Consider the following 72,089-nt stretch of genomic DNA (forward strand, 5'->3'; position numbering starts at 1 on the left):
AACATACTTTTCGGCTCGCATTGCTACCAAGACTTGTTGGATTCTATCAGCGATGTTTGATCACAATTGTCTTCTCTTGGTTCAGAACATCGCAATTATCTTCTCTTGGTCCACCGACTATGATGTGACGTATAAGCACTAATCTCACAGTTGTCCCCTGTTTCATAAGCGCACAGAATACTGACACTAACCCAAATTTCGTATCAGATATGGTGCTAGCACAAGGTCCCAAGAGTCTGCTATTTGGCTACCATTGTTCACATCGAAGACAATTTCACCTAGTGGTTATAATCCATTCGTTTTTGTACTTCATATAAATTTTCATGTTGCTGTAAATGTTTCGTTTATGAGAGCATATTAGAGTAGTTATGTCATTTATAGTTTACATTTGCGTTCCTTTAATTTCTTTGACCTTACAATTAGTTGCAGTTGATTAATTGTAAATTATCCCTATATTAATTAGAAGATTTGGGTCAAAATACACATCCACTCTGTTCAATTTTAGTTGTTTTGATTGGCCATTCCATCCAAACTATCAAATGAGTCAATAACATATGTGCCATCCACGTTGACATCACACGTGGTGGTGTTGGAGAAACCGTTTCTAACTCATATGCTTTCTCCCTCGCCTATACAGTTTTCACCCCCACCGTCTCCGATACCATCGTCTTCAACCCCGGCTACTGTGTAGTGCGTCATGGTTGTCGATTGTGTAGTGGCGGAATTTTGCATGATCTGTGGTGTTGTGGCGGGATAGGGTAAGGTGGTTGACCAACACTGTTGCCGGGTTCTTTTTCGAAACCTTAGGTGGCGGCGGTGGTCCGGTGGCCTCTTACTGTTTCTTTTAATATTGATTTTGTTTATAGTTTGGCCGTGGTGGTGGTTGGTTGTTTACCAGTGGCTTGCTACTAATATGTTTTGAACCATTTCTAATTTTCTATAGTCAGCGACTTCTTACCTAGGATTGGTTATTTTGCCTCAAAAGTTGTTATGATTGTTGAATTTTTATGGGGTGTTTTGAAACATGGGAAATCCAGAACTGGCAATCTTAAAGTTTGCCCAAAATCATGACTCTATGGCGACTAATGATTTATGTTATTCTTCGATTCTCGCTTGAATCCTTTGTCGAGGCGATGATGGCGCTTCGTTATTTGGAATGGTAACGTATGTTGCTACCATAACGAAGATCTGATCTACAATTCGAGTTTTATTATACTTTGGTTAGGCCGAAAGTATTTTTGATTTACTAATTAATATAGAACATAACTACTTGCTGCTTTGGCTTTGTTCGACTTTAAATAGTCAAAATTGGATGTTTATGGCACATAACACGGGATTTGCTATGTTTGTTAGCGGGTCAAAAACAAATATTGGTGCAAAAAAATGTACTGCTGAATTTGAGATTTTGGTTTGGGTCGAAAGTACTCATTTGGTCCGGGTCAAACTTTCGTTGCAGATGTTATCATTTTACCATTTCGTATGTCAAGAACTCAATTCACGGAGTATGTACAGAAAATTGCAGCTTTATATCAATACCGAAATGGGATTCCATTGACTGCTGCAAATTTCATGCGTAGTGAGCCCGCCACAGATCTAAGAAAGGTAGTCTCTTTACATTATGGAAATATTTTTGTAACTCTTTATATTTATTTGGTTACTGTTTTAACTGAACTGAAGTGGCCCGTTTAACATGTTATTTGAAATTCCTCAAATCCAGTTGTGTTTCTCTCAAAAGTGGGAAATGAATAGATAAAAATATAAATAGATTTGATCCATTTATTTGGACAAATTTGTTGACCTATTTATTATTCAATTTTAACATATTACCAAATGAGCATACATTCCAGGTTCTAGAGACACTACCAAAAGACCTTGACATGGAAGCTTCTGAATTTGATCTACAAATGAAATCCGAGACCAAACAAATGATCAGACCAAAGCATAAGCAGAAGCATATGAAAGTACTATGACAAACCGAAACTAGCCTTGCAACCACGAATATGATTTGAGCCTAAAGTTATCAAATTTGACTTATGTATACAAACGTTACCTTTGTTTTCACACTCATTATCGGTTTCACAACCCCCCGCAACGCGGGGGGTCGAAATACTAGTTTTATTTCTCTGTTGCGGGGGGTCGAAATACTAGTTTTATTATTTTTAATCTCTACGTACAAGTATTTAAATCATATGTACAAGCCTTCATTGTGTGCTTATGTACTTAAGGTTTCTTCCCTCGAATAATATTTCTCCTCTTTTTTTTTTCTCCGTTTCGACGTAGTTATTTTTCTACCGTAATATTTCATGCTTTGGCATAGATTTTGAAAGTTACATGCCTTAATACGTGCACCTGGTTTAACGTTTTTCATGTAACCTTTTCTTTTGGTATAACAGTCCCGTCAGAACGTGTGGGTCCTAAAACTGACATTCCTATAATTTGAGATTGCCAAGCAAATCTTTGAGTGAGTACAAGAAATTCACATGTTCATACAAAAGTAGTCTTTTTTGACCACGACTTCCCTCTATAGCGCTTCAACTCCCGACATGCCCGGGATTCTCATGGCCTAAGTATAACATCTAACCTCCTGTCATGGGAGATGGGGAGTGAGGATATGCGAGCTTGAATATGCTTCATTCGCTCTTCAACGTGCCGTTGTTCCATCTGGGGCTCTAAGCCTCTATTCATTCATCTAGAACTCTGGGTTAAGGTCCAACTATGCTTTTCCTTGCGGAGTGTGGTTGTTTTTACCTAGAAAACCTTGGTAAGAGGGATGGGTTACACCATGGATTACTTCAAATTGTTGTTTCCGTTCATTGTCATAATTTTAACCAAGGAGAAAGTATACCAAACAAGATCTAGTACTTGGTGATCCCGGGGGTGGCGTCAATGTTGTTAAAAATAATATCTAAGTGGGTTCAAAGGCAAATTTAACAATGATGAGCTAGTATCATGATGAGCGGTTTCTTTGTTTTGTGTTGCAAATGAAACCAATGATAGCCTCGCAGTTTCCAAAAATAGTGAAAGTGAGAAATTTGAGAGTTGCGAGTAACTCTAAGATATGGTTTACCGATCAAGTTTACCATCTCCTCGAATATATGTAACTATTGCTTAATGATCGTAATTTTAATACACGTTTTGTATTCATCATTATGCTTTGACATGCAACTTCAACACTTATATCCTTTAGGAGGAACTACAATAGAGGGGAGAACTACAATGGTGATTGGCGAGTAATAGCCGAGTATGAAATTGTCTAAGTGATGAACACACAAAATAAAATACAGTCTATGCATTGCTCATAAACATACAGGTTGAAAACAAAACTGTGAAACATGAAAGAAGAAATTAGGCACTGCTAAAGTGGGGGTAAGAGTAGACATTGATGATCATTTCACACGGATTGAGCATTGGAAACAATCATTAGCAACAAAGGATGTTCCGAATGTCTTGTAAGTGGAAGTCGATTGTTTCTACTGAAAGTATGGATCTTCTACTAAGGATGTTCCGACAGTCGTCATTGAAGAGAATATCAACACTTAAAGAAGTCAAAAGGAAATAAGAACTTGATTTACGGGGTGTTTGAATGAGCTTTTAGATTTGTTTTTTTGCTTATTTGCTTTTTGAAAAGCAAAGGCATGTTTTGAAAAGCTTCATAATTTTGAAGCTTTTGGAATTGCTTTACCAAACACCTTTTGCTTTTCAACAAACAAATAGCAAATAAGCAAGTTTTAAAGGCTCACCCAAACACCCCCTTATACTAAACTGGTTAATACTAAATCATGGTAACAATAAACAATTTTTTGGGTTTGCAATTAACCTTTGAAACTTTCGAAGAAACAAAGCATTCGTTGCACCAAAAGGAAGTAGAAATGGCAAAACATTTTGCACCAAAAGGAAATATTAGGTACCTAAAGCATGTTTCGTTTCGGATTTTTGCTACTAAAAGCATGTTGCATTTTAGCACCGAAGACTTAATTTATGTTTATTAGTAATATATCTACTAAATCATTAAAAGGTTATGCTAAATTGCTAAAGACTGCTAAATTTATTCCTTTTGGAAGCTTATTAGTTCGTTAGTTGATTCGACTTATTAGTTCATCAATCCAAGTTTAGGTAAAGGAAGAGTGTTTATAACAATGATTTTTGTAATAGGGCCCGTATCTGCTTTGGGTCACCAAAATAATTGAGCAACTCCTGATCCTAAGACCAAGCGTAGTCGTGCGTTTTGGAGTATAACGCTGGGGCGCCCTCCCCCCCCCCCCCCAGCGTTTTGATGTTTTTTTTAAACGGGTTTTATATAAAACGCTAGAAAAGGCACAAACATAAAAAAAGTGACCGTTACATTGTTACCGTTGGGGTTGTGTACCGTTGGGTTTAAAAAAAACTATTAATTAAATTTATACTATAAAAACAAACCAAACTCATTTTTTTTAACACATTACTTCCACTTCTATACCAATTATATCTTTTACACAAATATTTCTACCAAAATGTTTCCGAACAACAACCAAAATATTCTCAGTTTCGGTCAATATGCCCGTCAAGGCAACCAAAATCCACAACGAACCAATCTACCGCCCCGACGCCAACCGTATCCGTCCCGCATATGATTGACCCGCAAATGGCTGCGTACATTGCATTTTTGCAAAACTCTATGCCAAATGCGATGCCCGGTTTCCAAAACCCAACGACAAACATTTTTGCCGGTTCGGGTTCCCAACCCGTCCCGGAGACCCAACCCGAGGTCGAGTTCGTGCCGGAGAAACAACCCGTCCCGGACACCGTAGGCGGTTCGAGCCAACGCGGACGTCCGAGAAAACACGCAAAGAAGCCCGCCGGCGAACCTCGGGTTAAAAAGATGATGATAGCGTGGAGTATCGACGAGTGCGTACTATGTGCTCGTGTTTGGTGCGCGATATCGGAAGATGCCAAATGCGGTAGGTTTTTAAAATACATATATATTTTTTTAAATTTCTTATAACAAACATTAAACTTGTAATGTTTTTATTTTTTTAGGGAACTATCAAAAAATGGGGGTATTTTGGCACAAAATTAAAGAGTTGTTCCACGAGCTTGGCAGGGACTCACGTCGAGAAAAAGATTCGTTACTGTCGAAATGGGGCGACATAAACACCAAATGCTTGGCTTTCCATACGGTTTTCTCTCGGATGAATCGAAATAGGAGTAGCGGTGTCTCGGACGCGGAAGTCATGGAAAACGCGTTGACAGAGTATCAACATAAGGTCGGGGGGCCTTCAACTACTTTGGCATTTGGAAAGACCTATTGAGGTTTCACCCAAAATGGGGCATGGTGTTGGATGCCGAAGCCGAAGCCGAAGGTGGTCCGCGTAAAAAAAGTCTAAAACATCGTCTTCGGTTGATCCAGACACGCCCCGTTCCGACGCTCGAAACTTCAACTTAAGCGATAACGATGCTGTGAATACTACCGAGATGCCTCGGTCGGGGGGTAGAAGAACCAAGGGCAAAGGAAAGGGGAAAGGGGTCGCTTCGTCGTCGGCAACGGGTTCGAATCCCGAATTGGAAAGTCAATTCAAAGAAATGAACTCTCGACTCCAAGCTTTACACGACCTTGGAACCCAACGACTTCAAGTAAATTTGGACGCCGTCGACCTACTTAGAAGGAATGAAATGGACAAAGACATCGAGGTTTTATCAAATGAGCTAACCGAAGACGACCCGATAGTCCAATCTCTAAAAGCCACTCGACGAGCGAAAATTTTAGAAAAATATAATAAGTTTTAGTTTTATTAGTATTATTTATGTATTTTTTTTAATTTGATGTATTTTTTTATTTAGTTTTTATTTGGAAGTTTAATGTATTTTTTAATTTTATGTTAATTTATTTAAATGATTTAGTATTTAAAAAAACAAATAAATTAATATGACTGGGCGCCACGTGGCGCATAATGCCTGGGGGTGGAGAGTTATGACTACAGCCTGTTTTTGTAAAAAACCATAACTCTGACTGGGCGCCACATGACACATAATGCCTGGAGGTGGAGAGTTATGACTACACATGGTCTAAGACCGCCTGCAACACGGCTTGCAAGTTCCCAGGTGACACCCCATTTGTAGGACAAACACAAATGTCTTGTGTTGGGGCCTCACACACATGTTTGAGATACACATCTATACAGTGGCGGATCTAGACTCGAAATCGAGCCAGAGCGTTCAAAATTTTTTTCCCCATATTTAATACAATGTTAACGAAACAAATATAAAGAACACGACAAAAAATAAATTTAAACTAACCGGGTTAACGAACCAACAGTGGCGGATCTAGGTTGGACTGTAAATATCTGCTCTTCGGTTTTTTATAGCTTGAAACCGAGCCATTACATCTTCTTCATCTACTTTATCAAACGTTTCTCTTTCGACCGCACAAACTAAAGCATTGTTCAAATACTCATTACCCATTCGATTGCGCAAATCCGTCTTGATAAGCTTCATTTTAGAGAAACATCTTTCAACGGTTGCAGTTGCAATCGGTAAAACCAATGCTAGCTTCAATATCCGATAAACCAAAGGAAAAGTTGTGTGTTTTCCGGTTTCCACCATTACACGAACAAGATCACCCATTCCACCAAGTTTTGCAAATTTATCATCTTCCTTTAAAGTGTAATAAAAGGTCATAAGATCACCCAGAATACACCCTCTTTCTTTGTTAGTAAAATCATTCGGATACATCTCGGGGCCGCGGTGGTGACGTGGTGTGGAGCCGGCGGTGCTACATTGTGCGATTGGTGGCTGGCTCTGCGCTGCTACAAGGGAGGGTGGAAGACTGAAGGTGCGTATGATTTTTTTGTTTTGTTGTGAAAGGTGGGTTAATGGGTGGGTTGGGTTAATGGGTGTTTTTGTTTGGGCTTTATCTTTTGATTGGGTTTAAAACATATATTAGTTGGGCTTAAAATCTTAGCCGGAACGTTATTTTTTTCTAGCCGTAACGAAACACAAAAATCGACCAAAATATTTTTTTACACCACCCGTAAAAATTTGAGTCGTAGCGGAGACTACGGCTCGGCATAAGGTATGTTTGCCCCTGCATCTATAAGGGCACATGCGGGTATGGTGGGCCCATGTAAGGAAAGAACATTTTTGTGTGCTTATATAATGGGTGTTTTGCGGGTATGTAAGCGATAATATGTTTTTTAATTAGAAAAAAACTAATGATGGCTCAAGATACCATGTGAAGAATTGATTATGTGAAAGATCGAAATTTTTTTCTATTAACAAAACCACATATAAATACACAAGAGAGGAATAATCTAAGGGATGCAAATTAATAATCACATTAAATACATGATATCAACTTTACTTATGATTGGGAGGGAAAGAATAAATCAAAATGTTTTGACTAGAATCCATGATTTGTGTCTTTTCCTTAATACTGTAATACATTAGCGAGGTCTGGTTTTTCGTTCTTTTTAAGAAAGATCCGGATGGTTTTAAATATGTTCTAATTCTAACAAATGCATTTTAGCAGAAGTTAAAAAAGTTACAGAAATATCGTATTAGGTTTATAGACAATGAGATTATAGTTTCAACATCATTGTGATAATTAGTACATAATAAATATATTTGCATTTTTACAAAGTATAGTATTGCAAAACAATAGCCAGTAATTATCTGATTTCAAGTTGAAGAAACACTAGATGACCGGACAGATTACGGATAATCTTAGGGTTAAGTAGATGTTTCCCACGAGGGTTAGGTCCGACAAAGATGGTTATTCTTCTTGACCTGCAAAACAGACACCGTGAGCTCGTCACTGAGAAGGGGGGGGGGTTCCTCCTTGTGACCACCCTCCGGCGTGAGAATCAGACTAGATTGTTCTGAATATAAGTGTATATTGAGAGAAATAGCTAGAGAGAATATAAGATAATATCAGATGATATAAGATAATGATACCGTTCCAAGGTGTTAGAGTATTTATAGCCGAAGGTAGGTTTCCAAGCAGGTACGGCCAGCTGTATAGTATTCCTTTTCCACCAACTACAGGCTACGCACGTGCCACGATGGGAGTTGGTGAGTAGGCAGCGGTTGATAGTGACATGGCCAGCTGTATAATATTCCTTTTTCACCAACCATGGGCTGTGTACGTGCCACGATGGGAGTTGGTGGGTAGGCAACGGCTGATAGTGACATATTGTACTAGAGCGTGCTCCTCCTCGTACTGTTGTCGGTGAGCTGTCACCCTGTGATTGGTTCATGGGCTGCTTTGGTCAGATCTTGTCTATTTTGTCCATACCTTGGCAGGTATAGTACAAAAGATCTTCCAGAAGCATACGGACTGGCTCATTTGGGCGGGAGTATTCCCGCCTTGCTCATTCCTTCCTCAGGTGACATTGCTGAAGTGTAAGAGTTAGTGCCTTATGCGTGTAGCCTTACCGTTAGTGCGGGTAGCCTTCCTTCTTGGTATGTAACCACAGCTGCGGGAACAGCTGGCTTACTGCGTGTAAGGTCTTCATCTCTCTGAGCATGGTGGGTCCTGCGGAACCAGTTGGTCTTTGCGCAGACGTACCTTTTCAAGGTGTGTCTTGCGGGTCCAACTGGACTTTGCTGGGACCTATCTCTTCATGTCCCCCCAGTCCATTGTTCTTCTCATGAGTTGTTAATAAGTGAGGTAAACTTTTGGACTTTAAGCAAGGGGTTTTAAAGAGGGTTTTTGTTTTTTAAGGTTTTCCGTGGGGATTCTTCCCGCAGTTTTCCTAATGTCACTTGCAGAAATTCCCGACTTTTCTGCCTGATCATTGGTTATGATGCGGGTAGGTGTTTAACCCCTTCGCACGTCGGGAGCGTTGACTTTCACTTGCATAGATTCTTCATGAGGTTTTGTTAGTTTTGGACATAGTGATCAGTTATGTTAAACTACCAATTCCATCTTGAAGCTTCAAACAATCTAATTCTCAACGTTCCCGTCATGCGGAGGTGTTATTTCTCTTTCCGCAAGCATGGTCCATAAGATCCTTCTTGGCTTCAATTCCCTGCAAGTGCTAAGTATGTGAAGGGTTTCGCCTTGACACTGTACCCGCACTTGTCTTACGGTTTCTTGTTTCCCAAGGTATCTTGTTAGCTTCGATTCCCTGCAAGTGCTAAGTATGTGAAGGGTTTCGCCTTGACACTGTACCCGCACTCGTCTTATGGTTTCTCGCTTTCCAAGGTAAGGGGGTATATTCCCTCTTATTTTTGAATCTTTGAATCTTTTTGAATCTTTTTGAAATTCGAAGAGTTGGTGAAAGGATAAGAACAGTCCAAACGGGTGAAGTGACGTTGGCGTCTCCTGACGGTTTCTTCTGACGGTTTCAGGACGTGCAGGAAGTTATGGCGACGTGACAGTATATGGTCATTCCAGACGCTTTTCCAGGCGCGTGGGCGCGAGTTTTACGGCACGCGTCCTTTCAACAGCTGTTTTCCACGTGTCATAGTTTCATTGCACCTGCGCTTTCTCTCTCCTCCGCATTAAATTCATCGCATTCATTGCGATGAGTATATAAAGGGGGAGATGGTGCATCTTAATTCACACATTCACTTCACTCTTCTTCTTCTAAACGATTTCCAGCGAATACTCTAACTTTTCCGTCGAGCATTCTCCTGAAATCGTTCTCTTTCTTACCTCAAAAATGTCTTCTACTCATGATCCCGAGGTTACTGCCGAGGAGTCCGATGTATACCTTGAGAATCCGTCGTCCACGTCTGATAAGGACGATAAGAGTACTGCTGGTTAGTGCCAGTGTACTCTTTCTGTTGACTTGTATCACTACATCGTCAAGAAGTTCATGCTCGAGCCCTACGAGCCTGAGTTTCCAGAGCCTCACCAGACGGTGTATGATGCCCCTAAGGGCAAGATAGGGGTTTATGCCTCATTCTTCATATATGGGAATCTTAGATTCCCATTAACGAAGTTCGTATACCGTGTTCTGGAGAAACACGGTGTACATTTGACGGAGGTGCACCCGATGGCGATCGCTAAGGTTCGCCACTTTGAATGGGTGTGCCACATTCTGGGCGTCGAGCCCCGTGTCGACCGCCTGATGACCTTCTACTCCTGGAGGTGCATCCAGGGCTGGTATACCTTGGTCACTCGGATCAAGGGTTTGAAGATCTGCGCTACCGAGCGCAGTCTTCGGTCTTGGAAGCGGGAGTTTTTCTACATCTCCACTCGCGTCGTCCCTATTGAGATGACGTTCAAGAACGGGAGGGCGCTCCCTAGCCTTCACGCCTCCAATTACCAAGAGGCGGAATGGTTCGCCAAGATCTCCCAGATCCAGACTCCGGTTTACCGCTTTGCGGAGTCTGGGATGGTGATGCTTGGGATGAGCCGGGTATGGAAGGATGCCAGTTCTGAGACTCCGCAAGTACCCATCATCCTCGAATACGGTTTGAACTCTACTCCTTACGGTATGCTCCGTCTTATGTGCTGATTTAGGGTTTTTCTTCTAACTGTTTTTCTTTTTGTTTCAGAGGGGAATGACTTACAATCGCTTCTGCATCCGCGGGAGGCTGGTGGTCCCACCCGGCTGGGTACTCGTGATCTTGACGAGAACGAGTTGCCCATCTTGGAGCAGACGGCGGACAGATTCGTGGAGGTCTACCCGTCGGGCCACGAGATTTTGAGCGTCACGCGGCCAGGTAAGGGATTCTTTAATCCTCGCCCTCTGCATGCTCAGACTTATGCTCGAGTTCCTCTAATTTTGTCATCTTCTGATGAGGAATCTGCAGATGGGCCTTTCTTCGTGAGGAAGAAGAAAGCTGCCGCCGTGAAGGGCAAGGCGAAGGTTACCTCCGCCGTCGACCTAGGAAATCAGTCTGACTCCGAGACTGAAAGCGAGGAGGCGGCGGGGAACCCTGGTGGTGGTGAGACAATTGTCTCGGAGGTTGAGACAGCTGTCACCTCCGAGCAACCAAGTTCTACGACGGTGACTGGCGTGAAGAGGCCAGTTCCATCGGGTTCATCCCCACCCGTCAGAACTTTCAAGATTAAGAAAACCCGTAAGTGTAATTTTATTTACCTTTCCCGCATTTCTTTCCGCCGTTGTTTATAATATTTTGTTTCATGCAGGAGTGGATGCAACTGCATTCCAAAGTGGTGCGGGAAGAAGCAGTTCTGGACCCACGACGGTAGGTTTGGTCAACCTATCCGAGGCGATGACCCAGGCCGCTGCGCCTGTTTCCAGTGTTGGTTCAGTTGCTCATCCCGTTGAGTCAACTGTTCCAATTGTGACGTCATCTCCGCCGGCTGTCAGTGCCATCTTCACTGCATCCTTCACTGAGCAGGCGGTGATTTTTTCTGCGGGCTCCTCCGCAGCGGCAGCCACGGTTGTGAGTTCACCTCCAGTGAGTTCACCTCCGATGGTCTCTACCGCGGCGGCTTCTACCATGCCTCCTCCGGCACCGGCGACTACCTCGTCCATGGCCGGTTCATCAGGTATGTTCAGGGTTGGGGCTTCTAGCCAATCTTTGCCTCCTTCCCATCTCCCTGACCTCTTGGATGGATATCCCTTAGGTTCGGGCGATGGGTTTGGCGGCTACCGGCCTATTGTCGACCCTACAGGTGCGTGGGGTTATTTTGGCCTATTATCTATTTTTATCATTTTTTCCTAACTGTTTTTTGTTTTTGCAGTTTCGGATTCCAATGAGGTGTATGTTCCACGGTGGAACATCCGCCGGGGAACAACCCTTCGAACGGCTGTGGATTGCGTCGAATGGGCACGCCATGCCGCCCCAAGCGGTGCGTTGGGGGGAGGCAATGGCTAGCTACCAGGAGGGTAGGCTAACCAATAAGCTCCGAATTCTCCTTGCTCGGATGTAGCCGCGCGTCGAGTTGCTTTGTCGTGAAAACGACAAGTTAAAGACGGCGCGTAGCCTGGAAGTGGCTCAGGCGCGAGCATTGCGGGAGGAGAATAGGAGGCTTGCTGCTACTGCTACAGAGAAGGAGAAGGCCTACAAGGGCCTTGAGGTCGAGGTTTAGGCCAGGCATGAGGCCCGTTCCAAGGCTACCCAAGCTGTTAACGAACAGCTTAGATTGGCCAAGGAAACTGCGCGGAACGCGACCGAGAGGGCCACCAAAGCTGAAGCCGTTGCTGAGCCTCTGCGCACTGAAAACGAAGAGCTTAAAGCCAAATTAGAAAAGCTCTAGCAGGCTCATGATGCTTTGGCGTTAGAAGATGCCAAGAAGCTCCAAGAGCTCCTGGATCAGAAGGGTATGCTTGACCGCACTGAGCGTAAACTGAAGGGTGTTGAAGAGGCTGCTGCTAAGGATGTGTTGCTTGCCAACCTTAACAAAAATGAAGCCGAACGCACCCGTGATCAAGCTCAAGCTGCCCTCCAAGAAGCTCTGATCACCAAGGAATGGCTTCTACGAGAAGTGTTGTCGCAGGTATGCGTAGTTCGTAATTTATTTACGCTTTTCTTTATACTTAGAAAAGTTTTTGATACATATATTTTTATTTTGTAGGTTGTGCATCGGATTGTTACGAACACATCATATGACGATGCTATGAGTGCAGCCCTCAACGCTTCTCATGAGGATGGGGAGAAAGCTGGTTTTCTGCTTGGTCTAGGATTTGCTGAGAAGGGCATTCCGCCTTCCAACTTTCCTTTGCATGATGTAGACACTGAAGCTGCCTACGATCAAGCCGTGAACCAATACACTGCCTTCCCACATCCGGTGGTGGAGAAGGTGAACGAGATTGCTGCTGCTGATGATGGGCTAGCTATTCTCAAAGCTTTCCTTGAACCGCCACAGCCAACTGATGGTGCGGGTTCAAGTGGGTTTGGAGGGAGTGGTCCTGAAGTTTAAACCTTGAGATCCCTTCCCACCGTTAGGATAGATTTACATTTCTGTAGGCGGGTAGATACCTGGCCATTCTTGTAATGTTTGAATTTTTATGAAATATAAATGTTTGTGCGGGTGGGACCGTCACTTTCAGTTAATGACTTGCTTTATAAACGTTATATGACTTGCTCATGCATATTATAGTTTAATTTAGCAATTTTCCAAGTGTTTTGAATAAGTTAACCTTTCGACGCGTGGTTGTCAATAGGTTAGTGTTCAGTTTCCTCTATCATGATTGTGCGGGTAGGACCGTCACTTTCCTTTAGGATGACCAAACTTCACCTATAACTGACCTGCGTGAAGGTTTTCCTCATCTTTTTAGAAATTTTCAAAGTGTTTTGAATAAATTAACCTTTCGATGCGTGGTTGTCAATAGGTTAATGTTCAGTTTCCTCTATCATGATTGTGCGGGTAGGACCGTCACTTTCACTTAGGATGACCAAACTTCACCTATAACTGACCTGCGTGAAGGTTTTCCTCATCTTTTTAGAAATTTCTAAGTGTTTTGAATAAGTTAACCTTTCGATGCGTGGTTGTCGATAGGTTAATTTTCAGTTTCCTCTATCATGATTGTGCGGGTAGGACTGTCACTTTCATTTAGTGGGATGACCAAACTTCACCTATAACTGACCTGCGTGAAGGTTTTCCTCATCTTTTCCTTAGAAATTTTTACCATTTTTTGTGTTTATGCGGGTTTTGCCGCCTTCCACACGCAACGACTTACTTTCCCGCTTATTTATGCGGTGAATACCGGCATATCAGTTTGGTCAGATCGTAAGTAAATGTAAGACTATCAGCGTCAATGTGATAAGGAGAATCATTTCCATTAGAAGTGGCTCTAGGCTTTTTCTTTACAAGTTTGGAATTGATCTACATGCAGCCTGTGTAATTTAGCTCCCTTCCATGTTCTTGGGATGGGGGTGTTATCGAGCCTTTTGAGCCGATATGCGCCTGGTTCGGAATCTCGTTGTTTACGCAGTATGTAGTCTCCAACATTGAAGCTGCAGTTTCATCCGTGTTTTCCCCAACTGGGGTTCTACACGCATTAGCCTGCTTAGCGTCCATTACGCCACGAGGTGTGTGAGTTTCCCATCTCTGACGAATGCTTCGACGAAGTCCTTCAAGGATACGCATTCCTCCGTGGTGTGGCCTTTTGTCCTGTGGAAGTCACAGGATTTGCTTTGATCAGCGTTTAGACGCTGTCGGATTATTGGAGCCTCTGGCCATGGGAGCCTCTCAGTGGCAAATATCTCGGTGACGCTTTTGGTGAGTGGCGTCCATCTGGAGTTCCGGTTCGATGACTGCATGTTATCCCTTCCGCCTAACCGAGGGTGCGAGTCAGATGAGGTGTCAAAGTTTACCCTTGACTGCCAAATACCAAGCTTCCTCTTTTTGTTTTGTCGGGCGGTAAGGACGTTGTTTTCTCTTGTTTTCTGAGTGTAGAGGTTTGTGCTCTGGGGAAGATCTCTACCCAGTTGCTTTTCCGTTTCCGCGAAGCGTTTAGCTGCTGTCATGATGGCATCCCACGTGGATGGCATGCCATCTTTACCAGTCAAGGTGCGGATGAGCTCTGGGTCTTCCGCGCCCTGGATGAAAGCAGCGCGAACAAGATCTTCGCTAATAGTGCCCAGACTTAGCTTCTTTGAATTGAAGCGCGTGATGAAGTCTAGTAAAGACTCATCTTCCTCTCGGATGCAGTTGAGGATCGTCCATTGCTCTTCGGTATACTTTCTTTGTTGACTGAAGTGTTGGCTGAACTTCTGCTGGAAGTCTGCCCAATCGTAGATGTGGTGGACCGGTAGACGGTCAAACCATGCTCTGGCTGCCCCAACAAGCGTCATTTGGAACATGTAACACCACGTGGGTTCCGTCCAATTGCTGACGGTTGCCCCCGCTATGAATCTGTTCAAATGATCGTCTGGGTCAGATATACCATCATATGTGCCTATGTTGGAGATCTGTTTGGCACTTTTCGGGGCAATTACTTCCGCAATGTCCCTTGCAAATTTGGACGTTCCCGCATTTGCAACAGTTGGTCTGAAGGTTTTAGAGAAGTCACGTGGGTTTCCACCCGCGTTTTTTGGTTTAAAGGTTTCTCTAAAATTTCTTCTCTGGTGGAAATCTGCTTGTTTATGCTTCCCTTTCGCCATATGGCGCGGGTTTGCGTCACTGTCAGATTCATCCCAATCTTCATCATACTCGCACTCATTACTCAAGTTGAGCTGTTGTCGAGTGTTTCCGAACTCGTCATTGGCCTGTTGGAGTGAACGTAAACGTTCATCCAACTCGGCTTGGAATTCTCTTTGACGTGCCCCCGCCCAAGCTTTAACTTGGTCTAATGTTTGGCGGGGGAGCCTCGTCTGTTTTTCCACCTGGGTATCGATGAATCTCAGGGGAAGATTGTTTACTGCACTTTCCCCGGCTTGGGTAACCGGGGTAGTGTTCGTAACATTCGTATACTCGCTGGTGTTCCTCCCAGTGGCTGGGGTTGTGGTTACCGGAGTTTCTTGGTTACCCGGTGGCTTTGGCATCGGAGTAACGTTAACCATCTTTCCAGAAGTTTGAAAAAACTGAAAAAAGGAAGATTAAGTTCTAGCTTAATGCACGGATGGCGCCAATGAAGAAAAACTAGATGACCCCGGCAGATTACGGATAATTTTAGGGTTAAGTAGATGTTTCCCACGAGGGTTAGGTCCGACAAAGATGGTTATTCTTCTTGACCTGCAAAACAGACACCGTGAGCTCGTCACTGAGAAGGGGGGGGGGGGTTCCTCCTTGTGACCATCCTCCGGCGTGAGAATCAGACTAGATTGCTCTGAATATAAGTGTATATTGAGAGAAATAGCTAGAGAGAAGATAAGTTAATATCAGATGATATAAGATAATGATACCGTTCCAAGGTGTTGGAGTATTTATAGCCGAAGGTAGGTTTCCAAGCAGGTACGGCCAGCTGTATAATATTCCTTTTCCACCAACTACAGGCTACGCACGTGCCACGATGGGAGTTGGTGAGTAGGCAGCGGCTGATAGTGACATGGCCAGCTGTATAATATTTCTTTTTCACCAACCGTGGGCTGTGTACGTGCCACGATGGGAGTTGGTGGGTAGGCAGCGGCTGATAGTGACATTTTGTACTAGAGCGTGCTCCTCCTCGTACTGTTGTCGGTGAGCTGTCACCCTGTGATTGGTTCATGGGCTGCTTTGGTCAGATCTTGTCTATTTTGTCCATACCTTGGCAGGTATAGTACAAAAGATCTTCCAGAAGCGTACGGACTGGCTCATTTGGGCGGGAGTATTCCCGCCTTGCTCATTCCTTCCTCAGGTGACATTGCTGAAGTGTAAGAGTTAGTGCCTTATGCGTGTAGCCTTACCGTTAGTGCGGGTAGCCTTCCTTTTTGGTATGTACCCACAGCTGCGGGAACAGGTAGGGTACTGTACCAAGGGAGGCTTTCCTGCGGGAACAGCTGGCTTACTGCGTGTAAGGTCTTCATCTCTCTGAGCATGGTGGGTCCTGCGGAACCAGTTGGTTTTTGCGCAGACGTACCTTTTCATGGTGTGTCTTGCGGGTCCAACTGGACTTTGCTGGGACCTACCTCTTCACAAGTAATGTAACTTTTATTACATACTCAAAAGTAAAACATAATAAGACAACTAGTAATATAATTTTAGCTTTCTTGGAATAATAAGTTACTAAACTACATTGCCAGTTTGATCTTAACTAAGAACTCAATGTTCATATTAGTTCACTACAAAGTTGTCAGGGCCGTTGGTGACACTTGAGCGTATATAATTTACAGACGATTAAGCTGTCGGGTAAGATGCTCGCATGGCAATTCCACACATTCCTTCCGGAAAATCCACATCCCGCTGAATCATTCCAAAACCATTATGACCCCAACCAGGGCCCCACGAGTTCTTCACTAACCTATACTTTATGCCCTCATGTGTTCCATACCCGACTATTGTAACATCATGTGTTAAATTTGTTCCACAATGTGTTGTTAAAACACCGCTTGAGTAGTACCCGAATTCCTCACAATTTGCATCTATTGACACAGATACCGGTTGTTTGGAGACAGCTATCAGCAGTGCTGTTTCATTGTTGGTTGGTACCATTTCATAACCACTGATGGTGGTTGCCCGAACTGCCTCGTTAACCGTGTTGCATGATTCATTAGCTGCATTGTAGGGGTAGCCGGATTCGGTATTTATCCTAGTTTTAGCAATATAATCAAAGGCATTTTCTTTAAATCCTCCTAGACATCCTCCACTTCCATTCCGGTTACAACCTACAAGCTGCTGCTCGGATAGTGACAATAGTTTGCCTGTTGTAATGTAAGTAATTCCTTCGACAGCAGAGATTGTCGAAAACGCCCAACAACTTCCTGTTAAACACATTACACGAATTAAATAAAAACAAGATTTTTTCTAAATTTTTTGTTGATCAGACTTACCACATCCAAATTGTTGCTTGACTTGTGTGACCGCACCTTCCTCCTTCTAGTCCAAACTATCTGGCACTTCACTCACACTTTCATATTTAAAAGATGTTGATAGAGGAAACTTCAAATCATGGGGATCTTTGTGCCCATGATAGGCCTTGACTTCGTCCTTCGTCAGGTCCGCAAATTGGTTAATAGCCAGCTTGAATGAACGATCTCCGAACGAGTTGAATGACTCTATGAATTCGACATTTTTCCTGAATATTTCGAGGCGCATTTCCTTCTCTGCATATGTATCGTATACACGACCATGTTCAGCCATCCAGAGATCATGCTTCTCTGATATGACTGCATCGTTTAGAGTTCGTGATGTTACTTGACACACAAACAACCCAACGATTAGAAGGACATAAGGAATTGGTACGGACAAACCCATGGATTACTGTTGTTACTACTAATTTTGTTATAATTGAGAGGTGTACATTAATCTGTGTAAGGTACCCTTTATATACTAGTACAAATGAGTTTTCCCTTCGTAATCATTCTGGTCATTTTAAGGAAAGATCATGTACGTTAACTGATAATATTTTCGGAATCATTGTTAACATTTGATAGTCATTATCACATGGAATGTTTTTAATTTAACTTACGTTACTTATAGGTTACCTAAGGTGATGGTATTTTTCCACAAATAAACCATGAAACGTACAATATTATTCCAAGTATAGATCATTCCTTTAGTTAGAAACTTAGAGCTAAAGTAAAAAGCCTGCAGTTATTGATCTGATTTGATGCCTGATCAATGAATAATAAATACGGCATGGAGATCCTACGTCTTTATAAACATTTTTATCAATAAAATCATATCGTGTAGGATCTATATTTGGCAGATTAATTTATATAAGAACAAGTTATATGGTTTCTAAAGTTGCTTATATTACACACATTATGAATTTATGATCACATCATTACTACCGGGACCAATGAGACGTTATCATTTGTAGATATAGCTGGCTATGTGGAACTCGTTCAAGAGAGAGATAGTAAATATATCACTAGTGTCGGTAACGTAGACTGTAGACATTACGGAAAACCCTACGCATTTGCTTAAGTTATATAAATATTTCTGTAACAGAATTATTTCACGCATAAGAAGGTAAAAATGAGATTAAAATGGACAAATAGTACCTATGTTGAAGTCATAATTCAATATTTTGGGAATAAGTGGTACTGTTAGAATAAAGCTGTTTGAAAGTGTTGACGTATAGGAGCGATTTGTCTTCGCTGATGTTCAATTTAGTATAATAGTGAAGACTGTAGAGCAAACAAACAATAAGATTATTCTATGTTCCTGATTGTTTCTTGTGATCGACTGTAGTTCATGGTGTGGAATATGGATTTGTTTAATGGAGCAGCAATGATGCGGAGCTCTACAAGAAAAAATCATTGGATTTGAGGATAATATTGTAAGTAGTAATCATAGTATGGATTTAAGGATAATTATTCATTCTATATTGACTTAACCAAAGTAATACCACTTTTTGTGACATGATGCAGATCTTAACAAGTGAGTGATGTGAAAGAAAGTGCCAATATACATAAGAAATGTATGCACATAATTGGTCTAATGAAGTCAACAAAGCATGGCGGAGTGGAAAATTTAGAAGTCAACGGTGACAATTATAGAAAGAAAGAAGTTTATATATATATATATATATATATATATATATATATATATATGAGATGGTTCAAGAGAGAAATGAAATTACAACGAGAAGTGCGAGAAATCTATCAGAACCATTGATTGTGTATAATCAATGACTTGTAATAGAAATGACAGTTTTGCAATTACTTGGACATATTTTTAAGATCATTTTAAGTAAAAAGGGTTAATTTGTCATTTGTGTGGGACTTAATTAACCTCGTTAAATGGAGTTTTCTTTTCTAGCCAAAGTATCTTGATCAATTATATCAACCCTAATTAATTATTAATTTCCTTTTTTCAATATTTTTCTTTATTTTATTTAATGAAATTGGTTTGTATTTAACCTGGAATTTTATTTCGTTGACTTCTACACTATTGTGAATGATAAAAAATATATTTATATGGCTAACATTGTTTAAATGTATATATTGTGAAACATAGATTTTGTGAATAACCCTACATTGAAATCCAAGGCCTACACTACAGAACCTACACTACAGTAGGTACCCATTCATTAATTGTAAAGACTAAATGAAACTTCTAGTGTAGCTTAAAACAATTGATATCTTATTTATGTGTGACTATTATGTTGTGTAGCTAGGACATATGTTACTGGTGTAGGTTAATATATTTACGTTGTGTATGGAACTTATGGGTTGTGTATGGAACTTATTTGTTCATGGTGTATGGTATAATTTATTCATTTTATTTTCACATATGCAACTTAGTCAATGTCTACACTAAATAAAACTTTTAATGTAGGTTAAAAACAATTGATATATTGTTTGTGTAGTATGTGCAATGGTGTGTAGTAATGAAAGACAATATTTTTGTTTGTGATATATAGAGTCTGTGCAGGATACATATATACATGTCCGTGGTTTGGGATATAACAATTTGTGTATGATCCATAAGTTGTTGTGTAGGAAAAAAAGTGATACGAATATTTACGAATTAATAAGAGAACAATAATATTTTTTAAATTTAATTAACAAATAAAGAATTAAAAAAATAAATGTATGTAGGATGTGTATGGCACTGTGTTTGGGTTTGATGATATGCGGTATTTTTGAATGGTGTAGGTTTATGTCGCTTAATATGAATAATTTGTGTATGTTATTATTTTAAGTGTAGGCAATAGTATTACGATATATGTTTGTGGCATTTCTAAATGTAGGTTCGTAATATGGTTTGTGTAAGTTAATATAATTATATGTCTAAATTATTAGTATGGTCTATGTAAGTTGCTAGATAAAAATTAACATGAAGCTATAATAAGGACTATATTCTAAGATTTATTAATATACGCATAATCAACAAAATTCGAATGAAATGTTCATGGATAAGCCCATCGTATTTGTTGTATATTAATATGGATATTCAATCAATTGAACAGGGGATACATATAAATATTTGAAAACGAAATAATTTTGCAACATATTGATTATCTTTCAGGGTATGGATAATCAACAAAATTGCATTTCAAACGACCGATATGGGCCAGTGTGATTATTTGGATAATCATTGTATTTAATTTGATAAAACATAAAAAAATGATTCAGATTTAGTGTGAATTTCATATGGAAATCGACTAAGTATTAAAAAGAGAAGATAACTCTTATAAAAACAATTTAAAAATAAATTGTATAGCTTTCCTAAATAATTATTAGTTACTAAGTATAAACAAATAATTATTTTACTACTTTACCTCTATGATTAAAATAAATAAAAAAAGAAGAGATAAATTGTGATTGTTTGGCTCCATTTCTCACACTTCTCCCATTAATTTCATTTCTCTCTTGAACTTAAACCTCTCTCTATCTCTCTCTCTCTATATATATACACACACATATATATATATATTGAATCTTGCTAACTGTTCGATTTATACTTTATATGCTTGCATATACAGCTCTTTCTTACTAATATCATCTTCGGTTTAACACCACCTAAATGAGATGGCTGATATTGTGGAGCTAAGTTAAGAGCTGGCCGAGCTATATTTATTTTGGCTTTATTTATAGAGAGATTTACAGTTTTCGTCTTTGGAATTGGTACGGACAAACCCGTGGAATATTGTTGTTGTGACTAATGTTTTGTTATAATTGAGAGGTGTTAATTAATATGTCTGAAAATTTAATCTTTGTAATCATTCTAGTCATTTTAAGGAAAGACATGTAAGTTTAACATTTGATAGTCATTATAATATGGAATGTTTTTAATACAACTTACGTTACTTAAGGTTACTTTTGGTGATGGTAGTTTTTCCAAAATAAACCATGAAACAATATTGTTTCAATTATAGATCATTCCTTTAGTTAGGGGTGTGCACAGTTCGGTTCAGTTATTAACATTAACCTAACTTAACTGACCGGTTATCGGTTCGGTTCGATTAATTTCGGTTAATAACCAATATTAAACTTGAGCTGAAATTTTGCTTAAAAATATATGAAGTGAATGTTTAAATACATGAAATGAATAATAACTACATGAAATAAAGATATAAATATATGAAATTGAGATATTAGTACATGAAATGGAGATTTAAATACATGAAAATGATAGTATTTAACTATTAATACATATGATATATGAAATCGAGGGAAAAAGACTTGAAAATATTAAAAAAATAAAGAGTTCGGTTCGGTTAATTTCGGTTAATTCGGTTTTCAGTTATATCGTTTCGGTTTCGTCGGTTTCGGTTAGGTTTCGGTTAAGGATTCGGTTATTGCTCACCCCTACCTTTAGTTGGAGAGAAAAAAAAACCCGACGGTTATTAATCCGATCTACCTAAGTCTTTATAAACATTTTTATCAATAAAATCATATCGTGTTAGATCTTTATTTGGCACTAGCTTGAGGCATGTGTATTACACGGGTAATTGATGAAAATTTTAAACTTTAATCATTAAGTGAAATACAGTTAACAAAATGATCATATATTTTATATAGTTACAATTTACATTAAAATTACATAAATTACTAAGATTACAAAAATATGTTCCGAATAGGTAAAACCTTAATTTCTTGTACACTACATTTGTGATTTGTGATTGTATTGGTTGGTAAACATTGTTTATCACAAATTAAAATTTTTAGTTCATGCATGCTTGTAACTCTTGATAAAGTAACATATAGGTATGCTTATAACTCTTGATATAGTCACGTATAGTTTTCAGTTTGACAAATAAGATTCTTTAAGTACATACCAACCCTAGATAAAGGATAACATATCCATGAAACTAACAAAAAAATATTCATACACGTTAAATATCATAAATTTTAATCAATTATTATAATGTTATTTGAGATCATATGCTCATGTCTTTTCCAAAAATATGATTAACAAAAAACCAGATTACATTTGTTTTGATGGTATAGTCATCCTTATAAACTTAGAATAGATAGATTTGTATAAGAACAACTGAACATGTTATATGGTTTCTAAAGTTGCTTGCATGCATTTAAACATATTATGGTCACATCATTACTACACGATGAAGCATACTCATTTATAGACCTAGCTATCTCAAACTCTTTTAAGAGATACAGTAATTATGTAACAATTGTATTCATAATTACTAAATAAGGAGTGTTATTGTCATTACTCATTAGTATAAAGCATGTTCAGAGTCTTGTTAAGTATTTGCAAAGGTAGAAGGGTCTAGTATATATGTATGAAAAGTTAGAAACTGATTTACAGTAAGGGTTAGATGTATGCTGACATTTCAATGAAACATTGTATCGGTTGATTGATTTTATATACCCATCGAAATCCATGTAAATAAATAGATTGATATCAAGAAAGTTATTTGTTTCTCAAATTCATTTGATTGCTCTTTAATATACCAACAATTAAATTCACAGCACATGTTACAAACCTTTAGAAGTAAGAAAGCAATCGATCAAGAAGTGGCAACGGGTTTGGACTCAAATCAGTAGCAATAATCAAACCATAAATTCTATGAAGCCGTTCGGGACCCCAACCTCAGACTTCGGTTTTATTCGAATTTACTATGATGTAACCTCCTCATAATCATACATGTTTTGTTAGGGACGTATATGAGAATATGCGAGATCTTATGGACCTTGTTTGAGTAGAAAAATGGACCCCTATATATAAAATTGTTTTTAAAAAAGAAACCAAAATATAATCCATTCATCAGCCTATTTAGGCTAAAAACAAAAAAAAACGTTTTATTCTTTAAATTATCCGAATTTAAATAGGTTTTTATTTTATATTTTTATAGTTGAGTTTTAAGTTTAGTTGTGGGCTTTTGTTAAATAAACATAATAAATTAACATGAAAAGTGTTAATTTTGGTGTGAAACAAAGAAAAGTGTTAATATATATATATATATATATATATATATATATATATATAGGTATATGTATCACGGGGATGGATCTTGCGAGAAGTGATATTACAGCGAGAAGTGCGAGAAGTGAAGGTGTAACTCCATTAATCCTTAATTTCACTCTCTTTCTTAGGATGTTACATACATATATGTAGGTTGGTTGTATTTATGTTTTAGCTACGCACATTTAAACCTACCTACACACATTTACATGCGTACCTACACACATTCAAACCTACCTACACACAAACAAACGTACCGAACCACATTAAAACCTACAAACCTACACACATACAAACATACATACACATATATAAAAATACGTACCTACACACGTACATACGCATCTACACAATAAGAAAGGGAGTGAAAATAGAGATTAATGGAGTTACACATTCACTTCTCACACTTCTTGCTGTAAAAAAACTTCTGAAATGATTCAATACCTATGTACCACTAGCTAAATAAAAAAAGAAGAAGTTTTGATGAATTGGTGTGAAAGAAAAAAATGTGTGAGTGCAAAGGTTCGAATACCAATTGCAGTCAGTGCGGAGAACCAGCTAAACCACATAATATTTTTGGTTTACTTGCGTTTGTATAAACTTTATGTATAATTAGGCTCCTAAAATTTTTGTTGGTTTTTGCGATGGCACAGCCCGAAAATGCCATGGGCCATCCCTGTGTTTCATGCCATTCCACTGCCGCTCTAGGATCTCTCTTCCAATCCCACTTTCATTGTATGCATGATCCAACTTTTGAATAACAATCCACAAATTTTAAAATTTTTCTTTGCAAGTTTGAAAATGTTTTTTTTTTCACCCGAACTTAGCCCTCCATTTTGCCAACAAGGCCATATTAGTATCCTTAATCGCCCCCATACCTAGCCCTCCATACTCTTTAGAAGCCAACATTTCTGCCATGCGACCCATCTAGTTTTTTCCCATTAGTTATTCGTCGAGCCCCAAAAATAATTCTGTCTAATACCTTCGAGGGAGCCTTTTATAGTGAAAGGAAACACGACCTGCAAAAGAAGGAAACTTTTGTTTCCAATTAGATAGTTTGGAACTATAATGGTCATTGAGCACTAATAGGTAGACCTAACTAAGTGAATGTGAATTCACACACCCGGCACCTCAAAACCTCGGCCGATTGGATAATATCTTCATCCGGTACACAAACTCCAAAATATAGTTTTTATTCAAATTAACTTTTAGTCCTAAAGCAATGAAAAACATCTCATAATACAGTTGATGTTTATTAGGTTATGATCTGGCCATTTTGATACAAACATCACAATATCACATCATTCGCATAACAGAGATGCAAAGTTTAGACATGAAAACCTCCAAAGTTTCCATGGCTATGATAAATAAAAAGATGCATGAGGGTCGCCTTGACGAATACCTGTTGGTATGAAGAGCAGATTGAAATGCAAGGAATATAATTGAAACAAAGAATTCAAAGATGAAGTTTTTGGAATTAATTGGATGATCTCACAAATAGCACGTAGACTACAATATAAAAAAAAGAACCCTAGAACTAGTCTTAGGAAACTAGCGTAAACTTCCTAAAGACTAGGACTATGAAACAGACTGGCCCATTGGCCTCTTATTCAAAACAAATAACATATGCAAAAATAAAATAAACGTGCATGATCAATTAATTCATCTTTTCTAGACTGGTTTGGGTCATTCTTCAGTATCCTTACTTGAGCCAAACTCCCTGACTGCAAGTTGATGCCGAAAATACACAAACTTTTCTCTTGATAAAGCTTTAGTCAGCACATCAGCAAGTTATTGGTTTGTGTTGCAATACTTTAACTTCACAACATCTTGTGCTACCATATCTCGAACAAAGTGATGCTTTAATTCAATATGTTTTGATCTACCATTGAGAACCAGATTCTTACTCAGATTGATTGCTGAAACATTGTCACAATAGATTGTTGTAGCTCCTCCCTGATGTAGATCGAGATCAACTAACATCCTTCTTATCCCTATGGCTTGACACGTTGCTGCAGTGGCCGATATGTATTCGGCCTCGGTACTCGATAAAGCCACAATTGCTTACTTCATTGAACTCCAACTAACAGCCTCGCTTCCAATAGAAAACATATGCGGATATACTCTTCCTATCATCCAAACAACTTGCCCAATCGCTGTCCGAAAAAACCGCATAATTCAACCTTGGTTCCTTTTTTGTACCAAATACCATAGCCCAGGGTTCCGTTAACATACTTTAAAATCTTTTTGCTGCTCCAAGATGTACTATAGAGGGTGTTTTCATGAACCGTGACACTATACTCACCGCGTGACTGATGTCAAGCCTTGTGTGAGTTAAGTATATCAATCCCCCTACCAAGCTTCGATAAACCGTTTCATTCGTCTTGTCTGCCTCATAATTTACTTGAAATTTATCATTGGCATTCATTGGTGTATTCTCCACATTACATTCTTCCACTTGAAACTTCTTTAAGAGATTCTTAGCATACTTTTCCTTTGACAAAAATACACCATGCCTGGTCTGTCTTACTTCTAAGCCCAAGAAATACTTGAGGAGACCAAGATCGGTCATCTCAAATTCCTTTTTCATACCACTCTTAAATTCAACAATCAATTTGGGAGATTGACTCGTGCAAATGATGTCATCAACATATAAGCACATATACATCAGCCGATTACCTTCTTCATTCTTTAAGTACAAGGTTGGTTCATTTTGGCTTCTAATATACCCGTTTTTTATAAAATATCCATCAATCTTTGAGTACCAAGCTCTAGGAGCTTGTTTCAAGCCATACAAAGCCTTCTTCAACATGTAGACTTTATTTTTTTGGCCCGATACTTCAAACCCTTGTGGTTGTTCAACATAATTTCTTCATTTAACTCACCGTTAAGGAACGCCGACTTAACATCTAGTTGATGAATGAACCAACCCAGTTGAGCTGCCACCGATAGAACAACTCGAATAGTTTCAAAAATAGCAATTGGTGCAAACGTTTCTTGATAATAAATTCCATGTTGTTGTGAGTACCCTTTAGCCATCAAACGAGCCTTATATTTTAACACTTCACATTTAGGCCCAATTTTCGTTTTGTGCAACCATTTCAAGCCCACCAGATTTTTTCCATCAGGTAGGTGAACAAGATTCCACGTATCATTCCGTTCAATGGCATTGATTTCTTCTTTCATAGCATTTTTTCCAAACTTCTTTATCAGCGGCTTCTTTGAAACATGTCGGGTCTGCAGCTGAGCGAACTGACATGTATCAAAATCATCATAGACGGGATCTTCAACCTCAGTTGCACGAGCATAGACTCGGTTTAAAGAGTGTATTCTAGCCTGAATGGGTTCGAACGGAGTTTTAGGTGTATTTGAGCAAGATGCTTGTGTAGAAGGTGTGGTGATGTTAGAAGGCTCGGTTTATTGAGAGGTTCTTGATTGGGCAGATGGAATGGCTGAGTTTGAGGCAGCAGTATGAGGAGTTTTTGGTGATTGTGGAGGGTCGGATAAGGGAGGATCTGATGACTCGGAAGAGGGCATATTTGTTGGTTCAGTATCAATAGGAAATGGGTCAATGTAGTTTGTATCATAGAGTTATGTAGATGGATCCTTAGAGAAGTCCCATTTAGAGTCTTTGCTAAACACCACATCACGGCTTGTTAAGAATTTATTTTAAGAGGATTGTAGAGTCTATAACCATTAGATTGGCCAGAGTACCCAATGAATATGCACTTCTCCGATCTGTCATCAAGCTTCCTTCGGTTCTGGGCCGGAACCAACCTGTGTGCAACACATCCAAAGATCCGTAGGTGACAGACTGAGGGTCTTGATTTGTTCCACGCACCCCACGGTGTACAATCGGTTACAACTTTTGTTGGAGCAATTTTAATAAGATACACCACAGTGGCTACACCTTCAGCCCAAAAATAATTAGGTAACCCTTTGTGCTTGAGCGTGCTTCTGGTAAGGCCCATGATAGTTCGATTCTTTCTTTCAACTACTTTGTTGTGTTGAGGAGTGTAAGGAGGAGTGAGCTCTCGTTTAATGCCGTGTGAGTCACAGAAAGTATTAAACTCATTAGAGAGAAACTCACCTCCTCTATCACTTCTTAGGACCTTGATTGAGTTACCACTCTCGTTTTCAATAAGGGCCTTGAATATTTTAAACTTACTGAAAGCTTCAAACTTGTTAGTAACGAAGTAGACCCAACACATACGTGTTAAGTCATCAATGAATAATAGGTAGTAAAGACTACCTCCCAAGCTTGGAACTTGCATAGGGCCACATAAATCCGTATGAATAAGTTCACACTTCTTAGTGGCCCTCCATGATTTAGATGTAAATGAGTCCCTCGATTGTTTCCCGGCAACTCAATCGTCACACGATTCAAGGAGTTTGATACTTGGAAGACCAAGTACCATAGCCTTGTCGTGCAAATGTTTTAGCCCTGAGGTGTTATAGTGACCATACCTTGAGTGCCATAGGATGGTGGTAGGATTAGTTATGGATTTGGCAGATTTGGAATTATCCGACTTTGAAGCATTAACAAGAAACATATTATTGTTAGCAAGTTTCACCGTCATAAGCACAAGCCTGGTAGCCTTGCATGTGACAACACATTGGTCATCATAAAATAAGAGAGAGTACCCCTTCCTCATTAGTTGACCCACACTAAGGAGATTGTACTCTAGATCGGGAGCTAAGTAGACATCGTCTAGTAGCTTGTAGCTGCCATCCGGCATGTCAATCTTGACCGTGCCTTTGCCTTAAACTTGAATTTCTTTCTTGTCACCAAGATGAACAACTAGCTTAAATGAGTCGTCAAGCTTGGCAAAAGTATGTTTGAGACCTGTCATATGATTAGAGCAACCGGAATCAAGAAACCAAAGACACATTTTGTTACCGGTAGTAGTTGTGTTTGTCATCAATGACAGTTGTGGTTATGGAACAATGGCCATGAATAATCGGGTTTCTTCCTTGGTACTCTCAGCTGTGGGATTATCTTCATCGTTTGCCACATTAACATGTTGCTCTTCATTATACCAACAGTCACGTTTTTGGTGCCCGAATTTATTGCATACGGTGCATTGAGGAACTTTATTTCTGTCAAAGTTTCTTCCTCGTCCTCGACCTCGAGAGGAATTTCTGCCTCTTCCTCTTGATCCAGAACCGGATTGAGTCCGATCAAACATCACTTGCAGGGCTTGTTCGTCTGTTTTGTTTTGTTTCTCAGGAGTCCTTCGGTTCAACCTTTCTTCATGTGATTGAAGCGACCCTATAAGTTTAACTGGGGTTAACTTTGACAGGTCGTGTGAAACTTCTATAGATGGCACAACATAATCAAACCGTGGGGTTAGATTGTGTAAAACTTTCTCAACTATGGACTGATCTTCAATGACTTCACCATACGCCCGCCTTTGACTAACAATACACATAATTTTGGAAAAATAATCACCTATTGGTTCGTCATCTTTCATTGAGAGGTTCTCAAAGTCACGTCTTAGACCTTGAAGTTTGATTGATTGAACTTGTGTATCTCCTTGGTACTCCATTCTGAGAGTCTCCCATGCTTCTATTGATGTATTCGAAACTGCAATACGGGAGAACAATTGCTCGTGTACGGCCTGCTGAATTATGGCCAAGGCGAATGCATCTCTTATTTGAGTATTTTTTTTTATTTTGAGCATCCCCCTTTCCATCGATGCCAGTTTCTACCAGCTCCAATAAGTCTCTGGATCTCAGAATAGTTTTCACTCTTATGCTCCAGTACTCGTAGCCTTCGCCTTTGAATACCGGAATCAGAATAGAAAAATTCGAACTAGATTGATCAGCCATAGGGAATTAGGGTTTCGATAAGTATGAGTGATAAGGGAACTTCAACCAGGCTCTGATACAGATGTTGGTATGAAGAGCAGATTGAAAGGAAAGGAATATAATTGAAACAAAGAATTCAAAAATGAAGTTTTTGGAATTATTTGGATGATCTCACAAATAGCACGTAGACTACAATATAAAGAAAAGAACCCTAGAACTAGTCTTAGGAAACTAACGTAAACTTCCTAAAGACTAGGACTATGAAACAAACTGGCCCATTGGCCTCTTATTCAAAACAAATAACATGTGCAAAAATAAAATAAACGTGCATGACCAATTAATTCATCTTTACTAGACGGGTTTGGGTCATTCTTCAATAATACCCTGCTTTAGTTGTAATTCTTTTGTGGGTGATCCATTGATAAGAACATACCTCCACCCTAACTCAAACAGGCAGAAGTCCACAACTTTGGGATCCCATATTTTCCATGATATCATGAACATGATTTCCAATTTAAAGTGTCATACGCCTTTTCAAAATCTACCTTGAATAGCATAAGGTTTTTCTTTATTTTTTCGCCCAAGACACCAATTCGTTTACTAATATCAATGTGAAGAAACGTGGATCTACTCACTGGTAGCAGATCTACTTTCCTCGGGTGTGATTATACTATTTCACCGACGGTTCTTCTGGATCAGTGTTCTTCCACCTACAAAATGAACAGCGCCGTTACTTACCCCTCAGAAAGGGACAGAGGGGTCCTCTTTGGGGTAACCCTCCGGCGTGAGAATCAGTATATTTGTGGAGAAGATAATAATGTGTCAGAGAATCTCCAGAGTATTTGCTTAATTGCTCAATACCCTTTGGTTGTGAGACTGTGTGATTGTATGTAACTGACTGTGAATGAATGTGATTCAATATGATTGAATGTGTGATCACTGCTTGTAACTGTCAATGATTGAGTATGAATGTCCCATCAAAGTGGAGTTGATGCTGTATTTATAGTGCTAGGGTTACCACCGGTTGGGCTCAACCTCGTTGGCTTCCTCCAATCACACTGCGCCACGTGTCCTCTGGGACACCTGGCGCTTTCTCGTTGGTTGTAATCACGTGGTAACACATGTGTCATGCTGAGTTGTCGACCTTTCATTTGGCAGCTATCAACATCAGCATATTCTTTCTCCTTAAAAAGATGCCTTCTGGAAGGTTGTCTGACGTGCACAATCAAGGTTGCCCTAATCCTGATTGGGATAAGGACGAGGTTGATTATGCGTACGTGTGATATGCGCCCATCCTGAGGATGCGCGAGGTCTTCTCTTTATTCTCACGCGCAGATATTTCATGCGCAGATGTGATATGCATGAGCATGTGATATGCGCCGCGCGCTGATGCGCTGCGCGCATATGTGATGCGGGAGCATGTGTGTCTGGGCAGATGTGATATGCACGAGCATGTGATATGCGCCGCGCGCTGATGCGCCGCGCGCATATGTGATGCGCGAGCATATGTGTGCCTGGGCATATGATTCCTGAGGATGTTTTGTATGCGCCATGCGCATAGGTTTTGGCTTTGTGTCTTCATAATGTCTTTATCTTGTGGGTTGACCCGCCTTGCTCGGTGTTGAGGCGGGTACATACCTCTTCAAGCCCCCCCAGTCTAATGTGTGTCTTATCTCGCGCGAGCGCGGTAAGATGGATATTAGACTTACTGATTTTTGTCTTTAAACGGGGTTTTGTCGTTTTCCTGGTTGCTTCCATCGTTGCGCGAAGTTCTATCCATTTGGTTGAAAAACGAAGGGTTGAAAACGACGGGTCGAACAAGTGGTTAGTTGGTGGTGACGTGCGCCGTAAACATGTCAGACGTTTCGTGTGCTCGAGGTGCTACAGTTGCCTTTCACGTCCCCTCACACAGCTGTCTTGAACACGTGTCGCGCTCGCATTGGTTAGCACCTGCGAGTGGGGGCGCGTCTCTGCTCCGTGGCAGGTCGGTTACAATTTTATGTCCCCTCAACAGTGTTAGGGACACGTGTCGCGCCCTCGTTGACTTGCACCCGCGAGTGGGGGCGCGTGAAATCCGATCAGCTGCCACATTTCTCTCTCCTGGGCCTATAAAAGGAGGCCCTTAGGAAATTTTTTATCTTCATCTTCATTGTTGATAATTTTCGAGTTTCTGCCTTTCATATTCTGAATTGAGTGTTTTCATCTTTTCGATTTCTCGATTATCTGCTGCTGCAGTTGTATGTCTGATAGTTCAGACTCGTCTAGCCCCTCAATCACCTCTGTTGCCTCTCGAAGACGCCGTGTGAAATCTGTGGTGATGTCGACATTGAAGCAAAAGGGGAAAGGGAAGAGGGTTGTTGAGACCACATCAGAGGAAGTAGGGAGGACCAAGGCCACCAAAAGGTGGAATGAAATCCTCTGCAAATTGAAGCAGGCCGATCTCGACAACCTCATCGCCTCTCAGGGCTTTCCCACCCTGTTTGGCTGCATGTTGCCTAGGTCCGGGCAAACGGCGGCGGACCCGCCTGCCGGCTATATTTCCCTATATAGCCACTTTTTCACCCACTGCAACCTTCGTCTCCCGATGACAAGGTTTGTGGGTGCACTGCTGAAGTTCTATGGGATTCATATATCCCAAGTCCATCCGTTTGGACTCGTGCGCGTGACTCACTTTGAGTTCATGTGCAAATCCCAGCGCGAGGAACCCACTCCTCGGCGCTTTCAATATTTTTACAAGCCCAAGATCCAGGACAATTGGATCTCTTTCATTCCTCGCAGTCAGAAGGTGAAGTGCTCCACTGTTTCATTCAAGAGCCTTCATGACTGGTCTGAGAGGTTCTTTTACATAAGGGCTGGTGTGATCCCCATCCGTATGACCATGCGCTCTATATTTTCTGCGCCTGCGGATGAGGGTGTCCTCAAGAACCCAACTGGCGCCTGGGTTAAGAAACTGACCGCCGAACCATCCCCCGCGAAGAAAATTTGCGAGGAGGCGCTGGTTGGGGTCGGCATGAGTAAGCTTTGGGCCGATAGCGCGCTTGAGCCCGTTATCCAAGTCGACGGGTTGTGTAAGTTTATTTCATTGGTTTATTTATTTTTTCTGCGCGAACATAATTCTTTTGCTGATATCACTTGATTTGTTTTTGCGCAGTCACCAAGGATTATGTCCTTGCCGCTTATGATGAACAAGTGGAGGGTGGCTCCGTCGCGCTTGGCGCTGGGGAAGTTGGTTTCCCAGATCGCTTCGATGACATGTTCATCCCAGTGGATCTGGAATTTGACTTTGACAGTGACGCGCCTGGTAAGCTTTCGCACTTATGCTCATTCCTTTAGAATACCCAAGTTTATTAACAGTTCTGTTGGTTGTTTTTGTAGATGCGCTTGAAAACTACGAGCTTGAGCTCGCGGAAGAGGAGGAGGAGGAAGAGGAGGCGCCCCTACTAAAGCGCAAAGCTAAGGGGAAATCTGGCGCAGGGGCCAGTAAGAAACAGAAGAAAGATGACACCCCTGTCGCTCATCCCCATACTCAAACGAAGGGACCTAAGGAAACCCAAGTGTTTACCACAAAGGTTTCTTTAGCTTCCCTGCCTGTGAGAGTGGGCAGACCTCCTGTCCACTTGAGGTATGGTGGCGTCGCCTCCTCCTTTCGCGCGGCTGAAGAGAGAAGCAGTGCCGCGCCTGCAACAGGTATACTTTATTTATCTTCATCTGGCTGAATTGTTATTAAACCTTTCCTCCTTGAATGTTTGCAGAACCGGCGACGGTTGCAGATGAGCCACAGGCGCCACAAGGTGCTGAGGCTGCGCCGGGGGCTGCTTCGGAGTCCCCTGTTCTACCCTCTGAAAAGGGTAGAATGAATTTTATGGCGATGTTCGCCGCGCGAACAGAATTGCGTCAAGGTATGTTTTGCACACTTGTCTTCTTTATTTTTCTTTTGGATTCAGTCATAAACCATTTTTCCTTGTTGATTTGTTCATAGGAGTTGTAGCTGGCGTACAAGTTGCTGGCGACACTCCTGGCGCCGTTGGCGGCGCCGCTGGTTCTGGTCCTGCTCCTGCTAGTGCTGATTCTCCCCTTATTGGGGTTACCAAAGAGCAGGAAGCCGTATTGCGCGCCGAACTGGCGGCGTCGAGACCTCCCTCGCCTCCTCCTACGCGCAGCCCTCTCCGCGAGGCTGGTTTGGAGCCCCCCAGGTCGCAGGAGAAAAGGCCTATTCAAGAAGATGAGGAGGATGAGGGGGCTCAAGCTGAGGGCTCCTTGGGAGACCGCGCCAGCCCTGCGATGCCACAAGTCTTCGCAGCGCATACTTCTGGTGGGGCTGGCGCTGACTTTTCTGCTTCATCCCCGCAGGTATGTTTTAATTTGTTGCTCCGCTGCGCGTACCTCCATATAAGTATGTTTTATGACTTAGAACATTTCTTGTGTTTTGTAGGAAGGTGACCACGTTTATCGCCCGAGATGGAATATTAATGAAGAAAGTTCCTTCCAATCCATGGGCGTATGCGAGGACTTCTGGGCTCATGCCGTGCCTCCTACTGAAAGGAGGTATCAGGAGGAGCGCACTCGTGCTGACTTGCTCAACGATCACATTTTCGCTGGGTCAGCTTTCTTTGCTGCCTCCCAAGAGCTTCATCGCGATTATATTAAAGTACGCGATGCTCTTGTGGCAGCCCAGCAAGAGGCTAAGGTGGCTGCCTGGAACCTTTCTGATGCTCGCGCACGAGCTGAGAAACTCCAGGCGGAGCTCAGCGAAAATAGAGCAAGTGCCAACACCGCCTATATTAAGCGCGGGTATGAGCTCCAAGCTGCGCGGGAGAAGCAGCAGTTGGCGGAGGCCGAAGTTGCCAAGTACGCGCGTAGAGTGCGTGTCTTGGAACAGCAGGCTGAGGCGCGTGACCAAGCTATCGTCCAGAGTATCACTGAAAAATCATCACTGGAGAGCGAGGTTGCGCGCCTGAAGAGGGAGTTGGCGGCCGCGCAGGCCGATAGAGATGAGGCCTTGGCGACGGCGGCGTCCAGCCAGGAAGCACTTGGTGCTGCGCAGGCGGAGAAAGAAAAAATCTTGGCGGCAGCAGCGTCTGATAAGGAGGAGCTACAAAAGACTAAGGAAACTGTTGAGCTATTAAACTCCCAGGTTCCTGTCCTTGAGACGTCTGTTGCTGGCCTAGCGCAGGATCGCCAATGGCTGGTGTCACAGGGCATAACTCGCTGCGCTTTGGCGATGAAATATTCCGCCGAGTTTCAGGCCCTTGTGATGGACTGCAATGCCGCCGCGCGCTTGGTGGGCCGAGCTGAAGGGTTTACGGATGGGTATGACTATGGCATGTTGAAGAAGAACCCATCCGAGTACCCTTACAAGAGCGACGCGGCCTGCGCGGACATGGCCGCGGTGGGGGAAAAGTATATGAATACTCCCATCCCCATCCTTATGCAGGTACCTTGACCTTAATGAGTTTTACTTGACTAATTTTTCCAAGTGTTTTGTACTCAATATTTTTCTAATGATTTTGCAGATAGCTGCGCTTGCTGACCAGCCCGACCTCGGCGCGCTAAAGAAGTTGCTCGATGAATGCGAGAGGGCTGGTGGCGATGATGGTGGCGCGGGGGATGTTGCCCCTGCCAGCGGCTCTGGCGCTGCGAATAAATCTGCTCCTGCCACCGTCGTGATAGAAGACTCCAATGAGGAGGAAAAACTTGACTACGGTCAGTTCGGAGATGAAGAGCAAGCCGCGTCAGATGCTGCGGGGGATGATGAAGGTGATGAAGTGGCTGACGTCGACGTGGAGACTTGAGAAGCCCTTCATCAAATTTTACATATTTAATTTTTTATACTTGTAATTTGTAACTCATCATACTTGTAAATTTCAATCCAATGGAATGAAACTTGTTTTCTCTTTTTCACATCTTGCGCATTTCCATTCATCTCTTCATGTTTGCTTGTAGATATGAGATATGCTTGCACGTTAAAATAAGAACAAGGTTGTAAGGAAATTATTCACTTAACCTCTGTTCTATTTTGTTTGTGGTTTCGCAGTATCTTGCTCATGCTGACATGCGCGCTAACTTTTCATTATTTCTTTTTTGCGCGTCGTTGTCGCGCGGTATTTATATGGATGTATGAGTTTAGCCATTACATGTCAGCGTGTGTTACTCAGATATCCACTATGATTCCGCGCGCGACCTCGACCTGAGACCTTAACATGATATGGCATGTACTTTGCCTTAGTTGTGTTAAAGGATTTTTATGATCAGGCTGCGCGGGATGTAAGATGGATGTTTGTGAGTGTTTTGAGCTAAGGCTCTTTGTTTTGGGCTAAGGCCCTGACGTTTTTAGAGTTAAGACTCATTAACGTGTTTGAGCTAAGGCTCGTAAGTTTGGGCTAAGGCCCTGGCATTTTGGAGTTAAGACTCGTTAACGCGTTTGAGCTAAGGCTCGCGCATGTATGTTTTACTTCGCTTTATTTTGCTTTGAAGTCAATATAGTGTTGTCATATTGTTCCAAATTAATAAAGGAAGTGTGAAACATGTATGCAAAGGTAATAGAACAAATATTGAAAGATAGCGCGACAAATATTGAAAGATAGCGCGAATCATCATTCATGATGGCTTAAAAGCCTTGATTACATATTTGAACTTTTTACATGAAGCATTTTCTAAGTTGTGCCGCGTTCCACGCGCGCGGTATCTTTTTTCCATTCAAATCTTTTAAAGTGTACGCGCCTTTCCCCAAATCTTCTGAAATTTGATAAGGTCCCTCCCAATTGGGGGACATTTTTCCTGGGGGTATTGCGCGACTAGCTTCATTGTTTCGAAGGACAAAATCATTTTTCTTGAAGTGGCACTCTTTAACGCGCTGATTATAATATTTTTCCAGCTTTTTCTTGTATCTGGCTTCATTAATGATAGCCGCTTCTCTGCGCCCTTCAAGCAAGTTAAGGTCCAATCTTCTTTCGCTCTCGTTATCAGTTTTGCTCATCATGAGTACCCTATGGGATGGGCATCCAATTTCTGCTGGGATCATAGCCTCTGTCCCATAGGTTAGGCTGAACGGGGATTCGCCATTGCTAGTTTTGCTTAATGTCCTGTGCGCCCACAGGACATTAGGTAACTCTTCGACCCAAGAATGGGATTCCCCCTCCAACCTTTTCTTCAGCCCATTTAGCAAACTTTGATTCGCGCGCTCCACTTGGCCATTCCCCTGAGGGTGGTAGACGGACGTGAAGATTTGGTTGATGTGCAATTCTTTGAGCCAGCTTGATATCTTCCTGTCAGTGAATTGTTTGCCATTGTCGCTCACAATTTCCATAGGAAGGCCAAAACGGCAAATGATGTGGCTCCAGATAAATTGCTTCATCGCCTCAGCTGTGATTTTTGCTAGTGGCTTGGCCTCAACCCATTTTGTGAAATAGTCTATCGCCACTACCAAAAATTTCACCCGCCCTTGCGCTTGCGGCAGGGGCCCCACAATATCAATGGCCCATTTGTGGAAAGGCCATGCGGAGGTCACTGGAATCAAGTTGTTCTTTGGACGCATGGTGTTTGGCGCGTAGCTCTGACATGCCTTGCATTTTTGGATTTCTTTTAGCGCATCCAAGTACATGCCTGGCCAATAGTAGCCTGAACTCATTGCCTTGGCAACCACCATGCGCGGACCAGCGTGTATTCCACAGATTCCTTCATGAATCTCCCTAATCACATAGCTTGCTTCTTCAGCATCCAGGCATTTCATGAGCGGTCCAAGATAAGAGCGCCGATATAATGTACCATCAAGTAGTTCATAGTTCTGCGCCTTGTGTCTTATCTTTCTCGCCTGTGCGCGATCATCCGGTAACGTCCCCTCCTTCAGGAATTCCATTATTGGAGTTATCCAGGATGAAGGGGTTGTATGAATTACAAGGACCGATTGCGTTTGTACTGACGGGTTGCTCATCACTTCCACCCTGACATCTTTGCCAAAGTGATCAAAATTAGTTGATGCCATCTTACTCAACTCGTCAGCGGACTTGTTTTCGCTGCGCGAGATGTGTATGATTCTGAAGAAGTCAAACTGCTCAACGAACTTTTTTGCCTGCTCTAGATATAGAGGCATTGTGTTCTCCTTGGCGTCATATAGGCCGTTGACCTGAGCAGCTACCAAGTAAGAATCAACATGGGCCTCTAGCCTTTTAACTCCAAACTTGCGCGCAATGCGCAGACCAGCCAGCAGGGCTTCATACTCAGCCTCATTGTTGGTACTCTTGAAGTCCAACCTAATAGCATAAGTATATTCATGATTATCAGGGTCCACCAGTTTGAGGCCTGCGCCGGACCCTTCGCTGTTGGAGGCTCCATCAGGGAATAGCCTCCAAACATCTTCTTCATCATTTGCTCGCGGAGGGTCTACCTCGCGCTGAGCTTCTTCAATCTTTCCCTCTGGGATTTCCGTGATGAAATCCGCCAAAACTTGACCCTTTATCGCTGGACGGGGCTTATAAGTGATCGTGTGTTCACCTAATTCCAGCGCCCACTTTGTCAGCCTTCCGGAGAGCGCGGGGCGTCGCAAGACTTGCTGAATGTTGTAACCAGTCAGAACTTCAATAGGATGACCATTGAAGTATCTATGGAGCTTGCGCGACGCGTGTGTTAGTGACAAAACTAACTTTTCCATGATGGAATAGCGCGTCTCAGGGTCTGTGAGCACCCGACTCACATAGTATATTGGCGTTTGGATCCCCTTGCGATCCACTAATAATACTGCGCCGATCGCGCGGTCTCCAGCTGACAGGTACAATGTAAGGGTTTCGCCAGGAAGTGGAGCTGTGAGCGCTGGCAACTTTATGAGACATTCTTTTATCTCAGTGAAAGCTTGCTCAGCCTCAGGCGTCCACTTGAATTGGCTCTTCTTCAAACAGTTCCTCAAGGTGTTAACGAATGGAGTAGATTTGCTGGCGTGGTTCGCTAGGAACCTGTTGATTGACACCAATCTACCATTCAGCTTCTGAACCTCTTTCATGGTGGATGGTGAAGGCATGTCAAGGATGGCTTCCACCTTTTCAGGGTTCACCTTGAAACCATCCTTAGTGACCATTACACCAAGAAATTTCCCCTCTTCTGCGCCGAAAGTACATTTGCTCGGGTTGAGCTTCATGTTAACCTCCGTTAGGCGCTGAAGAGTTTCCTCGATGTCTTTGAGCATTTGTCTCTCCTCCCTGCTCTTGATCACCAAATCATCAACGTAGACTTCTAGATTTCTTCCGATTTGTTCACTGAAAACCGAATCCATAAGTCTCTGATAGGTTGCGCCCGCATTCTTTAAACCAAAGGGCATTTTTGTGTAACAAAAAACACCCTTGTCGGTTCTGAAGGCAGTCTTGTCTTCATCCTGTGGTGCCATTTGAATCTGGTGATAGCCTTTGTAGGCATCCAGGAAACATTTGAGCTTGAATGGCGCAACGGAGTCCACCTTTGCGTCGATGTTTGGGAGGGGGTAACAGTCTTTCGGACATGCTTTGTTGAGGTCCTTGAAGTCAATACACATTCTCCATGACCCGTTGCTTTTCTTTACCATCACAGGATTGGCTACCCATGTCTGGTATCGGATCGGGCGGATGATGTTTGTGCGCAACAGGTCCTCCACTTGCTCATTCATGGCCTTCGCCTTTTCATCCCCCATGATTCTCTTTTTCTGAGCAATTGGCTCCACTGACTTGAACGTGTTAAGAGAATGTTGCGCCAAGTCTCGCGGGACCCCTGTCATATCGGAGTGTTGCCACGCGAAAACCGACGCGTATTTTGTGAGCAACTTTTTCATTCTCAATCTCGTTTCGTCTGAAATGGTAGCGCCAATTGTGACCGTTTGCTCTGGGAATTTTGGGTTTAAAATCCACTTCTCTGGGGCATTGTCAGCCATTGGAAGTTTCATTCTCCCTTCCCGCGGCGTGCTTGTCACTGCGCACAAATGGTCGCGGTAAACAAATGTTACGCCTGTTGGTGTAGGGAACCCCAATGCGCCGTGCGCTGGCGACGGTACAGCATTAAATTGAGCAATCGTTCCCCTACCCAGGATCATATTGTGGCATGACGTGGTGGGCAAGACCAAGAAGTTGACAACTTCGGCTCGCTTTTGCTCATCATCCCCCATAGTTAGTTCAAACTGAATCTGGCCTAGGGGATGTATGATTTCATTTGAGACACCACAGATTGGTGCGTTCACAATTTCGAGCCGCGCTTGGTCTGCCGGGTCCAACTTTCTGAAACATTGCTCATACATAATGTCAGATTCGTTTCCAGTGTCCACCAGGACCTTTGACACTTCGTAATGAGCAATGTGTGTGGTGATGACGAGAGGACTGCTTATTGAAGGGCCTCCCCTGATTCTTGGGAAGATGACTTGCTGCTCGCGCCAATCTCCGTGGATTTGCGCGCTTCTCTTTTTTGACGTCTGCCCTTGTCGTCCCCCCTCAGCCACACAGATTCTTTTGTATTTCTTGCTGGCAGAGGCTCCTTCCGGTTGCTCATCTTCTATTCTTTGGTTTTTTACCAAGTGAGCCAGCCTGCCTGACTTTACATCCTTCTCGATCGCATCCTTTAAATGATGGCATGCGTCGGTGTTGTGGCCCGGGGACCTGTGAAATTCACAATATTTGCCACTGTTTTGCGGTCCCTTGTAGTGTAGTTGCTTGGGGGGTTTGAATTGGACATTCTCAGTACTTAACACCTGTGAAGGTGTTTTAGTGAGGGCGTCCATATTCTTGGCAGAGGTCTGCTAGGATCTCTGCCGCCCTCCCTCTTGTCACCCTCCCCGCGATTACGAACTTCTTTTTGGGGCTGTGGTGAGGTTGGTTGCGCTTGTTTTTCCGCTGAAGAAAAACTTGTTGGCTGCAACCTGGACCATACAGAGTTCTGTTTGGCCCTCTTCTCTTTGCTGCGCGGTGATTCTGCCTGATGCGCTCTTTCTCTTGCCCTATCTTGGGCAATATGTTTCTCATTTCTCGCGAAAACTCGCGATGCCTCCATTAACTTGGCCCACATGGTGGGCATACCATCTTTGCTTACGAGAGCCCGGCGGAGTTGATCACTGCGCGCGCCTTGTATAAAGGCCACGCGCAGGAGCTGCTCAGTTATACCCCCGATTGCCAGGGATTCCTGATTGAAACGAGTGATGTAATCTTCAATCGTTTCATCATTCCTGCGTATGCAGCGCATGATGTCATCAGGATCGCGCGTGTGCCTGCGCTGCTATACGAAGTGGGCTTGGAACTTTTCTAATAGTTCCTCGAACCCATCAATCTGCCCTGTCGGCAAGCTCTCGAACCATACCCGCGCTGCGCCCGTGAGGCAGCGAGCAAACATATGACACCATGTTGGCATGGTCCAGCTCTCTAGGTTTCCCGTGTTATAGAAACCTTGCAAAAAGTCATCTGGATCTGTTGTGCCATCATATTTGCCCAGACCACTTGGCATCTTTGTCTTGTGCTGGATGGGAGCCTGCGCGATGCGCGCAGTAAACTTTGAGTGTTTTACCAGGATGGCTGGTCTGTAGGGCGTGGTTACGTCTACTTGCCCTCTGACCGGTGGGCTGTACGGCATGTGCAGATCCAGATCTGCTCTGGCTCCAGGCGCCATGTTCACAGGCGCGCGGAGCTGTGAGCCTCCTGCATGAGTATCCCGTGTCTTCCTCATGCTATGCACTTCTTCATCACTGAACTCAGTGTGTGCAGTGTGAACAGAATGTCCTTCTTCCGGCGTGCGCGGCCTCTTTGTAGTCTGCTTATCAAAAGCTTGCCTTTGTGTTTGGTCGGCTAGCTTCTTCTGCTTGACCATTTCGTTGTACTTTTCAATCAGACGCCGCTGCTCGTTTATAAGCCATTCATTCGGATCATTTGCTTCATCTTCTGGACCCATTGGTCCTTTCAGCTTCGCGCCGGCCATATTTTGTAACGTGAGATCGTCTGGAGGAGTTTCAGTCTGGCCGTGAGGGGTTGTGACGAAGGGACGGTTGCTGGTGGTACGCGTAGAATCACGCGGAACCCTCAGAACCTGCTGTCCGTCGTTAACACCCTCACATTCAATATCCTCCAGAGCTTGATCAACGTTACGAACTCCAGAAACCATGGTGATTGATTTTTTTTTTATAGATCTGATGAGATCTGATTGCCGTTTGTAACAGTGGATGGCGCCAATGAAGAAACGTGGATCTTCTCACTGGTAGCAGATCTACTTTCCTCGGGTGTGATTATACTATTTCACCGACGGTTCTTCTGGATCAGTGTTCTTCCACCTACAAAATGAACAGCGCCGTTACTTACCCCTCAGAAAGGGACAGAGGGGTCCTCTTTGGGGTAACCCTCCGGCGTGAGAATCAGTATATTTGTGGAGAAGATAATAATGTGTCAGAGAATCTCCAGAGTATTTGCTTAATTGCTCAATACCCTTTGGTTGTGAGACTGTGTGATTGTATGTAACTGACTGTGAATGAATGTGATTCAATATGATTGAATGTGTGATCACTGCTTGTAACTGTCAATGATTGAGTATGAATGTCCCATCAAAGTGGAGTTGATGCTGTATTTATAGTGCTAGGGTTACCACCGGTTGGGCTCAACCTCGTTGGCTTCCTCCAATCGCACTGCGCCACGTGTCCTCTGGGACACCTGGCGCTTTCTCGTTGGTTGTAATCACGTGGTAACACATGTGTCATGCTGAGTTGTCGACCTTTCATTTGGCAGCTATCAACATCAGCATATTCTTTCTCCTTAAAAAGATGCCTTCTGGAAGGTTGTCTGACGTGCACAATCAAGGTTGCCCTAATCCTGATTGGGATAAGGACGAGGTTGATTATGCGCACGTGTGATATGCGCCCATCCTGAGGATGCGCGAGGTCTTCTCTTTATTCTCACGCGCAGATATTTCATGCGCAGATGTGATATGCATGAGCATGTGATATGCGCCGCGCGCTGATGCGCTGCGCGCATATGTGATGCGGGAGCATGTGTGTCTGGGCAGATGTGATATGCACGAGCATGTGATATGCGCCGCGCGCTGATGCGCCGCGCGCATATGTGATGCGCGAGCATATGTGTGCCTGGGCATATGATGCCTGAGGATGTTTTGTATGCGCCGATGCGCATAGGTTTTGGCTTTGTGTCTTCATAATGTCTTTATCTTGTGGGTTGACCCGCCTTGCTCGGTGTTGAGGCGGGTACATACCTCTTCAAGCCCCCCCAGTCTAATGTGTGTCTTATCTCGCGCAGGAGCGCGGTAAGATGGATATTAGACTTACTGATTTTTGTCTTTAAACGGGGTTTTGTCGTTTTCCTGGTTGCTTCCATCGTTTGCGCGAAGTTCTATCCATTTGGTTGAAAAACGAAGGGTTGAAAACGACGGGTCGAACACGTGGTTAGTTGGTGGGTGACGTGCGCCGTAAACATGTCAGACGTTTCGTGTGCTCGAGGGTGCTACAGTTGCCTTTCACGTCCCCTCACACAGCTGTCTTGAACACGTGTCTCGCTCGCATTGGTTAGCACCTGCGAGTGGGGGCGCGTCTCTGCTCCGTGGCAGGTCGGTTACAATTTTATGTCCTCCTCAACAGTGTTAGGGACACGTGTCGCGCCCTCGTTTGGCTTGCACCCGCGAGTGGGGGGCGCGTGAAATCCGATCAGCTGCCACATTTCTCTCTCATGGGCCTATAAAAGGAGGCCCTTAGGAAATTTTTTATCTTCATCTTCATTGTTGATAATTTTCGAGTTTCTGCCTTTCATATTCTGAATTGAGTGTTTTCATCTTTTCGATTTCTCGATTATCTGCTGCTGCAGTTGTATGTCTGATAGTTCAGACTCGTCTAGCCCCTCAATCACCTCTGTTGCCTCTCGAAGACGCCGTGTGAAATCTGTGGTGATGTCGACATTGAAGCAAAAGGGGAAAGGGAAGAGGGTTGTTGAGACCACATCGGAGGAAGTAGGGAGGACCAAGGCCACCAAAAGTGGAATGAAATCCTCTGCAAATTGAAGCAGGCCGATCTCGACAACCTCATCGCCTCTCAGGGCTTTCCCACCCTGTTTGGCTGCATGTTGCCTAGGTCCGGGCAAACGGCGGCGGACCCGCCTGCCGGCTATATTTCCCTATATAGCCACTTTTTCACCCACTGCAACCTTCGTCTCCCGATGACAAGGTTTGTGGGTGCACTGCTGAAGTTCTATGGGATTCATATATCCCAAGTCCATCCGTTTGGACTCTGTGCGCGTGACTCACTTTGAGTTCATGTGCAAATCCCAGCGCGAGGAACCCACTCCTCGGCGCTTTCAATATTTTTACAAGCCCCAAGATCCAGGACAATTGGATCTCTTTCATTCCTCGCAGTCAGAAGGTGAAGTGCTCCACTGTTTCATTCAAGAGCCTTCATGACTGGTCTGAGAGGTTCTTTTACATAAGGGCTGGTGTGATCCCCATCCGTATGACCATGCGCTCTATATCTTCTGCGCCTGCGGATGAGGGTGTCCTCAAGAACCCAACTGGCGCCTGGGTTAAGAAACTGACCGCCGAACCATCCCCCGCGAAGAAAATTTGCGAGGAGGCGCTGGTTGGGGTCGGCATGAGTAAGCTTTGGGCCGATAGCGCGCTTGAGCCCGTTATCCAAGTCGACGGGTTGTGTAAGTTATTTCATTGGTTTATTTATTTTTTCTGCTGCGAACATAATTCTTTTGCTGATATCACTTGATTTGTTTTTGCGCAGTCACCAAGGATTATGTCCTTGCCGCTTATGATGAACAAGTGGAGGGTGGCTCCGTCGCGCTTGGCGCTGGGGAAGTTGGTTTCCCAGATCGCTTCGATGACATGTTCATCCCAGTGGATCTGGAATTTGACTTTGACAGTGACACGCCTGGTAAGCTTTCGCACTTATGCTCATTCCTTTAGAATACCAAGTTTATTAACAGTTCTGTTGGTTGTTTTTGTAGATGCGCTTGAAAACTACAAGCTTGAGCTCGCGGAAGAGGAGGAGGAGGAAGAGGAGGCGCCCCCTTACTAAAGCGCAAAGCTAAGGGGAAATCTGGCGCAGGGGGCCAGTAAGAAACAGAAGAAAGATGACACCCCTGTCGCTCATCCCCATGCTCAAACGAAGGGACCTAAGGAAACCCAAGTAGTTTACCACAAAGGTTTCTTTAGCTTCCCTGCCTGTGAGAGTGGGCAGACCTCCTGTCCACTTGAGGTATGGTGGCGTCGCCTCCTCCTTTCGCGCGGCTGAAGAGAGAAGCAGTGTCGCGCCTGCAATAGGTATACTTTATTTATCTTCATCTGGCTGAATTGTTATTAAACCTTTCCTCCTTGAATGTTTGCAGAACCGGCGACGGGTTTGCAGATGAGCCACAGGCGCCACAAGGTGCTGAGGCTGCGCCGGGGGCTGCTTCGGAGTCCCCTGTTCTACCCTCTGAAAAGGGTAGAATGAATTTTATGGCGATGTTCGCCGCTGCGAACAGAATTGCGTCAAGGTATGTTTTGCACACTTGTCTTCTTTATTTTTCTTTTGGATTCAGTCATAAACCATTTTTCCTTGTTGATTTGTTCATAGGAGTTGTAGCTGGCGTACAAGTTGCTGGCGACACTCCTGGCGCCGTTGGCGGCGCCGCTGGTTCTGGTCCTGCTCCTGCTAGTGCTGATTCTCCCCTTATTGGGGTTACCAAAGAGCAGGAAGCCGTATTGCGCGCCGAACTGGCGGCGTCGAGACCTCCCTCGCCTCCTCCTAGCGCGCAGCCCTCTCCGCGAGGCTGGTTTGGAGCCCCCCAGGTCGCAGGAGAAAAGGCCTATTCAAGAAGATGAGGAGGATGAGGGGGCTCAAGCTGAGGGCTCCTTGGGAGACCGCGCCAGCCCTGCGATGCCACAAGTCTTCGCAGCGCATACTTCTGGTGGGGCTGGCGCTGACTTTTCTGCTTCATCCCCGCAGGTATGTTTTAATTTGTTGCTCCGCTGCGCGTACCTCCATATAAGTATGTTTTATGACTTAGAACATTTCTTGTGTTTTGTAGGAAGGTGACCACGTTTATCGCCCGAGATGGAATATTAATGAAGAAAGTTCCTTCCAATCCATGGGCGTATGCGAGGACTTCTGGGCTCATGCCGTGCCTCCTACTGAAAGGAGGTATCAGGAGGAGCGCACTCGTGCTGACTTGCTCAACGATCACATTTTCGCTGGGTCAGCTTTCTTTGCTGCCTCCCAAGAGCTTCATCGCGATTATATTAAAGTACGCGATGCTCTTGTGGCAGCCCAGCAAGAGGCTAAGGTGGCTGCCTGGAACCTTTCTGATGCTCGCGCACGAGCTGAGAAACTCCAGGCGGAGCTCAGCGAAAATAGAGCAAGTGCCAACACCGCCTATATTAAGCGCGGGCATGAGCTCCAAGCTGCGCGGGAGAAGCAGCAGTTGGCGGAGGCCGAAGTTGCCAAGTACGCGCGTAGAGTGCGTGTCTTGGAACAGCAGGCTGAGGCGCGTGACCAAGCTATCGTCCAGAGTATCACTGAAAAATCATCACTGGAGAGCGAGGTTGCGCGCCTGAAGAGGGAGTTGGCGGCTGCGCAGGCCGATAGAGATGAGGCCTTGGCGACGGCGGCGTCCAGCCAGGAAGCACTTGGTGCTGCGCAGGCGGAGAAAGAAAAAATCTTGGCGGCAGCAGCGTCTGATAAGGAGGAGCTACAAAAGACTAAGGAAACTGTTGAGCTATTAAACTCCCAGGTTCCTGTCCTTGAGACGTCTGTTGCTGGCCTAGCGCAGGATCGCCAATGGCTGGTGTCACAGGGCATAACTCGCTGCGCTTTGGCGATGAAATATTCCGCCGAGTTTCAGGCCCTTGTGATGGACTGCAATGCCGCCGCGCGCTTGGTGGGCCGAGCTGAAGGGTTTACGGATGGGTATGACTATGGCATGTTGAAGAAGAACCCATCCGAGTACCCTTACAAGAGCGACGCGGCCTGCGCGGACATGGCCGCGGTGGGGGAAAAGTATATGAATACTCCCATCCCCATCCTTATGCAGGTACCTTGACCTTAATGAGTTTTACTTGACTAATTTTTCCAAGTGTTTTGTACTCAATATTTTTCTAATGATTTTGCAGATAGCTGCGCTTGCTGACCAGCCCGACCTCGGCGCGCTAAAGAAGTTGCTCGATGAATGCGAGAGGGCTGGTGGCGATGATGGTGGCGCGGGGGATGTTGCCCCTGCCAGCGGCTCTGGCGCTGCGAATAAATCTGCTCCTGCCACCGTCGTGATAGAAGACTCCAATGAGGAGGAAAAACTTGACTACGGTCAGTTCGGAGATGAAGAGCAAGCCGCGTCAGATGCTGCGGGGGATGATGAAGGTGATGAAGTGGCTGACGTCGACGTGGAGACTTGAGAAGCCCTTCATCAAATTTTACATATTTAATTTTTTATACTTGTAATTTGTAACTCATCATACTTGTAAATTTCAATCCAATGGAATGAAACTTGTTTTCTCTTTTTCACATCTTGCGCATTTCCATTCATCTCTTCATGTTTGCTTGTAGATATGAGATATGCTTGCACGTTAAAATAAGAACAAGGTTGTAAGGAAATTATTCACTTAACCTCTGTTCTATTTTGTTTGTGGTTTCGCAGTATCTTGCTCATGCTGACATGCGCGCTAACTTTTCATTATTTCTTTTTTGCGCGTCGTTGTCGCGCGGTATTTATATGGAAGTATGAGTTTAGCCATTACATGTCAGCGTGTGTTACTCAGATATCCACTATGATTCCCCGCGCGACCTCGACCTGAGACCTTAACATGATATGGCATGTACTTTGCCTTAGTTGTGTTAAAGGATTTTTATGATCAGGCTGCGCGGGATGTAAGATGGATGTTTGTGAGTGTTTTGAGCTAAGGCTCTTTGTTTTGGGCTAAGGCCCTGACGTTTTTAGAGTTAAGACTCATTAACGTGTTTGAGCTAAGGCTCGTAAGTTTGGGCTAAGGCCCTGGCATTTTGGAGTTAAGACTCGTTAACGCGTTTGAGCTAAGGCTCGCGCATGTATGTTTTACTTCGCTTTATTTTGCTTTGAAGTCAATATAGTGTTGTCATATTGTTCCAAATTAATAAAGGAAGTGTGAAACATGTATGCAAAGGTAATAGAACAAATATTGAAAGATAGCGCGACAAATATTGAAAGATAGCGCGAATCATCATTCATGATGGCTTAAAAGCCTTGATTACATATTTGAACTTTTTACATGAAGCATTTTCTAAGTTGTGCCGCGTTCCACGCGCGCGGTATCTTTTTTCCATTCAAATCTTTTAAAGTGTACGCGCCTTTCCCCAAATCTTCTGAAATTTGATAAGGTCCCTCCCAATTGGGGGACATTTTTCCTGGGGGTATTGCGCGACTAGCTTCATTGTTTCGAAGGACAAAATCATTTTTCTTGAAGTGGCACTCTTTAACGCGCTGATTATAATATTTTTCCAGCTTTTTCTTGTATCTGGCTTCATTAATGATAGCCGCTTCTCTGCGCCCTTCAAGCAAGTTAAGGTCCAATCTTCTTTCGCGCTCGTTATCAGTTTTGCTCATCATGAGTACCCTATGGGATGGGCATCCAATTTCTGCTGGGATCATAGCCTCTGTCCCATAGGTTAGGCTGAACGGGGATTCGCCATTGCTAGTTTTGCTTAATGTCCTGTGCGCCCACAGGACATTAGGTAACTCTTCGACCCAAGAATGGGATTCCCCCTCCAACCTTTTCTTCAGCCCATTTAGCAAACTTTGATTCGCGCGCTCCACTTGGCCATTCCCCTGAGGGTGGTAGACGGACGTGAAGATTTGGTTGATGTGCAATTCTTTGAGCCAGCTTGATATCTTCCTGTCAGTGAATTGTTTGCCATTGTCGCTCACAATTTCCATAGGAAGGCCAAAACGGCAAATGATGTGGCTCCAGATAAATTGCTTCATCGCCTCAGCTGTGATTTTTGCTAGTGGCTTGGCCTCAACCCATTTTGTGAAATAGTCTATCGCCACTACCAAAAATTTCACCCGCCCTTGCGCTTGCGGCAGGGGCCCCACAATATCAATGGCCCATTTGTGGAAAGGCCATGCGGAGGTCACTGGAATCAAGTTGTTCTTTGGACGCATGGTGTTTGGCGCGTAGCTCTGACATGCCTTGCATTTTTGGATTTCTTTTAGCGCATCCAAGTACATGCCTGGCCAATAGTAGCCTGAACTCATTGCCTTGGCAACCACCATGCGCGGGACCAGCGTGTATTCCACAGATTCCTTCATGAATCTCCCTAATCACATAGCTTGCTTCTTCAGCATCCAGGCATTTCATGAGCGGTCCAAGATAAGAGCGCCGATATAATGTACCATCAAGTAGTTCATAGTTCTGCGCCTTGTGTCTTATCTTTCTCGCCTGTGCGCGATCATCCGGTAACGTCCCCTCCTTCAGGAATTCCATTATTGGAGTTATCCAGGATGAAGGGGTTGTATGAATTACAAGGACCGATTGCGTTTGTACTGACGGGTTGCTCATCACTTCCACCCTGACATCTTTGCCAAAGTGATCAAAATTAGTTGATGCCATCTTACTCAACGCGTCAGCGGACTTGTTTTCGCTGCGCGAGATGTGTATGATTCTGAAGAAGTCAAACTGCTCAACGAACTTTTTTGCCTGCTCTAGATATAGAGGCATTGTGTTCTCCTTGGCGTCATATAGGCCGTTGACCTGAGCAGCTACCAAGTAAGAATCAACATGGGCCTCTAGCCTTTTAACTCCAAACTTGCGCGCAATGCGCAGACCAGCCAGCAGGGCTTCATACTCAGCCTCATTGTTGGTACTCTTGAAGTCCAACCTAATAGCATAAGTATATTCATGATTATCAGGGTCCACCAGTTTGAGGCCTGCGCCGGACCCTTCGCTGTTGGAGGCTCCATCAGTGAATAGCCTCCAAACATCTTCTTCATCATTTGCTCGCGGAGGGTCTACCTCGCGCTGAGCTTCTTCAATCTTTCCCTCTGGGATTTCCGTGATGAAATCCGCCAAAACTTGACCCTTTATCGCTGGACGGGGCTTATAAGTGATCGTGTGTTCACCTAATTCCAGCGCCCACTTTTTCAGCCTTCCGGAGAGCGCGGGGCGTCGCAAGACTTGCTGAATGTTGTAACCAGTCAGAACTTCAATAGGATGACCATTGAAGTATCTATGGAGCTTGCGCGACGCGTGTGTTAGTGACAAAACTAACTTTTCCATGATGGAATAGCGCGTCTCAGGGTCTGTGAGCACCCGACTCACATAGTATATTGGCGTTTGGATCCCCTTGCGATCCACTAATAATACTGCGCCGATCGCGCGGTCTCCAGCTGACAGGTACAATGTAAGGGTTTCGCCAGGAAGTGGAGCTGTGAGCGCTGGCAACTTTATGAGACATTCTTTTATCTCAGTGAAAGCTTGCTCAGCCTCAGGCGTCCACTTGAATTGGCTCTTCTTCAAACAGTTCCTCAAGGTGTTAACAAATGGAGTAGATTTGCTGGCGTGGTTCGCTAGGAACCTGTTGATTGACACCAATCTACCATTCAGCTTCTGAACCTCTTTCATGGTGGATGGTGAAGGCATGTCAAGGATGGCTTCCACCTTTTCAGGGTTCACCTTGAAACCATCCTTAGTGACCATTACACAAAGAAATTTCCCCTCTTCTGCGCCGAAAGTACATTTGCTCGGGTTGAGCTTGATGTTAACCTCCGTTAGGCGCTGAAGAGTTTCCTCGATGTCTTTGAGCATTTGTCTCTCCTCCCTACTCTTGATCACCAAATCATCAACGTAGACTTCTAGATTTCTTCCGATTTGTTCACTGAAAACCGAATCCATAAGTCTCTGATAGGTTGCGCCCGCATTCTTTAAACCAAAGGGCATTTTTGTGTAACAAAAAACACCCTTGTCGGTTCTGAAGGCAGTCTTGTCTTCATCCTGTGGTGCCATTTGAATCTGGTGATAGCCTTTGTAGGCATCCAGGAAACATTTGAGCTTGAATGGCGCAACGGAGTCCACCTTTGCGTCGATGTTTGGGAGGGGGGTAACAGTCTTTCGGACATGCTTTGTTTTGGTCCTTGAAGTCAATACACATTCTCCATGACCCGTTGCTTTTCTTTACCATCACAGGATTAGTATAATAAATAAATTAGGTTATTTTAATCATAAATTAAGCATTTAAGTCTGTCTTTTAATTTAATATAAGATAAAACAGGAACAAGGATTGATATATTAAAGTTTCACATAACTATGATCTTATTTCAAGTACGTTTGCTTTCATTACACAATCAAAAGTAAAACAAAGGCAGTAGCAACTTTATTCAAGAATGCAACAATCTGTTCTAAAACTACACAGCCAATTTGATCATATTAGCAAATCATTGCATGTATTGGTCGTTGGTGAAATTTTGAACATAATTGACAAGCTATTAAGCTGTCGGGTAAGAGGCTCGCAAGGTAATTCCACAAAGTCCTTCTGGGATATTAACATCCCGCAGCAGTTTTATAAATCCATTATGACCCCAACTAGGACCCCACGAGTTCTTCACTAACCAGTACTTTAAGCCATCGTGTATTCCATACCCGATCACTGTGACACCATGGGTTAAATTTGTACCACAATGCTGTGTAAAAACACCATTTGAGTAGGACCCGAAGTGAAAACAACTTGCATCTATGCAAACTGATACCGGTTGTTTGGACACAGCCATCATCAGTGCTGTTTCATTGTTGGGTGGTACCCTTTCAAAACCACTATCACTGGCTGCCCGAACCCGCTCCTTAGCCTTGTTGCATGTTGTTTTATCTGATGCATGGTAAGGGTAATAGTTTCCGGTATTTATCCCACATTTTGCGATATAATCAAAGGCGGATTCCATATATCCTCCAAGACACCCTCCGCTTCCCGGTTGGTCACAATCCACAAGCTGTTGCTCAGAGAGTGACACCAGTTTGCCTGTCTTAATTTTTTTAATTCCTTCCACCGCAGCGATCGCAGAAAATGCCCAACAACATCCTGTTAAAATTAAAATGGTGAAATCAGAAATAGCCTCTCTATCTCACACCCTCTCAATACACTACCACTAACTTTTTCTTTTGCTATGTCAAGGTACGATTGTTGTTTTGTTGGTATAATAAAAAGTCAATAGTCAAAAAGTCAACACTAACTTAAAAGTCAAACGGGGTAGAAAGTTTGAAATATTTTAGATTGAAGTTTACTTTTTGAAAATGCTTTTTAATGATGTAAAGAAAGTGATATTTTCCCTAAAATTTATTTTCTTATAAAAAATGTTTTTTTTTTAATTTCTTTTAAATACATTGAATTTTTGTTTTTCACAAAATATAGGTCTTTGAGCCTTTTCTATTTTAAAAAAGCCCTATTATAAAGTAATGATTTTATTTCAAGAGAGTAACATGACCGTTTTTATTTGATTTTTGTAGAGGTTGGTATGATAAGTACGTAAGAGCGATGGTATGTTTAACCTGGCATTTAATAAAACATTTTCGGGGTATACTTTATTTACCAATAAAGGATACGATGAAATAAAAATAGAGATTAATTAAAAAAAATAATAAAAAAATAAAAATAAAACTATACTATGTAGTTCTCTTACCACATGTAAATTGGTTTTTGACTTCAGTAACAGCTCCTTCCCTCCTCCAATCTATGCTAAGTGGCACTTCACTCAAACTTCCATATTTAAAAGATGTTGATAGAGGGGACTTCAAATCAGATGGCACCTTAAGCCCATAAAAATTGGCCTTGAATTCGTCTTTTGTTTGGTCCGAAAATTGGTTGATAGCCAACGTGTAAGAACGATTTCCAAGCGAGTTGAATGCTTCAATGAATTCGACATTATTCTTGAATATGGCGAGGCGCGTGTCCTTTTCCGCTTTAGTTTTGTATACGCGACCATATTCAGCCATCCAAAGATCATGCCTTAGTGATATATTGTATGCATCACTCATAGTTTTTGATGTTATTTGACATACAAACAACCCAACAATTAGGACTAAAGGAATTTGTATCCTCTCACGTGACAAACCCATAATGTTTTGTTACAATTAAGAGGTACATAAATCTGTGTCAGGTGATCTTTATATACTAGTAGAAATGAATTTTAAGAAAAAAAAATCATATGTAAGTTTGACAACTAATTAATGTTGTAGGTCTAAAATATATTTTTGTTTGAATATAAGTTCATATTTGATATATATTTTGAACATATTTTAAGGGTAAAGTTAAAATACAAAAGGAGACAAAAATAAGAAGTGTTAAAAGTATTTGTAGTCACATAAAAAACTTTCAATAAAAAATTCAAAAAATAATTAAAAAAACATAACTCAAAATATAAATCAAAAACGAAAAAATTAAAAAACCAAAAAAAAAAAAACGACGACGAAAAGACACAATGTAGATAAAAAAGACACAATGCCGAAAATGAATAAACAACACAATGACAAAAATAAAAAAAAGATACAATAGGTCGTAAAATTTAACATAGTGTCAAACAAAACATAACACAATGTTGAGTAATATAACACAATATCAATAAAAAAAGACACAATGTCAAGGATAAAAACAATATGTTTTTTTCTCAACATTGAGTCTTTTTCGATATTTGTTTTTAGAATGAAGAAGACGGTGGAAACATTTTTTACGTTTTTAAATTTTTCATTTTTTTTATTAAACTTTGAGTCATAATTATTTTCAATTATTTTTTCATTATTATTGTAGGGGATTTTTTTCTGCTAAAAATCTTTTTCATCATTCTCATTTTTGTCCCCTTAACTTGACCTTTTTAATTAATTGGTCACATAATATTGAAAAAAAGGCATTAGATATTAATGCTACGCTCTTTAAGCGTTAATTAATAAAACGTCAATGTTGGTACGTTTATAATCAATTAGTATTTCCACAAATAAACGCGATGAAGGAATGTTTGGTTTTTTCAAGAGAGCTTTAATATATATATTTTTTTATTACAAAAATGTTTTTTTGATTGAGAAATAATTAACAAAATGACGTTAGTCAATTTAGTATTCCTACTAAATTGTACCTCCCCTTCTCTTTTCTTTTTCCTTTTTTATAAATAATTACGTGAACCCACACAATTTAGAAAAAAATATCTTACGCAACATATTGTTATGGTGTGATCCGTAAAGCTTAGAACCTTTATATTATATTTATATACGTATAGATTGTGTAAATTGAGGTAGTAAATGAAATGTAATAGTTGATTGATTTAATATCACTAGTTGAGGTTTAAATTTATTGAAGTCACATGCATTAATTACAATAATATGCATTTAGTTACAATATATCAATCTTTTATTATTATTATTATTATTATTATTATTTATTTGTTTTTGAAACGATCACCCTATCATGTTTTTATTGAAGGCGATCAAAACTACATTAATGGTGAGTAATTAGTGTTAAATATTGTAGGGGGGATGTCACTAATTTATTGGCAAAGCATCTTTCGTATTAAATATTGAAATATATGTTAGTGTTAAATTATAAGTTAATAATTAATGCTGATCAAAACTACATTAAAGGGTCATGGAAACGATCTAAATCTAATATTGATAAGACATAAGTTGTTATTAATAATAATATTGTTATTATTTAAAAAGAAACAGAGAGCATAAATGTAATAATTTTTTTTAAATACGTCACACTCACGAAGAGATTGAGAGAAACCTAAGTGATATTCAACGTCGATCGGATACACCTTGATGGGTGTGTGGCTCTTCAGCAGTCAACGAGCATGAATAATTCCCCGCAATCTCTCATTTAAATTTTTTTCCCCAATCTCACGTTATAGATGCGAATTGCTTTCCTTTTATTTTATTAAATGAATTTACTGGACATTAAAAAAGGTTAATACAAAGGTGTAGTTAATTTTTTTTTCCAACATTCAAGTAATATTAATTTTAGTGACTTTGTTTATTAATTTAAAGTTTTATGGTCATAAATAATTTTATTTTTCATTAATAACCTTTGCTCGTTGGCCTTTAAAAAAAGTAATTATTTGACACTTTTTAACTTTTAGTCAACATTCAAACATAAGCTAATTTTAATAAAGCGAATTAAACTCAAAATTAATTAATTTAAAATTTTATGGTCATGAATAATTTTATTTTTCACTAATAACTTGTGCTAGTTAGCTTTAATAAAATAATTACTTGACACTTTTTAAACTTTTAGTCAACATTCAAACATAAACTAATTTTAATGAAGCCGAATTTACTTAAAATAAATTATTTTCAACTTTTATTGATGACTTTGACATTTATTATGATTGACATTTCAATAAACAAACATGTGTAACCGAATTGTATCAAAAATAAATTTTATAAAAAGTGTGTTTTTAGTATGTAATGCATAATCATGTTAATTATCGTTATTTGTTATTAGTTACCAACAATGAAAACTTTTAAACAAATATTATTTTTATATTTTTTTAATTAATCTTTGTCTCATATTTCATTCTCCATCTCAATTTCTCTGTTTCTTTTTCTTTTTGGAAATTTTGAAATTTTGATTTTAGTTATCCAACTATCAACCATGGTCAATATTAATATATGCTAACAATCTAACTACCGATAATCCTAAATTTTAATTTTGTTACCAATAATAATCTCAGTCAAACATGTAGTTAACCTCATTTATTTATGATGATGTCATTTATGATGCAGCAATGGCACAATAATGACTTGAATTTATCAGTTTATTTTAATCTAAATTTTCTTATGAAAATACTAAGTTTGCATATAAAAAAATTAGGCGAGTGTAGAGTATAAAGTTACGCCTCAAGACATACAACTAAAAAAAGATGTATGTCTAGCCAACGAGCCAAGGCAATTTAAAGTTTAAACCTTTTTAATACACTTCATTTTACTCAATTAACCATAATATTAGACTACGAGTTGTGGGGCTTCAACATGGCCGGGAAAATGATGTAGTAAACAAGGAAATGTTAACGGGGTATTAACAAAGTGTAACAGGCCAGCTACCGACGCACTATAATATTGTCCGTTTTGGCCGGGACAAACCACTATCCCTCATGGATTTGTTTTAGGTTCCCCAAGTGAGACTCTTTAGAGAGTTCACTCATTCTGATACTACTCCCAGTTAAGCATGCTTAACTGTGGAGTTTCATATCATCCATTACCATTAAGCCCCACCACAACAAGTAGCCTTTTTTTACCCTTTCGGTCCCGTTTGATCAAACAATTCGGATATGTCGCAACCCACACAAATAGTGTTGACAAGAAGGTTAACGACAGAGACTAGATCGGAAAAGAATGATAGTGTATTAAAGGCGGAGTCAAATAACACACTAAGTTATTGCTATCAAGGACACAATAAGGACACACACTCTTAAACTCAAAAGATTTCCATTAATAGAAAGGTCGATTACAAAACAGAAATCATTAGGTTCTAAGAAAGGAATGATTTGATTCTAGGCAGAATATCCGTACGAATATATCAGCCGTCAAATTGTTGTCAATCAATATTCAGGTGTCGCTTACATCTATGTCTTAGGCGTGCCCTAAATTATTCTATTTATAGGCGTGCCCAGACAACTGTCATTCCTTCTAGGAACCCTAATCATTAAAATATATTCAGAAAACATATTACAAAATATTCTAAGTGTAAAACAGGTCTTCGGGTAGACTTTGTGTCTTTTATCTTCTTCGAGCAGACCTGGTAACCTTGAAGTGTGCTCGTAAACAGTTCTTCGGGAAAACTTTACTTAGAATATTTTTCTAAGAAAATATTCACCTAGCAGACTTCAATCTTCTTGATCATAACAAACTTTGCTCGATATGGTCCTACGAGCAAACTGTTCTTCATGAATCCCTTCAACCATTTTTTAAAAGATAATTTATTAAGCAAACTCAAGTGTGCTGGTAAGACTATTTGACCTGTGCTGGTAGCACTGTAGCTTGCTCGGGGCTGATCCTTGCTAGAGAAAGTACTTAGAATATTTCATGAACAACTTTATTCAAGCATGCTCGGAGTACTGTTTATTGATGAAACCTTGCTAGATCTTCCAATTACTTGGCTTCATAAGCTTGGTTTAGTCAAGGGTATGCTGGTAAGCAAACCATGCTCGACTTGAAGAAAACCTTTTCTAGAAAAAGTGAACCCTGCTCGGATTGACACTTAAGAAGATTTCAAGAAGATAACTTTGCTCGGTGAGCAAAATACCTTGCTAGGACAAGTAAAACCTTGCTAGGAGGTCCAAGTGTGCTCGGTTTCCATTATTAATATTTGAGGAGTGTTGAGAAGATTCCAATCTCCCTTAAGTCATATCATGTCAAATCTTCATCCCAACAATCTCCCACTAGATTGGAGCACCTCAGCTGTCCCAAAACACCTCTAAGGTTACATACACTTAATCAAAAATACACATCAAGTCAAAATCAAATTATATTACAAAATCAAAAGATTACATAGTTGAGAATTCTGTCCAGTGGACATTACAAAGCAAAGCCTAAACTAAAACAAAGTCTTAATTTTCTTGAGTTATAGGCTGCTTGTCTTCGATCTACTCTTACTGTTCCTGCCTTTTCCTTAAATATAAACAATCGTTGTTGATGAGGATGATTCACAGGAAGTGTCCAATGCATTATATCTCTTAAATCCTCATCATGTAGGAAAGTAAGGTCTTCATCAGTCTTGATTATACCCAAGATAAGTCCATCAGAGTTGCAAAGAATGTAGGAATATTCATTTTTTTTGTAGTCATTTAGGGTAATCCTACCATTCTTCTGGACTTCATGGTTGGGCCTTGTCATTTGTCTTCTCATGCTGATGCAAGTATTCAAATTTGACAGTGGGTTTCTGTTCTTGACTCTTGAGATATAGCCAAATTCAGCATGCTTAATGCCACTTAATTTCTTGGCTCTCTTTGTCTTTTCATACTTGGTCAATTTCCACTTCTTTTGATTCAACAAAGGGAATCCCATCCTTGATTCACTTCTCAAATACTTGGACAACTCATTTTGTTGCCTACCTGCAAGTTTGTTTCTGTCATGGTAGTCATACAGTTCCAGTGTTGTCATCCTCATAAGTTGTTCTTTCTTGTAGTCAGAAAAGTCATCTTTAAAAATGATCTGTCTCGATTATCTACTCTTTATTATCACCTTCAATGTTTGAGAGACAGATTCATAGAAGAGCTTTATTGGTAGGTCCACATCAGTTGGTGGCCTTTCTTGTCTTTGTGGTTCAGGTCTTCTTGGATCATTTCTGGTTGTTGAGCTTTTTCCTCTTGAAGCTGAGGGCCTAGATGGAATAGACTTCATTGGTTTAGTGGCCCCCACTATTTCAAATTTCTTCTTATAAATGGAGATTACTATCTCTACTGGCATATTCAACAGATCTACAAGATTTTCACTTCCATCTCTGAATAACCTTCCAATCATATTCATTACATTCTAATCTCCAAGCTGATCGACTGGTACAAACCTTACTCCACCAGGTCTAGCTACAAAACTTCTGGTGTTTCTTTCCTCTGTTAATAGTTTCTCCCATTCATCCTTTTGTTCATAAAATAATTGTTTCAGTTGTGCTTTTCCCAGCATATCAAAGACATTTTCTTTCATACTCTTATTTTTTATTATTTCTTTCAGGGTCTTGATCATCTCCTCATCTTCCCATGGATCTCTGTGTTCAACAGGTTCTGGTTTGACTTCCACAGGAATATGAGTGTTTGAGGCTTCAGCTCTTTCAAAATCATCCTTTTCAATTTCAAACATATATAGAGCCAGTTTGTCTATTCTGCTCATACCTTCAAGTTCAGAGAGTCTCCCTCTAGCTTCCATCAATTTGTTCAATAACTCCAACTGCTCATTTTCCCATCTTTTCTTCTTTTCAATCTTACCTTTCTCAGCTAAAGTTACAAGTCTTGGTTTCTTGGTAGAAGATTCTGGTTGATCTTTCATGGATAGTCTTCTGAAGTGAGATTCAACCCTTTGTTTTGTCAGACTGTCAACTAATTCTGGAGCCATTCCTCTATCAATCAAATATTTACACTTACCACCAAATCTTTTTGACAATTCATTTATCTTTTCAGTTTGTTTGGCTTCTCTTGCCAGTCTCTCCTTCTCTTCTCTCTCTATTGTTTCTCTAGTCAAGTTGTAGTGTCTTTCCAAATCATTGAAACTTATTCTACTCAAATACTTCTCATTCAAACCATGCCTTCTCAAATATTCTCTGTACTTCATAGAATCTTTATTTTTCTTTTCAACCTTCTTCCTGATTTCATAATCCTCCTTATCAATTAACTTTTGCAACTCCTCATCAGATGAAGGAGCCAATCTTTCAAATCCATATCCAGATCTTATCAGTTTTATCACCAAAGAATTATTCCTTCTTGCCTCATTCAGACTTTGTTGAATGTTCTCCCTCTGTACATCAGTCATTTCAACTTAAGCAGAGATAACCTTTTCAGCATCAAAGGCCATTTTACCATCATCTTCATCATTATCATCTTCAGCACTTTCATCAACTTCAGTGTCATCACCTTTTTCAGTTGAGTCATCAAGTGCTTCAATTCTGGGTTCATTAAGGTCAGGTTCAACATCAGGAATCACCATTTGAATAGGAACATCCATCACAGGGCTTTCCTTTTCCTTAGGGCTTTCAACAAATTAATCAGGATCACTATCCCTTTTAGCCCTTTTCTTGTCAACTTCATCATCACTATAATCCCGTTCACCATATCTGCACCTTTTCGTTGTATACCGATTTCCATACTATCAGTATCATCCCCAGGTGGATTTTTTTCATTGTCTTCCTTAATTTCCTTTATCCATCTTTTGGCTGCTATTGCTGTAAGAGATTCTCCAGCCTCATCTACCACAATTTGTTTATCTGTTTCATCTGTAACCTTTTCAGTAGTGGTTGGTACTTCAAGTTGAGCAAATTTACTTATAACCAATGCTAAGGTGTTGTCAACATCCTCAGCTTGTTTCATTTTAATTAGCACCTCAATCACCTCTTGCTCAAAATTCTCTTCTTGGTCAAGAGTTTTGACAATATTTGCTTGTTCAATTAAGGTTTCTTGCTCAGCCAGCTCTTCTTCAGTCATGGTTTAGGCAATGAATTCCCTCTCTAATGTTTCTTTCACAATTTTTTTATACCTTTTGGCAGCCTTAACATTTTCATCATCTTCATCTTCATCAGTTACCTCCTGTGTATTAATAGGCTCTTCTTCATCATCAACTATTGCTTTACCCTTCTCATTCCTTCTTTTTCTTTTCTTCTTCAGTTTCAGAAGGGAAATTATCAATATCATCCAACAACTCTTCCATTTCCTTATCATGCTCAACCTTCTTGGAACTTTCTTCATTTTTTTCTTGTTCAGTCAAAATCAGTTCCTCAGTTGCAGCACCCTCATCCATTACATCAGTTAACACATCTGTGGCAATTGCATCAGTCAAAACATCAGTAGCAACAACATCAGTTGCTATTGATTCTGTAGTCACTTCATTATCAGTAGTTTGATTATTCATTTCAGCATCAGTCTGCTTCTCTTCTTCATTCAACAAATTATCATCAAAATCTCCATACAAAGTACTTAAATATTCATCACCCACATCATAATTTTGCTCATCATCAGCAGATTTATCACCCTCATAATCCTCATCAACAATCATTATTTCATCACTATCCTCAACATCACTGTCATACATCTTCAAAATACATTTCAATGCATCAATCTCCACATCCACTTCCACATCAACCATTTCTTCATTAACAACTTCATCAGCAACAGTGGCCATAGGTATATTCTCCGCCTGTTTTGGGGCAGTTGAGGTCTTCTCAACCTCTGCCTCTAGGGTTTGAATTTTCAAGAGAGCTTGGGCCAGCTGTTCTTTCAAATCAACATTTTCTTCCATAACCTCTGCATTTTTTTCTCTCAAATCAACATTTTCAACTAGCAGATCCATATTTCTTCGGAACAGATAGTCACTTGCGGAAGTGGTTTGTGTTGGTAAATCAATGAAAGGATCAGGTATATCAGTGTGGGATTGGGAATGGGTTGGATATTAGAATGGTGTTTTTGGAAAATTTAATAAGTGGGCTGAGACTTGCTGTTGGAATATAAGGTTCATGAAATGTATGGCTTGGGTCTTGGGTAAAGGTTTGGGTTTCAGGTGGGCTTTGAGTGAGGGTAGGTGGTGTTTGAGGTGAGCTTTGAGTGAGGGTAGGTGGTGTTTGAGGTGGGGATTTGGTTAATGGTTCATGGTGTGGTGGTGGGGAAAGTGGTGTGGCTGATGGTGTGTGTAATGGTGTGGGTGGGGGTGTAGGTAATGGTTGATCCTCCCCCTGAACTTGTGCATTATCAGCAAACTTTCCACCATCTCCCCTGTCATCTCCATCTTCTCCAATATATCCATGTCCTCCATCATTCGAATCATCATCTGACTCCTCCACATCCTCTTCCTCTGAGGTTAATTCAGGAACCAACATAATTTTAGCATCATGATCAATCAACCATGGTAACATATCAAACTCAGTGTTTGGATTGAATCTGCTTGTGCTGGCCATATTAGCAATTCTCTAATAAACATTCGGATTCTGTAACACATGAGTCGTTCCCATTGTGGGTAAATCTTCTAGCTCTCGGTTAAAAATAATTTGGAGAAATTTTGGGTAAGCTAAGTGTAACGATTCCGACAAATCCAGGTATACCCTAGCCGGTATATACTATTTACGTGTCATTTAATATTGATTATATGAGTTATAGTACGTATATACGAGTATATATGATTCATAGTACGAATCATACTCGATTATATAGTGAATCGTATTGGAATTACAATTAACCAATGAACGATTATTGAAACCCGAACGAATCGGGAATTACATTATAGACGAAGTATATAATGTTTAGTGATGTTTACGAAGTATTAATGCTTCGGGATAAGTGAATTATAGCACAGAAAAAGGATTTCGATTTATTAGTACGTCGGTACGATAAACGAAACCTTTAACATCAAACCAAGCAAGAGACGATCGATCAAGCCGAAAAAGATGCGTAATTATTAATAATATGATGTTTTAAGTCATTTAATGTCATGGGTTAAGTTTTTAAAGTTTTTAAATCAGTTTTATGTAAATTTTATTTTAACCCGAAAAACGACCATTTAGGCTCGTTTTAAGCCGAATTACGAGTTTAAACGAGAAACGAACTGAACCAGATTATCCACAACATTATCCGGATTGCGTAATCCGAATATGTGGCTTAGAATGGACTTGTGGGTCCCATCCCACCCCATATGGTGGACCGATCGGCCCACCCTCTTCATAATATCATTTCATTTTCTTTTTTTCAACATCAAACTCTCTCAAATCTCTTCAAACAATTCAAGTGTTCATCCAAATCCATCCCTTTTAACCAAGAACACAAGGTATAAGCATGTTATAATGCATAATCTTTGGTGTTGATTTCTTAATTTTGAGTTGTATTGCAAGAACAAGAGGTTCCAAGTGAAATATGGGTGAAAACCCGAGATGGAACCGATCCTTGCTAGATCAAGTGATGTATACAAGTTATACACGGGATCTTGATCCAAGAAACGAGTTAAAAGTGTCAATAACGAATTTTTACGGTTAGAATCTTTAAAAATGAATTTCCAAGTGAAAGACGGGTGAAAACCCGAGATGAAACCGACTCTTGCATGATCAAGAGATGTATACAAGTTATACAAGGGATCTTGGTCCAAGAAATTAGTAAAAAGAGTCGAGAACGGATTTTTACGGTTAAAAACCTTTGTTTTTATATCAAAACCGACACTATGAAAGAAATGGTTTGATTGTTGGTGTAACTTGCTTGGTATAGTGTTATTGTGCTTGTAAGTGTTGTATCTAGTGGCTAGCAAAGGCTAGAAACCAAGATCTTTGCGATCTAACGCTAGAAAACACAAGATAGTTCGGTTTCGCGTGGTTTATGTATTTTGGACAGATTGTAGTACACTTAGAGTCAGGTCACGAAATTTCACAGAGATGATCTACACATGAAAATATGAGATCTGTGAATTTTTGGTAATTTTTGGATAAAGGATGAATATTTGGTGAATTTAATGCTCGGTTTTGGCCAAAAATGGTGAAAAATAGCTAAACTTGATGAAAAATTCTGGAAAATTTAGGATAAGCTTTTTATAACATATAAAAGTCACACACAAAATTTGAGCTAATTTGGAGAAGGCTAAGTGGGCTTTTCGGTAAAACGAGTTCTAGGGCTTTCTAGCTCGGTTTTTGTGAAAATGGCTTGAAAAATGAGTTTTGAGTTCTGGAAAAATTCCAGGGAGTTATGAGGATGGCAGGGATCATCCCGGAAAAATTTGGGATTTTTCTAAAGTCTTTTGGTATTTTTTTCATATTTAGTGTTTTAATAATGTTTAAAAATAGATAAATAAATGTAAATATAAAAAAAAAATAAATCTGGAAAATTTTTATAAAATTTCTTACTGTCAAAATAAGTTTTGGAAAAATTTCAAGACCCGAGACTAAACGGGTAATTATTTGTGCTAAAAAGAACATAAAAACAAATTTTTAAAGCTTAAAACGTGTAAACCGGCAAAACTCGCATAAGCGAGCTGTCTGGTATATAAAAACCTAAAAATGGACCATTTTCATAAAACTAAGTTAATCAAGTAAAAATAAATCATCCGAAAATAATTCGGATGATTTGGGTAATTTTACCCGATTTTACTGTTTCCGGCACCTAAATGACGGAAACGGGCCCCGCGGCCAAACGGGGTGTCCAAACCGAGCTCTAATTTCATCACTTTAACTAAAATAACAGTCAAACACCATTTTTGGGTCGGTTGTGAGCAAACTCGTTTTTTGAAACTAAAAACGGATAACCGTGCTAGGCACGTAAATCAAGGAAAACGTAAAAATGACAATTTTGACCGTCAGACTCTAAGTAATATCACAATCTGGGTCCTTAGAAGTGTCACGGGGTTAACATTGTCCCCGGATCGAGTACAGTAATGGGTTAACAATGTCCCCAGATGTACCGATTGACACGTATTTAATTTATGGGAATTATATAGTAACGACTAGATATTATATTACAGATCCAGGCTTATAGCAGTTCATTGTATCACGTCCCGACTCACAGAAAGGTGAGTTTTCACGAGCCCCTTTTACTGAACTGTTTTAAGTATTTTCCCGGGGCGGAAAGCATGTCTTTATTAAAGTATTTAAGTACATACCGATCGTATGGAAACACTTGTATATTTATATATATATATGGTTTGATGCACAGAATATATAAATTGTTCATTGTGTGGGATTGTTCTGGGGTAACTTAGTTCCCAGAGGTTATTATTGTTCTGGGGTAACTTAGTTCCCAGAGGTTATTATTGTTCTGGGGTAACTTAGTTCCCAGAGGTTATTATTGTTCTGGGGTAACATAGTTCCCGGAGGTTATTATTGTTCTGGGGTAACTTAGTTCCCAGAGGTTATTATTGTTCTAGGGTAACTTAGTTCCCGGAGGTTATTATTGTTCTGGGGTAACATAGTTCCCGGAGGTTTATTATTGTTCTGGGGTAACTTAGTTCCCAGAGGTTATTATTGTTCTGGGGTAACATAGTTCCCGGAGGTTATTATTGTTCTGGGGAAATTTAGTTCCCAGAGGTTATTATTGTTCTGGGGAAACACAGTTCCCAGCATATTTACATTACTAATAAATGATTATTAAAATGATCTGTCAGTGTTTATTTAAATTAGTGAAACTCACCAACTATTCGTAGTTGACCCGTTTTCTTTACATGTTTTCTAGGTATGCCCAAGTTGGAATGATTGATATGTGCTTAATGATCTGTGCTACTTTTTGGAAGCTTGCTGATCTATATTTTGTAATGAATATATTAAGGTCTTATCGGTAAAACTTGTGTGTAACACCTAGACAGTAACGAAACTAGCAACAATGTAATATGATATAAATTAATGTAGTGGTATTTTCTTTATAAGCAATGCTGTTGATATCAGATGTGTCTGTTGCATCCCGTGTACGTTTCCGCTGCGGTTACGGGGTGTTACACTAAGAATTTATCTCTGTTTGGCTTCCTCAAGATACTCACCATACCTTTGAAAATCATCCGTGAGAAGTTAAACGGTAGTTCATACACAACGGCTACCGTTGCATTAGCCAAGTCTTTGCTCATCAGAGTCCAAGATCCTTTCCGAGGAGCGAATCCTTGTATAATGTGATGAATCAAGAACCGATAAATGTTCGGAAACATGCCCTTCTGGAACTGTCCCTCATGAACATTCCCTTGATAACCCATAGTTTGCTCAAAGATTTTCAGCAAATGATTAGTCATGAAGTGAACTGGGTTATGGTCATCATCGTTCAAATGAAGACATGTTCTGATTAGTCTTTCAGTGATTCGAATCTCCTGATTTGCCATGGTAGCTTCCAAACGCCTACCATTTATATCATCACGAAGTGTGGCTGAGCGCCATAAATCTAAAAGATGATTTCTATAGAGAACATGGCACTTTATTAATGCAAAACGTATATTCGATCTTTGCAGCTATCTTATCATGTACGCCACCTACTCATTATCAGGAGTTACTTGTAACAGATCACACATGTTATGCTTGTGCTCAAATATGTATGTCGGTTCATCATCGACCATATCTGTTCAAACAAAAACACATTCAAAGCAAAGATTAGTCATAAAGTTCATATCTTTGAATAGTTTTAAGTTATAATTTGAAGAAGATAAGAAGAAATTTCTTTAAGAACTTGATCTTCGACAAATTAATAACATACAAAAGAAACAGAGAGTTAGTAAAGATGAATGTTAAATGACCATAATCACATAATCATTGTCGGAAAACCCTTAATTGATGCTTACCGAGTCGGATTGTGTGGGCTGGTAAATTAGGGTTAGGATTTAAATGAAGAACGATTGGGTTTCTGGAATGAGAGCTATAGAGTGAAGTGAAATAAAGTGAAAATTTTCTCTATCTCCCTCTTATATACCTTTTTGAAAGTGGGCTTTAAATGCAATTTGTTTTTTAGTGAGTAAATAGCTGTCAACCAGTAATATTATCCAAGTAAATATCTTCTCATTTAAAACCTTGCTAGATAAAGTATAAGTTTGTAAAACTTACTCGGAAATTTCACGTTCAAAGCTTGCTAGTTCCGTATTTGTTTCAGAAATTATAAAGTATTTTAGAAATAAAGCTAAGTAAATAAGATGAAGGAAGCTTACTCGAAATACAAGATTGCTAGAGAAATAAATCACAAGATAAATAATCAAGTATAAATCATCAAATAGACAACCTTGCTAGGAATCAATTAAGAATCCCAAAATAATATCTTAGACCTATTTCTAAATGTCAACCTTGCTCGTATTTCTGAATATCACAAACTTTACCCGAAAGTACATAAACAGTTATCAAATATTCAATCAAGTATTCTTTGAAGCAAAGTATGCTTGAAATACTTCAAGAATGCAAAGTGTGCTAGAGAAGGAATCTAAACACAAAGTGTACTCGAAAAGCAAAGTTTTGAAATTACCAAATATGTGAAGAGAACACTTGAAAATTTCAAAGTGTGCTCGAAACATAGAGTGTGCTCAGAAAACTAGGTTTGACCGAAAACACTTGTAATTTCAAAGAATTATATTCACAATCATGAACTATGCTAGATAAGTACTGATAACAGTTAAAACATCAAAGTTTACCCGAAACAAGTATTCTAAGCATATTCACAAGTAACACATAATCATCAAGTGTGCTTGAATTTAAAGTGTACTCGATAATAGAAGACAAATTCGCTTACACACTCATAATCAGAAAGCTTGCTAGAATGAATTCAAACAGTCAAACAAAAATACATAAGTGTGCTAGAAAGTCTAAAAACATTAAAGCTTGCTGGAAGTAATATATTCAATCACAAAGCTTGCTAGTATGATCTAAACAACCTATAAAACAGTTAAGTTTGCTAGAAAGTTTAGAAATCAACAAAGCTTGCTAGTGAACAGTGTAATCAAACATATCAAATAGCTTGCTAGAAACAGTTGTACTTTCAATCAAAACAATAAGTTATGCTCGAAAGTATAAACTAGATAAAAGCTTTCTCTAAGATCATATTCAGACTTAAACTAATATCAAGCATGCTAGGAAAGTTAAATTTGAAGTAAAATAGTAAACTCTAACCGAAAATGGTAAAAACTTCAAAGCATGCTCGAAAAGGATAAACTTAGACCAAAATGTCTAAGTTTGCTTGAAAAGGTTATAAAACATCAAACCTTACTCGAAAATACATATTCAGACATTTTGAAGGTAAAATGCAACACTTTTTGTCTTAAACCAATTGTCAAACATATTTATCTTTAAAGATCATTGTTTAAGAGCAAATGGTGCATTAAGAGATCAAATTTCAGTTATCTTTCATTTCAAATCATTTTTCTTCCTTTTTATGAAAAGATCTCAATTATGGGATCATATTGACTAAGTGGCTTCTCAATACTTTATTCTCAGCATTATTACGACAATTTAGACAGGTTAACAGCAGGTTTAGACAATTTCATTTCTTTGGTGATATGATTAAGGTTCATTTAAGTCGCATAATACTAAATGGATAACACATATTGCTTTCTGATGCTCCATATCTATTCTCAAGGCTTATTTGGCTTTCTCCAGATCACCCCGAATTGACTCCGACCCCCTGATAGTTGGTCAAAATTTTTAATGACAGAACTTATGATTTTTTGATTTTTCTTTTCAAATTTTGCAAACATATTTGAGGTTGAACGTTGGACTTACAATTTGAATTAAACAAGCCTTTCATTCGAGATGTTAAATACTTATATTATTGCCTCCACCCCTGTAGTTCTGTTATTAACCCTCATGTTTGTATTTTTCTCAAAAGCTTGTGAACATTTATCAACTTTTGGTTGATTAAATACATAGTAATTTTGTTCACTTTTTTTCTTTGTCATTCTTAAATAAATATATCATTTTGGGGACCAAATACCAACGGGCTCGTGTATGACTGGATATTCACTTTTCAGCCTATCATTTGGAAATATTTATCTTAGAACATGCATAGACAACAATGTAACTCCACATTAAGCTTAGCAGATTCTTTATGTTTATATCACCTTAGATTTTACACATCATGGGAAAGCAACCATACATGTCAATGATTGCACTAAGTGTCTTTTCAGCCTGTTAAATCCATATGATTGGCCAAATAGACAATGTAAAATCATTTCCCAATAGTTTAAAATTCAGTCACCCCGAGTACTCTTAGCTTTTAGGTGAATGGCTATCTCGTATGTCTACAAGTAGTTAACAGGACCAAACACATATGTGAATGCATGTCCTTTCAGCTTAGAGTAATCGCCATAATTTTAAGTGAAAGAATAAAATCACATCACAATTGCCCCGTATGCTTTTAGTCTTTAGGTTAATGACTATCCTTTGAATCTATGAATAGATGACAGGACCAAACGTATACAAAACTACATGTCCTTCCAACTTGAGAAATCGACATAAATTTAAGCAAAAGTGACACTTTTTTAGTCTTTTCATTGAAAATTCCTTTTAAGCTTCTATAAAACTTTGAACTGAATAATCTTATCATATCTCAACACCATTAATCAACTTTCTCATGTTTTGTTCAAAGTTTGTTTTATGCAAAATTCTCATTGAAAGATGTTCATTCAAGCACTCAACTTTGACATAAATACACATTTTGACACAAACAGTTGAAACATAATCAAATCATAATATGAATCATATCATCAAAACAAGTAGACATCACTAAATGCATAGTCTAGCACATTCTAACAACATCATCATATCAGATAAATCACATAATCAAGATATTAGTTAAGCACACATACAAATTAGATCAATTCAAGTACTTATCCTGACATCACACACATTCATTGATCATAATCCTAAGCATCAAAGATACCTAAGATCAATAGTTAATCATTCAAAGCACACATCTTAAACAGCAAACAGTAACATATGCAAACACAAACACTCCCTAAGACCCTTTATCAAGATAGTCAATTAGCACATAGAGCACACATCATTAATCAGACCTCATCAGAGTTGAACATTCCTAGGGCTTTCAAAAGAAAGTTGAACCTGGTTATATCAAGTGGTTTTGTGAATAGGTCAGCCAAATTATCACTTGTGTCAACTCTTTTCATTTCAATTAGACCTTTTTCATTACAATCCATAATGAAATGATGTCTGATTTCAATGTGCTTGGTCTTGGCATGTTGCACAATATTCTTAACAATGAAAAATGCAACGATATTATCAATAAAAATAGGAGTGTTCAAGAAATTCAGATCATAATCCAGCATTAGATTCTGAATCCAAAGAACTTGTGCACAGCAGGCAGACGCAACAATGTACTCAACTTCAGCAGTTGAGATGGATACTGTAGTTTGCTTCTTGCACTGCCAAGACACTAGCCGGTCTCCCAAAAATTAACATCCACTAGAGGTTGACTTCCTTCTCATGTTGCACCCATCATAGTCACTGTCAGTATAAGCAATTAGATTAACTGATTGGTTCTTTGGGTACCAAATCCCCAGATCAGGTTTTCCCATTAAGTATCTAAAAATCCTCTTGACTGCTGTCATGTGAGAGACCTTAGGACTTGACTGAAATCTTGCACATACACATACAACAAATATTATATCAGGTCTTGAAGCAGCTAGGTACATCAAGGATCCAATTTTGGCTCTGTACTCATGCTCATCCACAAGCTCCCCCTTTTCATCTACTATCATTTTCTCATGAGTGTCCACGGGTGTTGAAGCAGTCTTGAAATCTTGACACTTGAACTTGTTCAAAATGTCTTGTACATATTTAGACTGGCATATGAAGATACCATCAGCCTTTTGTAGAACTTTCAATCCAAGAAAGGAGTTCATTTTTCCCATTGATCTCATTGAGTATTTGGATTTCATCGCTTCTTCAAATTCATGGCATATTTGTTCATTTGTTGAACCAAAAATGATATCATCCACATAGACTTGTAATAGAAGCAAATCTCTTCCTCTTTTCTTGTAAAAGAGAGTTTTGTCAATAGTTCCTATTGAGAAACCAATATCAAGTACGTGATTAGATAACTCATCATACCAAGCTCTTGGAACTTGATGTAGTCCATACAGAGCTTTGTTCTATTTGTAAACTTTGTTATGATAATTAGGGTCCTCAAATCCTGGTGGCTGAGTCACATACACTTCCTCTTCTATTTTTCCATTTAAGAAAGCATATTTGACATCCAACTGGAATACCATTATATTCTTTGAGACATCATAGGCTAAGAAAATTCTTATTGCCTCAAGTCTTGCTACTGGAGCAAATACTTCCTCAAAGTCTATTCATTCTTCTTGTAAGTATCCCAAAGCAACAAGTCTTGCTTTGTTCTTAATCACATGATTCCTATTTCATCCCTTTTGTTCCTGAAAACCCATTTAGTTCCAATGGCATATCTGTTTCTTAGCCTATCTACAAGTTCCCACACTTGTAGATCTCTGAATTGGGCCAACTCCTCTTGCATTACTTCTACCCAACAGTTGTCTTTTAATGCTTGAACAATGTTCTTGGGTTCAATTTGGGATAGAAAGTAGAAGTACAAACAAATGTTTGCATATTCAGAATGAATTCTTGTAACTCTTTCATTTATATCTCCAATGATGTTCTCAGATGGATGATTTCTTTCAACATAAGAGGATTTAACTATCACATCAGTAGACACAGTAGAATCAAGATTTGATTCATTGAGATCTGGTTCCTCAATGATCAAATCAGTTGTTGCATTATCAAACTCAGGTGCTTCCTCATTGTTTTGCCTTGAGGTAGATGCACCATTGTTACCCATATTCATACTTTGAAACAAGTCTTCAAATCTTTCAGTTCTTCCAGCTTGTTTCTGTACTTCATTCTGGTTGTCAGGATCTTCCTCGTTTAGAACTTAATCATTTTGAACTTCTTGATTGTCTTGATTACCCATTTCTTGATCTTGTTCTAGATTTTGCTTTTGGTCAATTTCATCACATGAGGGAACTTTTATAAATCTGTATTCACTTCGTTTTCCTGCAACCTTTGACCACAAATTTTCCAAATCCAAGTTTTTCTGGTTATTTTCTTCAATCTCACTTGTCTTGTAAAAGGATTCATCAAAATCCTCAGGATAAATCTTGAAGGACTTGATTAACTTCTCTAGATCAAACAGCCATGCAACACCATCTACTGTATTGAATTGATTTTCATTAAAGATTATATCAGATGATTCAATCACACTCAAATGATCTTTGACATATACTCTGTATGCTTTTGAGTGTGTTGAGTAACCAACAAAGAAGCAATCCAAGGATTTTGCTTGAAACTTGTTGAGATAATCCTTGGTGTTCAAAAGTGAACATTTGCATCCAAATGGTTTGAGAAACTTGATGTAGAGCTTTTTATTAAACAAAATCTCATAAGGAGTCTTGTCTTGATGTTTGTTGAGAAGAATCCTGCTCTGTACATAGCTGGCTGTATTGATTGCCTCTGCCCAAAAAGTAACAGGCAAGAAAGCATCTGCTAGCATGGTTCTTGCAGCTTCAATAAGTGTTCTGTTTCTTCTTTCTGCAACACCATTTTGTTCAGGAGTTCTAGGAGCAGAGAATTATTGAAGTATTCCTTTTTCGTTGCAAAATTCTTCCATCACTCCATTTTTGAACTTAGTACCATTGTCACTTCACATGACCTTCACCCTTGCATCCAATTGATTCTCAATTCTAGTCACACAACTTTTAATCAGCTCAGCAGTTTCATCTTTTGTACTTAGGAAGTAAACCCAAGTATATCTTGAAAAATTATCAATAATCACAAGACAACATCTCTTCTTTCCAATACTTGGAACATTCACAGGACCAAAAAGATCCATGTGAAGCATCTCAAACACATGATCAATTGTGTTGATGAGTTTTGTCTTGTGTGAAGACTTGTGTTGCTTGCCCTTTTGACATGAGATGCATTTGTCATCCAGCTTGAACTCCCTTGTAGGCAAACCAAATACATGCTCACCCTTAACAAGTCTGTTCATGTTCTTTAAGTTTACATGACAAAGCTTCCTATGCCACAATTTAGTTTAATTTTCAATGGCTTTGGATACAAAACATGTACCATCCCTTGAGACATCTTTCATATTCAGTTCATACAAATTGCCATTTCTTGGAGCCATCATCATAATCATATCTGGAGGAATTACAAAATCAGGTTTCAGAATAAAACAGTGAGAGTCATCAAACCCAACCTCATAACCTTTATCACACATTTGTGAGATGCTCAAAAGGTTATGCTATAATCCTTCCACATAAAAGACATTGTCAAAAGTAACTTTCCCATTTTTCAATATTCCTTTTCCCACTATTTTTCCACCATTCTCATCACTTCCAAAAGCTACAGGACCTTCAAACTTCTCTTCATAATTAACAAGTGACCTTTTGTCACAAGTCATGTGCCTGGAACATCCACTATCCATGTACCATACTTCATTCATTGGAGTAGACTGTTCCTGCATAAATTAAAGAAATTGATTAGTTGTGTGATGAAATGCAAGCTGAATTAACTTGCAAATCATCTGTTTTAATAACAATTGTTGCATTGGATGTGATGGAATAGGCTTAGAATCTTCATAAATGAGTTCACAGTCATCAGATTCTTCTAAATTATAGCCAAGGTTAGTTGGGCTTTTAACATCGTAGTAAGTTGAGCTTTGCACATAAGGAATTATACTTTTGCAATCTTGCACCACATAATCCTTTGTATTTGAATAATCTCTCACATCTAACCTCTTTTTCTCTTGAACTTCACCCCTTGGTTTCCAAAGAAACCCATGGGGTTTAAACCCAT

General features: G+C 40.5%; 2 pseudogenes; both read right to left on the reverse strand.

Annotated features, from left to right (window-relative positions):
- Positions 1 to 16,657: 16,657 nt before the first annotated feature.
- Positions 16,658 to 17,734, reverse strand: LOC143586620 (senescence-specific cysteine protease SAG39 pseudogene; annotated as a pseudogene).
- A 32,858-nt stretch (positions 17,735 to 50,592) lies between these two features.
- On the reverse strand, positions 50,593 to 52,132 carry LOC143586621 (senescence-specific cysteine protease SAG12 pseudogene; annotated as a pseudogene).
- Positions 52,133 to 72,089: the final 19,957 nt, after the last annotated feature.

This window comes from Bidens hawaiensis, unplaced genomic scaffold (assembly GCF_021521415.1).
Source record: "Bidens hawaiensis isolate Kalapana, Puna unplaced genomic scaffold, B.hawaiensis_p1.1 tig00034722_1, whole genome shotgun sequence".
NCBI lineage: Eukaryota > Viridiplantae > Streptophyta > Magnoliopsida > Asterales > Asteraceae > Bidens > Bidens hawaiensis.